Here is a 72,089-nt window from a genome sequence, read left to right as displayed (position 1 = left end):
ATATATACATATAACGTACTATGTATACATAATGTGAGTAAAATAATAACTGTTTTCAAATATATGAAGAAATTAAAACCTTCTTACGCCTTGATTGGACATATAAAATCGTGCATCCACTTTGGAAAACAGTCTGTTAGTTCCTCAGTTATTTAAAAATTGTTTCCATATGACCCAGGGATTTGCTTCTAGGTGTATACCCAAGATAAATAAAAACATGTCCACATAAAAACTTGTGCATACATGTTCTTAGCAGCTTTATTCATAGTAGCCAAAAGTAGAAACAATCTAAATGTTCATCAGCCGATAATGGATAAACAAACTGTCAAATATACATACCATAGAATATTATTCATCACTAAAAAGAAATGAAGTACTGATACATGGTACAATATGTCATAAATGAATCTGAAAAACATTATGATAAGAGAAAAATGCCAATCACAAAAGACAACCTAATAGACAAATCTATGGAGACAGAATGTAGGTTGCCTAGAGCTGAGAGCAAGGTGCTGGGGTGACAAGGAGAATACTGCTGATGATTACAGGACTTCTTTTAGAATGACGAAAATATTCTAAAATTGATTGTGAATATACTAGATGCCATTAAATCGGGAATAGTTTGACATGCAAATCATATCTTAAAGCTTTTATGAAAAAATGTAAATAAGTACTTTGACTAGTCAATGTGTTGTAGTTTTATATTTTCTCATTTTTCTATTTCACTTTGTACTTAGTTTACAATATTGCTATCATATTGTTACCATATAAAAATTTTATTTATTCAAAATTATCTGTAATTTTCATTATGGCTTTGTGTATTTTGTCATTTTAAGATGAATTTCTTACTGCAATATTGGATGCGAGTTTTCTTTCTTTATTATTCTAACGCTTTTACAGTTTTTAAAAAAACATTTAAATCTATCATCTATCTAAAATTATTAAAAACAAAAAAATAACATCTTTTCTTCCTAAGTTGCTACTCCATTTTTATCATATGCAAATTGCTGACATTTAATTAAGACTATTTCTGAAAACTCTCCATCTAATCATGACACTATAGCACATTATTTTAATGACTGTAGCTGCCAAATATGTTTTAATAGCTGGTAACCATAGTCAAAAATTATCTCATTTCTAACATTTTAAAATTTTTATGGCTTTTCTTGCATGCTTACTTTGCATTTAAAAATGTTAAATCAGTTAATCTAATTTCAAAAAATGGATGTTGAATACTCATGCTATTTTCATTGGAACTATATAAAATGTGTAGATTCATAGTTTAGATATTTTTAAAATACTGTATTTATATAGAGTAAGAAATTAAGTCTTCTTTTATGTTTCTTGGAGTTTTAAAGTTATCTTTGTATGAGAATAACACATTGCTTATTAGGTTTATGTTCTGGTGTGTTTTTTTGTTTGTTTGTTTGTTTGTTTGTCTTTTATTTGTCTTTGGTGTCTTATAAATAAGATTTCTTCCCATTTCTTTCTGTGTGATTATTTGTAAACAGAGAAGCTTGACTTACGTATATTAATTTAATAATTATATAACCTATTATTTCTAGTAATTTTAGTTGATTCTCTTAAATTATCTAGTCATAAACATAGTAAAAATTTTTTCCTTCTAGTCAGTTGTTATACTTCTTTGTCCGTTTACCTCTCTATTTGTTGACACTGTCAGCAAAACTTAAAAATACTGATGAAGATGTGCAACTTTGTGCCGTACTTTAATGAGGATACTTTGTGTTCATCCAGTAAGCATAATATTAACTTGTTTTAAAGACATATTTTATTACATTCAGAACGTATCTGCCTATATTACAATTTTGTTTACAAATTCTTTTTTTCTTTTTTATTATTTTACTTTAAGTTCTGGGGTACATGTGCAGATTATGCATGATTGATACATAGGTATACACAAGCCATGGTGGTTTGCTGCATCCATCCCCCCATCATCTATATTAGGTATTTCTACTAATGTTATCCCTCCACAATCCCCCCACCCCCTGCTATCCCTCCCCTAGCTCCCCCATTCTCCATCAGGCCCGAGTGTGTGATGTTCCCCTCCCTGTATCCATGTGTTCTCATTGTTCAACACTCACCTATGAGTGAGAACATGTGGTGTTTGGTTTTCTGCTCTTGTGTCAGTTTGCTGAGAATGATGGTTTCCAGCTTCATTCATGTCCTTGCAAAGGACATGAGCTTATTCTTTTTTATGGTTGCATAGTATTCCATGATGTATATGTGTCATATTTTCTTTATCCAGTCTATCATCGATGGGCATGTGGGTTGGTTCCAAGTCTTTGCTATTGTAAACAGTGCCACAATGAACATACGTGTGCATGTGTCTTTATAACAGAACGATTTATAATCCTTTGGGTATATACCCAGTAATGGGATTGTTAGGTCAAATGGAATTTCTATTTCTAGATCCTTTAGGAATTGCCACCCCGTCTTCCACAATGGTTGAACTAATTTACTCTCCCACCAAGAGTGTAAAAGTGTTCCTATTCTCCACATCCTCTCCAGCATCTTTCGTCTCCAGTTATTTTAAGGATTGCCATTCTAACTGGCTTGAGATGGTATCTCAATGTGGTTTTGATTTGCATTTCTCTAATGACCAGTGATGATGAGCATTTTTTTCGTATGCTTGTTGGATGCATAAATGTCTTCTTTTGAATCTGCATGCAGTATTCTCACCCATGTTGAATGACTGACTCCTGTTTACCCTTTGGAAACCCTGAGGTGACCAAGGAAAGCCATCTGAGACCCCTTCATAGCAAGGGAAGGCTTTAAGCAGTTATTAGAAAGAGATAGGGATTTGGCCCCGGCTCCTCCAGCCTGAATTAGATGTTATCCACTGTCCACGTTCCTTATGAATCAAATCCAGAGTCAAAGGATTTGAACCTGCATTTGGAAATGTGGCCACTCACAGCACCTGGCCCACCGAGGTTGGGAGGATTGTACACTACTCTCATTTAAAGGGGAAAACTAGATAATATGGAATTAATATTAATGAGCTGCATTAATAAGAAACTGTGAGCATGCTAAGAGTTACAACTGTTGGTTTTCTGGTTTGATTGATTTCCTTTTTTCCTAGAAACATCAAAGCCAAGAAAGATGGTTTTACTTTCACTGACCCAACTGTAAATATGTATCTAGGCTGTTTTTAAATGTGTTTCTTCATGACTGCTTCATGGGGCTCCAGGAAGCCTGTATCACCTGGGTAAGTCCGTATTTGGGCACTTTATATTTTTCTAAAAATGTGTTTTAGATCTTGTACTCTAATAAATCATAAGTTTCTTTTTAAAAATTTATCAAAACTTTTCTCCATTTAAAAAAATCCCTGTTATAAAAGTAGAACTTTCACAATGTTAAAATGTTAACTATTTGGATATAGCAACTTCTTTTCTCCTCAAATGAATGCCAATAATTTTTTGTACAATGATTAATAAATGGAACTTATCCAAAGAAACCAAAAAAAAAAAAGTGTGTGTTCATATCCTTTGCCTACTTTTTAATGGTTTTGTTTTTGTTTTTGTTTTCTTGTAAATTTGTTTAAGTTCTTTGTTGATTCTATATCAAAGTAATTGAATTTTATCAAAATCGTTTTGACATCAAGGGGGCTGGTCATATGTTCTATTTTATTTGACCTATTTATAAATGGTAGTCAACAAATATCTCTCCAGCTAGTTTAGGCAGAAAAAGAGCTCTTAACAGATATTTTATGGCTTTCAATCTTTATAAGAGCTGTAGTAACTGGCTCTAGGTTGAGCTTCCAAGTGCAGGCTCCAGCCCTCCGTGTCATACCCACTGCCCTCATCCAGAAAGCAGCTGCCATTGTTATTGAAGCTGCTGAAACAGGGAACTCAACTGTGTGTCCAAAGGGCTGCACCTGAATTCCTAAGGCAGATCTTCATTCCCTGCCTTTCTGCCTCTTCACCCAGTTTCAACTTGAAGCCTTAAAGTCTGATTTTCCTGCTTGATTGGCAGAACCTAAATTGCACCCAGCTTTCCAGATGCAAGAGTGACTGAGAAATGCAGATTTTAGAGTTTCAGCCTCTGCAGTACAAGTGAAGCATACCCCAAGGGGACTTAAAGGGCTATTGAGAAAGACAGTCTATGCAACCTGCCATGCTATTAATACAATGAATTACACTGAGAGAGTTTGTAATACTGAAACAGTTTTTCATTTCTAGAAAATATTCTAGTTAACTCTATAGGCCAATATTTTGCATTGATATTATTATATGTGATTGGTTGGGTATACTGTCCTCCCACTTTTTTTTCTGTTTGATATGGTTTGTGCCCAACTCTCAATCTAAATATTCATCCCCAGTGTTGGAGGAGAGGCCTTGTGAGAGGTGACTGGGTCATGGGGATGGAATTCCCCCTTGCTGTTTTTGTGATAGTGAGTTTTCACAAGATCAGGTTTTTTTAAAGTATGCAGCATCTCTTTCTCCTGTTCCTTCCAAGTAAGACGTGCCTGCATCCTCTTCAGTTTCTGCCATGATTTTGTTTCCTGAGGCCTCCCAGCCATGCTTCCTGTGCTGCCTGTAGACTAATTTTTTGTGTTGGATAATTAACACAGTGGCTTTCTTTTCTACAAAAATCATCATATAAAGTCATATATTTTTCTTTATTTATTATTGACAAAAGTATTTTCTGCTTTCTATGTGGTTGGCTATTTACATTTTCTTTCTGAAACAAAATTAAAAATAATTTTCAAATAAATATTTTGGCATTTTCTTTTTGTTATGCTTTTGTATTTTTATAAACTTGTAATCAGATAATTTTGTCTCATGTTTTTATCTTTTTATAATATATTGGTAATTTTTGGAATAATATAAAGTCAAACTTTGAAATATTATGTAAGCACTTAAGTGTGTTCATGATTTTCAGAGTATACAGGTTAATATATCTTTCTGATCAACATTTTAATGTTTTTTTATACTTCTTATTTGCCCTTTTAAAAAATTCTGCCTGATTATTTAGAGGCTGAGAAAGCTGTTAACTTTTTTTGTTATTAATAGGCTGTGTAGATTCTTGGATCCAAGATGGCCATTTAGGAACAGCTCCAAGTTGCAGCTTCCAGTGAAAGCGCAGAGGGTGAGTGGACGCCACATTTTTATAGCCCACGGACCAGGTGACTCCCAGGCAGAGGATACTGACGGGTCACCAGCGAGGCTGTTTTGGCCAGTGCAGTTCTTTTGGCCGGCGGGGCTGCTTTGCCTTGCACAGCTGCTTTGTCGGTGGCCCGGCTGGCAGTTCTCTGTACAAAATACACTGGTCTGGGTTCCCTTTTGGCTGGTGATTAGAGCCCTAGGAAGCCGCACATTCATCTGATTAAAGAGGGGACTGAACAGGGAGCCAGGCCAGGAGATTCCTGAGCAAAAAAAGCGTCGCGAATCTCAACGCTGCTGTTTAAGCCGGCGCAGTAGGTCACCACACAGGAAACAGATCCCGGTGCCCTTTCAACAGGCAACTGGAACACCTGGGGTAAAAAAGAAAAAAAAAAAGGCTCTGAGGCAGGGAGCCAGGTGATCAGGCTCGGCTAGTCCCACCCCCACAAAAGAACAGCAGTCAGAAACTCTCTGGATTGAGAGTTTCACAGCAAGCACAGCTGAACCCGGAATGGTCCAGCTCTGTGGGGGAGGGGTGTACCCTATTACCGAGGTACTGCACCAATAAGGAGGTAGTCCGCCATTGCTGAGGCTGCCTGCCTTTGCCAAGGTGACCCGCCATTGCCGAGGCAACCTGGCATTACAGAGAGAGTCCGCCAATACAGAGGTGGGCCACCATTGCCGAGGCAGTGCTAACTATGCCCACGTAAACAAGACTGCAGGGGAGTTCACAGGGCAGCTGGGCGGAGCCCACAGCAGCTCAGCAAAGCCTCTGCAGGCAGACAGTGACTAGGCTGCCTCCTTGCTGAGCAGGGCAGCCCAGAAAAAAAAAAAAAAAGGCAGCAGCACAATGGAAATTCATAAATAAAGCCCTAACCCCCTGGGACAGAGCACCTGGGAACAAAAAGCAGTTTATGAGTTCTGCTGCAGCAGACCTAAATGTACCTGCCCAGCAGCTCTGAATGAACAATGGAGCTCACAGCTCAGCACTTGAGCTCCTGTAAAAGACACACTGTCTCCTCAAGCAGCTCCCTGACCCCTGTATATCCAGAGTCACCTCATAAAGGAGAGATCAGACTGAGGTTTGGTAGGTATCCTTCTGGGACAAAGATAGCAGAAGAAGAAACTGGTAGCAACCCTTACTGTTCTGCCGTCACTGCAGGAGATCTCCAGGCAAGCAAGGCCTGGAGTGAACCTTAGCAGTCCTACAGCAGAGAGGCCAGACTGTTAGAAGGAAAACTAAGAAACAGAAATAACTTCATCATCAACAAACTAGACATCCACTCAGAGACCTAATCTGAAAATCAGCAACTACAAAGACGACAGGTAGATAAACCCATAAAGATGGGAAGGAACCAGCGCAAAAAGGACGAAAACACCCAAAACCAGAACGCCTCTCCTCCTATAAAGGATCACAACTCCTCACCAGCAAGGGAACAAGGTTGGATGGAGAACGAGTGCGATCAAATGACAGAATCAGACTACAGAAGGTGGGTAGTAAGAAACTTCTGCGAACTAAAAGAACATGTTCTAACCCAATGCAAAGAAACTAAGAACCTTAAAAAAAGATTTGATGAAATGCTAACGAGAATGGACAACTTAGAAAGGAATACGAGTGAATTGATGAAGCTGAAAAACACAACACGAGAACTTCGCGAAGCATGAACAAGTTTCAACAGCCGAATTGACCAAGCAGAAGAAAGGATATCAGAGGTCGAAGATCAACTCAATGAAATAAAACGAGAAGGCATAATTAGAGAAAAAAGGAATGAACAAAGTCTTCAAGAAATGTGGGACTGTATGAAAAGACCTAATCTACGTTTGATAGGTGTACCTGAATGCGACGAACGGAATGAATCCAAGCTGGAAAATGCTCTTCAGGATATTATCCGGGAAAACTTCCCCAACCTAGCAAGGCAGGCCAATATTCAAGTCCAGGAAATACAATACAAAGAACTATACAAAGATATTCTTCACGAAGAGCAACCCCAAGGCACATAATCATCAGATTCACCAAGGTTGAAATGAAGGAGAAAATACTAAGGGCAGCCAGAGAGAAAGGTTGGGTTACCCGCAAAGGGAAGCCCATCAGACTCACAGCAGATCTCTCAGCAGAAACCCTGCAAGCCAGAAGAGAGTGGGGGCCAATAATCATCCTTAAAGAAAAGAACTTTCAACCCAGAATCTCCTATCCAGGCAAACTAAGCTTCATAAGTGAAGGAAAAATAAAATCCTTTGTGAACAAGCAAGTACTCAGAGATTTCATCACCACCAGGCCTGCTTTACAAGAGCTCCTGAAAGAGGCTCCACACATATAAAGGAACAACCAGTACCAGCCACTCCAAAAACATGCCAAATGTGCCAAATGTGCCAAATGGCAAAGAGCATCAACACAATGAAGAATCTGTATCACTTAATGGGCAAAAGAACAAACAAGCACCAAAATGGCAGTATCAAATTCACACACAACCATATTAATCCTAAATGTAAATGGACTAAATGCCCCAATCAAAGGACACAGACTGGCAAATTGGATAAAAAGCCAAAACCCATTGGTGTGCTGTATCCAGGAAACCCATCTCACATGCAAGGATACTCAAAGGCTCAAAATAAAGGGATGGAGGAAGATTTACCAAGCAAATGGAGAGCAAAAAAAAGCAGGAGTTGCAATTCTCGTCTCTGATAAAATAGACTTTAAAGCAACAAAGATCAAAAGAGACAAAGAAGGACATTACATAATGGTAAAAGGATCAATGCAACAAGAAGAGCTAACGATCCTAAATATATATGCACCCAATACAGGAACACCCAGATACATAAGGCAAGTTCTTAATGACTTACAAAGAGACTTAGACTCCCACACAATTATAGTGGGTGACTTTAATACCCCATTGTCAATGTTAGACAGATCAACCAGACAGAAAATTAACAAGGATATCCAGGACTTGAACTCAGACCTGGACCAAGCTAACCTAATAGACATTTACAGAACTCTCCACCCCAAATCCACAGAATATACATTCTTCTCAGCACCACATCACACCTATTCCAAAATTGACCACATAATTGGGAGTAAATCACTCCTCAGCAAATGCAAAAGAACAGAAATCATAACAAACAGTCTCTCAGACCACAGTGCAATCAAGTTAAAACTCAGAATTCAAAAACTAACTGAGAACCACACAGCTTCATGGAAACTGAACAACTTGCTTTTGAATGTTGACTGGATAAACAATGAAATGAAGGCAGAAATAAAGATGTTCTTCGAAACCAATGAGAATGAAGACACAACATACCAAAATCTCTGGGATACATTTAAAGCAGTCTCTAGAGAAAAATATAAAGCAATAAGTGCCCACATGAGAAGCAAGGAGAGATCAAAAATTGACACCTACCAACAAAATTGAAAGAGCTAGAGGAGCAAGATCAAAAAACCTCAAAGTCTAGCAGAAGACAAGAAATAGCTAAGATAAGAGCAGAACTGAAAGAGATAGAGACACAAAAAACCCTTCAAAACATCAATAAATCCAGGAGCTGGTTTTTTGAAAAGATCAACAAAATAGACAGACAACTAGCCAGATTAATAAAAAAGAAAAGAGAGAATAACCAAATTGATGCAATAAAAAACGATAAAGGGGATATCACCACAGATTCCATAGAAATTCAAACCATCATCAGAGATTATTACAAACAACTCTATGCACACAAACTACTAAATCTGGAAGAAATGGGTAAATTCCTGGACACTTGCCTTCTGCCAAGCCTAAACCAGGAAGAAGCCGAAACCCTGAACAGACCTATAACAAGGTCTGAAGTTGAGGCAGCAATTAAGAGCCTACCACCCAAAAAAAGCCCAGGTCCAAACGGGTTCACAGCTGAGTTCTACCAGACATACAAAGAGGAGCTGGTGCCATTCCTTCTGAAACTATTCCAAACAATACAAAAAGAGGGAATCCTTCCCGAATCATTTTATGAGACCAATATCATCCTGATACCAAAACCCAGCAGAGACTCAACAAGAAAAGAAAACTTCAGGGCAATACCCATGATGAACATAGATGCAAAAATCTTCAATAAAATACTGACAAGCCAATTGCAACAGTGCATGAAAGAGCTAATCCACCATGATCAAGTAGTCTTCATCCCAGGGATGCAAGGCTGGTTCAACATACACAAGTCTATAAACGTAATACACCACATAAACAGAACCAAAGACAAAAAACACATGATTATCTCAATTGATGCAGAGAAGGCCTTTGACAAAATTCAACAGCCCTTTATGCTAAAAACCCTCAATAAGTTAGATATTGATGGAACGTATTTCAAAATAATAAAAGCTATTTACGACAAACCAACAGCCAATATCATACTGAATGGGCTAAAACTGGAAGCGTTCTCTTTGAAATCTGGCACTAGACAAGGATACTATCTCTCACCACTCCTATTCAATATAGTACTGGAAGTTCTAGCCAGAACAATCAGGCAAGAAAAAGAAATAAAGGGTATTCAAATAGGAAAGGAGGAAGCCAAATTGTCTCTATTTGCAGACGACATGATTGTATCTCTAGAAGACCTCATCGTCTCAGCCCAAAATCTCCTGAAACTGATAAGCAAGTTCAGCAAAGTCTCAGGATACAAAAATCAATGTGCAAAAATCACATGCATTCCTATACACCAATAACAGAATTAAAGAGAGCCATATCAAGAATGAACTGCCATTCACAATTGCCACAAAGAGAATAAAATACCTAGGAATACAACTAACAAGGAACATAAAGGACCTCTTCAAGGAGAGCTACAAGACACTGTTCAACAAAATAAGAGAGGACATAAACAGACGGAAAAACATTCCATGTTCCCAGTTAGGAATAATCAATATCGTGAAAATGACCAAACTGCCCAATTACAGATTCAATGCTATCCCCATCAAGCTACCAATGACCTTCTTCATAGAACTGGAAAAAAACACCTTAAACTTTATATGGAACCAAAATAGAGCCTGCATAGCCAAGTCAATTTTAAGCAAAAAGAACAAAGTGGGAGGCATCACACTACCGGACTTCAAACTATACTACAAGGCTACAGTAATCAAAACAGCATGGTACTGGTACTAAAACAGAGATATAGACCAATGGAACAGAACAGAGGCCTCAGAAGCAACACAACATATCTACAACCATCTGATCTTTGACAAACCTGACTAAAACAAGCAATGGGGAAATGATTCCCTGTTTAATAAATGGTTTTGGGAAAACTGGCTAGCCATGTGCAGAAAGCAGAAACTGGACCCCTTCTTGACATCTTACACTAAAATTAACTCCAGATGGATTAAAGACTTAAACATAAGACCTAACACCATAAAAACCCTAGAAGAAAATCTAGGCAAAACCATTCAGGACATAGGCGTAGGCAAGGACTTCATGACCAAAACACAAAAAGCATTGGCAACAAAAGCCAAAATAGACAAATGGGACCTAATCAAACTCAACAGCTTCTGCACGGCAAAAGAAACAGTCATTAGAGTGAAATGGCAACCAACAGAATGGGCAAAAATTTTTGCAGTCTACCCATCTGACAAAGGGCTGATATCCAGAATTTACAAAGAACTAAAACAGATTTACAAGAAAAAAACAAGCCCGTTCAAAAGTGGGCAAAGGATATGAACAGATACTTTACAAAAGAAGACATACATGAGGCCAACAAGCATATGAAAAAATGCTCATCATCACTGGTCATCAGAGAAATGCAAATCAAAACTACATTGAGATACCATCTCATGCCAGTTAGAACGGCGATCATTAAAAAATCTGGAGACAACAGATGCTGGAGAGGATGTGGAGAAAATATATTTTTACACTGTTGATGGGAGTGTAAATTAGCTCAACCATTGTGGAAGACAGTGTGGCGATTCCTCAAGGACCTAGAAATAGAAATTCCATTTGACCCAGCAATACCATTACTGGGTATATATCCAAAGGATTATAAAACATTCTACTATAAGGTGCACACGAATATTCATTGCAGCACTGTTTACAATAGCAATGATCTGGAACCAACCCAAATGCCCATCGATGATAGACTGGACAGGGAAAATGTGTCACATATACACCATGGAATATTATGCAGCCATAAAAAACGATGAGTTTGTGTCCTTTGTAGGGACATGGATGAACCTGGAAGCCATCATTCTCAGCAAACTGACACAAGAGCAGAAAATCAAACACCACATGTTCTCACTCATAGGCGGGTGTTGAACAATGAGAACACACAGACACAGGGAGGGGAGCACTACCCACTGGGGTCAGTTGGGGGGAAATAGGGGAGGGACAGTGGGGGAGGGGAGTTGGGAAGAGATAGCTTGGGGAGAAGTGCTAGATGTGGGTGATGGGGAGGAAGGCAGCAGATCACACTGCCATGTGTGTGCCTATGCAACAATCTTGCATGTTCTTCACATGTACCCCAAAACCTAAAATGCAATAAAATTAAAAATAATAATAATAATAATAATAATAGGCTTTGTATTTTATGTTACATTTCCTGAAATATGTTTTATACATTTAGAGTTTATATAATCAGACGATTAAATAGTCACAGTCTTCTTTGTGAATTTTGCAATTTATTATTAATTAGGTTGTCACTTGACAAATTTAGTGCTTTTTGCTTCAATTTCTCCCTTGGCTAATACCAATATGACAATTTTACGATTTTTAATTGCATTTACTTATTATATAATTGCCTACTATTTTACTTCCAACTTTTGTAAGTCACTTGTTTTAATTTTCTCCCCTAAACACAAGATACTTTTGGTTTTATTTTCAAATTTAATCTGTTTTAATAGACTAATTAATTCTTCTTATACTAATTAGTATGACAGATAAGTTTTCTTGTTTTTAATTCTGTAACCTTTTGATTTTTTCTTGATAAAATTAAGGGAATAGATAAAACCACTAGATTTCAGTCACATTTTTATTAAACTGTAAGAGCCAGAGGGGCTGCTTTTCTATTTTATCTTCTGCCTTCTTATCTTCCATGCTCTTATTCCTTGATTTAATGCAGGAGGAAATTATCTATGGATATTTATAAATGCTTTCTTTCTTCCATTCTTCTATGTTTTACCTATTTATTCATATTTGTTTAGGATTTAAAATGGGAACGGTGATTTTATTCCTCCCTTTCAACTCAGAAATCTAAACCTATAATTTTTAATGGATACTTGACAAATCATATTATAGATGTGCGATACCTCTTCATCCTCTTTTGCCTAGTTATTATTTTTTACTGTTAGTTGCATATAATATGGAGGAAGACAGGAGGCACATTGTTATGTCTTCAGTGATTAGAGTCTCTAAAGGACTTTGTCCTGCCCTGTATGTGCAATTAAGGTAGAAATAATCAGGGTGTTTATAATCATGTATTATTAGAAAGTGACTGTTGTAATAAACTCTTCTTCAGTGCAGCTATGAGAAGTCTGTCTCTCTCCACTTTTACTAGAAAGGCATATGAAGCTATAGGTCTAAGCAAGAATTAACCTCAGCTGAGCCAGAAGAGTCACTTTCTGCCTAATAGCCAAGAAACACATACTGTATTCCCAATGATTCCAGATCAGGTTCTCTGGAGAATTTAAAGTGATGACTAGAATTGTTTGAGGGAATTACCCTTACCCAAAGGCGTGAGTAGAAAGAGAAAGATTAGGTCATAAGAACACACTAATTTTAGATCAAGCCAAGTGATTAAAGCAGTGATTCCTATGAAGATAATGTTTAGTTTTAGAACAGAAGAAAATCTTGAATGAATTGTAAAGTTGTATGATTTCATACCACAATGGAACAATCAAAAAACTACAAAGTGAATAGAGTTTTATAAAATGGAAAACATGGTTTTATTAGTCTGTTTTCATGCTGCTGATAAAGACATACGTAAGACTCAGTAATTTACAAAGAAAAAGAGGTTTAATCGACTTGCAGTGTCACATGGCTGGGGAGGCCTCACAATCATGGCAGAAGGTGAAAGGCACATCTTACTTGGTGGCAGACAAGAGACAATAAGAACCAAGTGAAAGGATTTTCCCTTATAAAACCATCATATCTCATGATTCAATTATCTTTCACTGGTTTCCTCCCACAACATGTGGGAATTATGGGAGCTACAATTCAAGATGAAATTTGAGTAGGAACATAGCCAAATCATATCATTTCACCCCTAACCCTTCCCAGATCTCATGTCCTAACATTTCAATACCAATCATGCCTTCCTAACAGTTCCCCAAAATCTTAACTAATTTCAGTGTTAACTCAAAAGTCCAGTCTCATCTGAGACAAGGCAAGTCCCTTCTCCCTGTGAACCTGAAAAATCAAAAACAAGTTAGTTACTTCCTACATACAATGGGGACACAAGCTTTGGGTAAATACAGCCATTCCAAGCGGGAGAAATTGGCCAAAACAAAAAGGCTATGGGCTCCATGCAAAAATTCAAAATCTAGGGGGGCAGTCAAATATTAAAACTTCAAAACGATCTCTTTTGACTTCATGTGTCATATCCAGCTCACATCAATGTAACAGGTGGATCCCAATGGTCTTGGGAAGCTCTATCTCTGTGGCTTTGCAGGGTACAACCTCCCTGCCAGCTGCTTTCACAGGCTGTTGTTGAGTGTCTGCAGCTTTTTCAGGTGCATGGTGCAAGGAGGGGCTGCCATGAAAACTTCTGACGTGTCATGGAGATATTTTCCCCATTGTCTTGGCAGCTAACATTTGGCTCCTGGTTACTTATACAAATTTCTGAAGCAAACTTAAATTACTCCACTGCGAATGGGTTTTTCTTTTCTGTTGTATCATCGGGCTGCAAATTTTCTAATCTGTTATGCTCTATTTCTCTTTTAAAATTGAATGTTTTTAATAGCACCCAATTCACCTCTTGAATGCTTTGCTTGTTAGAAATTTCTTCCACCAGTTACTCTAAATCATCTTTCTCAAGTTCAAAGTTTCACAAATCTCTAGGGCAGGGGCAAAATGTCACCAGTTTCTTTACTAAAACATAGAAAGAGTCACCAGATCCCAACAAGTTCCTCATCTCCCTCTGAGACCACCTCAGCCTTGATTTCATTGTCCATAACATTATCCACGTTTTGTTCAAAGCCATTCAACAAGTCTCTAGGAAGTTCCAAACTTTTCCAAATTTTTCTGTCGTCTTCTGAGTCCTCCAAACTGTTCCAGCCTCTGCCTGTTACCCAGTTCCAAAGCAGTTTTCACATTTTCTGGTATAATTACAGCAGTGGCCCACTCTACTGGTACCAGTTTACTGTATTAGCCCATTTTCACACTGTTGATAAAGATATACCTGAGACTGAGTAATTAATAAAGAAAAAGAGGTTTAATGGACTTACAGTTCCATGTTGATGGTGAGGCCCCACAATCATGGCAGAAGGTAAAAGGCAAGTCTTACATGGCAGACAAGAGAGGATAAGAACCAAACAAAAGGGATTTCCCCTTATAAAACCATCAGATCTCATGAGACTTATTCACTACCATGAGAACACCCCATGATTCAATTATCTCCCACTGGGTCCCTCCCACAACACCTGGGAGTTAAGGGAGCTACAATTAAAGATGAGATTTGGATTGGGACACAGCCAAACCATATCAGTGGTGTTTAAATTTAAAATTTCAATGAAGAAACTCAAAACTGATATAACTAAATTATTTCTCTGGCAAGTCAGTGCAAAAATAATCGAAGACATGGATGAAAACATGAGACATGGCAATGATCCAGGGCTTCCTAAAAAGAGAGAAGGGCAGCTGAACAAGAAGAAATGATCAAGCAATATAAGAAAACTTGAATAACAGAAAGATATAAATCCTTAAGTAGGAAAGGTTCACTGACTTCAAAATAGAATTAATTTGGAAAGATGTACCTAGGGAATTTTCTGAATGACAGATATAGAAAAAACTTTTTAAGCCTACAGACGGAAGAGAATTAAATTGGCATCAAGCTTCTCTTGTAGGCTAAGAAAACAAACTTTTACAGAAAAGAAGTTTGATTTAAGAATTATATTCCAAGCAATTTTCAATTCTTATGTAAGACAAAAGGCAGAGTTTTAGGGACATGCCAGATAGCTAAAATTACATCCCTTTAATTTAAATAATTGAGAGAGTTCAACATAGTGAAAATTATATTAGAACAAACATTTCTATAAGACAGAGAAAGAAACAGTGACAAATCCCCTGAAACTGCTCTCATTGCTTTTGAGGAGCCCCTACTCCCACACCTTCTTGCTTTGCTTCTTGTTGGTGGGCTACTTGATTTGTATATTTCTTTTAGAATAAATATGACTGTTTTGTGTGTTTTGTTTGTTTGTTTGCTTATAAAGCTTTTATGCCAACTTTCTTGGAACATCCCTGATGGTTGCTGGAATAGCAGGTTCCTTCTTGTGATGGTACATGATGCTTCCAGCATAGTGGTAATCGGCTGGAATGATGTGATAGCTAAGAGGTGTCATTCTTTTCAGTACTCAGATATTTCCTTTTTGGAATATTCATCCACGTATGTCTATTGCCCATGTCTGCTTACTTATCAATCTCTGGTGCTCTGGTTTCCCTTTGGGTTGCAGAGAGCATATGTCCACTATAAATCAGTTTAATACAGCATTAGGTATAGGCCTCATCTTAGGCACTAAGGTGGGCAGACATCTTATTTAATTAAAAAGAAAATGTTATACCATAGAACAGTGTGTTCTGTTTAATATTTCCACAGAATGACGTAAAACTCAAGAGCCTGTATAATGGCTGGCAACTGGGTAAGAACTAGACACTCCCAGATAAGAAGGAATATCAAATACGAGGTATGGCCATAATCCACAGGGCACCACATAATTAGAGGACTGCTCAGCTTCTGTTAGTATTGAAGGATATTAAGAACCTAATATTCACTGAAATTTAAGACAAATTTCATGCACTTACTGTACTATGGTAATTTTGACTTTGCCATCAGTAACTGCTTTGGGGTGAGGTTGAAGGCCATGGGCTACCTCAAAGCTACAGCAGCACCCTAGGAGCCACTTGTAAAGTTATATAAGCACAACTCCCATGTGATCTCTTGCATTCCAAAACCTCATGGTGTAATGCTGCTGGTCCCTTGCTATTGCTCACCAAGTCATTTCCTCTTCTATTCTCTATCCTATCCCCATTCCATCATCATGGACCTTCAGCTAACTGTACGTGAGGTCTAGGTCAGTGACACACCCATGGTCGTGTGGCAGTTTGATATGGTTGGGGATGGACCAACGCCTCGTCCTCTCAAGAGTTGTCTAGGAGTTCAGCCGCTGGAGTCCATGTAGTTTTGGCAGCTACATTAGCTTTAGTGGCCATTCTTAAGAAGACATCAAATGAATGTTATGCGAGGAAAAGATTGATGAAATAAAAAGTGATTAGAATGAATTTTAACACAAAGAAACAAACTCCAAGATATGTGAAATGCTACAGTGGGAAGGATAGTGGATTGGCACTCATGCTAACAAGATGTGCTTTTTATTTAGGCGGTATAATGGTTGTTTTTTGTTATACTGCGGCAATAGCAATTGATGAGCATCCTGAAATATGAGTATCAAGTATTGATATTTTAGGAATGTTTATGTTGGGTTTAATGCTGGAAATAATGATAGTATTTTTATTAGGCGGTGATCCCAATAAAACGGTAGAAGTTCTGCCAAGAACTTCTCCAGTGAGGCTGCTGGGAAGGTGAAGTTTATCCAAGACCAGACCTCTCCAAACCCCAAGTACAGAGGATTCTTCCACGGGGTTAGGGAGATTGTGTGGGAACTAGGACTGAAGAGGACATACCAGGACCTCATGGCCACCGTGCTGAAGCAGGGCTCAAACCAGGCCATCCGCTTCTTCCTTATGACCTCCCTGCACAACTGGTACCGAGGGGACAACCCCAACAAGCCCATGAACCCACTGATCACTGGAGGCTTCGGAGCTATTTCGGGCGCAGCCAGTGTCTTTGGAAACACTCCTCTGGACGTGATTAAGACCCAGATTCAGGGCCTGGAGGCGCACAAATACCGCAACACGTGGGACTGTGGCTTGCAGATCCTGAGGAAGGAAGGGCTCAAGGCATTCTATAAGGGCACTGTCCCCCGCCTGGGCCGGGTCTGCCTGGATGTGGCCATAGTGTTTATCATCTATGATGAGGTGGTGAAGCTGCTCAACAAAGTGTGGAAGACGGACTAAGCCTAGAGGGGCCACAAGGGGACAACCCCAGGCACCTCCGGAGTGCCCCACCACCCTTGTCTCATATGAATCCAGTGCTGTAGTGCCAAAAGGCCCCTTCCCCTGTCCCTCGAGCTCTGTGGTCTGCTGTGTGCATTGTGGCTTTCAAATCCATGTGTCCCATAATGCCATGTCCCTGTTGTGGTCTGTGACACCACCACTGTGCCCGGGTGTCTGGCCCAGCCATGGTTGGGTGTGCATCTGGCCTGTGACCCTGTGCCCACTTGTCCATGTGCTTACTGTGAGCACTGTGCCTGTGTTTCATGTTCTGTGTCATGTGACCCTGTGCTCCGCCTCCCAGGGTGCCCATGTGGCCGGGGTCCTCGGCCCTGTAGCCCTGGCCCAGTCCCAGTCCGGTGCCTTCCACCCAGCCCTGGCCTACCACAGCTGCCCCCTGGCCTCGGCCTGGCTTCACTGCATTCCAGGGGCTGCAGCCCCCCGCTTCTCCCACCATTGGCCTTAACTGGCCCTCGGGCCCTCCCTCCACACAGGACAGGGAGGCACCTGCCACTCTCAGGACCACCCTGCCAAGGCAGAATAAACTGGATCCTGTTGTTTCACATATGATTAGGAAGGTACAAATAAAGCCACAATAAGTTGTTAGTTTAAAACTACCAGGTTAGCAGAAATTATTTTTACATTTTATTATATTTAGTATTAATAAAGGTGTGGAGAAACAAATATATCTATGTGCAGTTGGTGGAACATTAAGTTAATCCAATTTCTGGAGTAAAATTTGGTAATATCCATTAAAATTAAAATGTATATACTTTGATAAACAATTTCACCTTCAGAAATTTAACCTTAATGCAAAATTGAATTTACATGAATTTAAATTTGTGTTGTCGGCAAGTACAAAAAATTGGAACAATGTCAGTGTCTATTAGAAAAATTGATATTCTAATGCCGTCAATTCTAATCAAAGTAAAAGATGGGAATTGAGATAAGATGTTATTAGTAGAATAATTGATGGAAAGACTAATAGAACAAAATGGAGAGTTCAGAAAACCTGTTTATGTGAAAATGTAATTTATTTAGAAAAAATTCACAAAAGTGAGAAAAATGTGAGGAGTTCAATTAGTGGTAGAAAGACCATTGATTGTTAACTTGCAATAAAATAGGTAAAGTTACTACATTTCATTGATTCTAACACCACTTCTCATATTTTACCAATTCTGAAATGTCTATATCTTAGAGTTAGTCGAGAGTCATAGTTTAATTAGAAACATTTTCTTTTCTTTCTCGGAGATATGTAAATTAAACTAATACTCTTAGAGTTCTATATTTAATAACATATGGTAGATCCCTACTTAACACAATGCAGGAAAATTAATCACACACATACACATACACACACACACATACACACACACACACAGGTACATGCATAACGGATATAAGCAAAGATAAAAATACAAGTAATTTTTATTTGTAATTGAGAAATTTGGCTCTAGGCCACATCCCTATATCTTATCTTTCAAACCTGTTCATAGAAATTACAAAGGCTTTACCTGGCCATGCTAATGGGTGAAAAGCTGCCCTGCACAGTTCAAGCTTGGTGTACAACCAGTGCATTGCTGCCTCTAGGGGGAGTTGCAGAGGAGGACTCAGCCTCTCGGCACCTCCCCACCCTACTGACCAAGCTCATAGGTATTCCTGCATTCCAAGCTTAAATGCCTCCATTCAGAGGCCTTCGTATTGGAAGACGATGGAGGGTGTCTCTGCTCAGACCCTTTTCAGGTGCCTCCACTGAGACCTATTTTTTGGAAGGCAGATGAGTGTGGTGTGCTTGAATGAATGTCCTAAGCTACAAACCTCTACTGCACATTACTATACTAAATACTGCAGGCAATTTTAACACAACCCTAAGTATTTGTGCATCTAAACATAGAAAAGGAGTAGTAAAAATACAATATTATGATCTTATGAGACCACGGTAGTGTACATGGGCTGTCACTGACAGAACTGTCATTCTGTAGCACACAACTGGGTATCTCAAATACTGTCAATAATTTTCTCATTTTTCTCAGAATCCCTGCTTTCATATTGTCATAAGCACTTGTTTTGTCTGATCAAAAAGTAGTTCAGCAGGGTATATATTGTGAGCCAGTTAGGGTGGTTTATCCGAGTGTGCTAAGAGAATCCATCCAGCATTCTGTTCAGGGGCACTCTAGCAGCTGTGAAATTAAAAATGTTTGCTCAGTTGCCACTAGGAAGGTCAACCTCCCCCAGCCCTCTGAGTCATGAGTCTTCTTGTGGGCGGCAGCAAGTAGGGTCATTTGGACCCTGACATCTGCTGGTATTGATGGCCCCATTTTCTCTGGCATGGAAGCTTCAGATATGTTTGGGAGCCCTGTGATCTTCAAGGAATAAATAGGCTTCACTCAAAATAGAGAGAATAGGGAGAGAAAGTGACTGACAGATTGTGCTAGGCCAGCTATTTCTCAAGGATGTTAGAAAAAATACTTTCAATATAATTTTTGGAAGATAACATCATTCAATTTCCATAAAACAAGTTGAACAAGACTAATTTCTAATTTGACAATTTGCTGTACACAGAAATTTTCAACATCACTTGAATTCTTTCATTTATTTAAAAAAAACCCTCATCTCAAAAAGTAGGGCTGATATGCACATAAAGAGGTAGCCTGGAGTGCCTTTTACAAGAGTAAATGCTTTTCCAGTACTAGATTTAATTAATTACATTAGTCTAATAAGCTCAATTTCCTATCTACTGACTTTGATGTTCAGAATTATACTGAAGTTATCTGTACAAAGTCTGTGGTGATTAGTATAAGAAATTGACTTTATAATGGTTCAAATCTTTTGATGTGCTAAATTGTGAGTTTCCCTAGAGGTATAGGTTAACTACATAATTGGTATTCTGAAATGCCAATTACTTTTTCACAAAAAAATTATCAAAATGAACATATACATGATCTCTGCCTATCTCTTCCTAAAGAGGTTGGCTTTCTCTTTGACTTACTCAGATTCTTAATGGAGAAGAAAATGTGGCCATCAACATTGGCTCCTTCCTGGCTTGGTCTAAGGACACAATTTGTCCACATTGGGCTCTTCATAGTTTTTAAGTCCAAAGTCAGTGCTCAACACACTTTGCCCCTCAATTTTCAGTTGAACTGAATGAAATGAAAAATAACTTCTCATAAAAAGGATGGGGATTGACTGAGGACTCTCAGAGATTTTGACAAGAATTCATTCCTTATGTAGAGAGCTACAGTATTCACATTTTAATTCAGTATAATTGAGTAACCCAAACGATTGAAAAATCGTCACAGAGAAGATAATAAGAGTAATTATCTTATTATAGAGAAAACAAATACTATGTAAGAGTAAATTATCTTTAAAATATCTGGAGAATACATGTAATACAAGCTTTTTTAAAAAGACAGAAACACTTATTATTCATCCCCCACACTTGGAGAGAGGTACAAAAAAATCATATTCAATTCTTTCCTTGGGAGGATCGCTTCTGGTTCTTATGTCTTTTCCTACTATTGCCTTATTCCCATCAAAACACAGACATTCTTTTCTTTTTTATTTGGTGATTTGGAAGAAAATTACATTCTTCTAGCATAGCCTCAAATCACGGCTCTGATTTTTCTTTGATGTTCAAATTACTGATTGATATGGTTTGGCTGTGTCCCCTCCCAAATCTCATAATGAATTTTAACACCCACAATTCCTGTGTGTCATGGGAGGAATTTGGTGGGAGACAATTGAATTATGGGGACAGGCTTTTCCTGCACTGTTCTTGTGATAGTGTATGAGCCTCATGAGATCTGATGGTTTTGAAAATAGAATTTTCCCTTCACAAGCTCTTTTTTTGCTTGCCACCATCCATGTAAGATGTAACTTGCTTCTCCTTGCCTTCTGCCATGATTGTGAGGCCTCCACAACTATGTGGAGCTGTAAGCCCATTAAACTTCTTTCTTTTGTAAATTTTCCAGTCTCAGATGTACCTTTATCAGCAGCATGAAAACAGACAAATACAGAAAATTCGTACCAGGGGTGGGGTACTACTGAAAAAGCACCTGAAAATGTGGAATCAACTTTGAAACTGGGTAACAGGCAGAGGTTGAAACAGTTTGGAGCACTCAGAAGAAGACAGAAAAATATGAGAAAGCTTGGAACTTCTTAGAGACTTATTGAATGACTTGTTGAATGCTGATAATGTTATGGACAATGAAATGCAGGCTGAAGTGGTCTCAGATGGAGATGAGGGACTTGTAGGGGACTGGAATAAAGATGACTCTTTCTATGTTTTAGCAAAGAAATGGGTGGCATTTTGTCCCTGCCCTAGAGATTTGTGGAACTTTGAACTTAAGAAAGATGATTTAGGGTATCTGGTGGGAGAAATTTCTAAGCATCAAAGCATTCAAGAGGTGACTTGGGGGTTGCTGTTAAATATAAGCAGTTTTAAAAGGGAAACAGAGCATGAAAGTTCAGATGCTTTGCAGCCTTACAATATGATAGGAAGGAAAATCCCATTTTCTGAGGAGAAATTCAAGCCTGCTGCAGAAATTTACATAATAACAAGGAGCCAAATGTAATTTACCAAGACAATGGAGAAAATGTCTCCAGGGCATGTCAGAGGTCTTCTCGGCAGCTCCTCTCATCACAGACCCAGAGGTCTAGGAAGAAAAAATAATTCTGTGGCCAGGGCCCCAGCCCCGCTACCCCCGGCTGCTATGTGTAGCCTAGGAACTTGGTGTCCTGAATTCCAGACACTCTAGCCATGGCTAAAAGGGGCCAAGGTACAGCTTGGGCTGTTGCTTCAGAGGGTGCAAACCCCAAGCCTTGGAAGCTTCTATGTGATGTTGAACCTGTGGGTACTTGAAAGTTAAGAACTGAGGTTTGGGAACCTCCACCTAGATTTCAGAGGATGAAAGGAAACACCTGGATGTCCAGGCAGAAGTTTGCTGCAAGGATGGGTCCCTTATGGAGAACTTCTCCAAGGGCAGCCTGAAGGGAAACATAGGGCCAGGAGACTGCCTAGTGGAGCTGTGAGAAGAGGGCCACCATCCTGCAGACCCCAGAATGGTAGAACCACTGACAGCTTGCACCATGAACCTGGAAAACCACAGACATTCAATACCAGTCTGTAAAAGCAGCTAGGATGGGTGGTATACATTGCTAAACCACAAGGGCAGAACTGCCCAAGACCATGGGAACCTACCCATTGTATCAGCATGACCTGGATGTGAGTTATGGAGTCAAAGGAGATCATTTTGGAGCTTTAAGACTTGACTGTCCCACTGGATTTTCAACTTGCATAGAGCCTGTAGCTCTTTTGTTTTGTCCAATTTCTCCCATTTGGAACAGCTGTATTTACCCAATTACCCCTGTTATATCTAGGAAGTAACTAACTTGCTTTTGATTTTACAGGCTCATAGGTGGAAAGGACTTGCCTTATCTCGAATAATGCTTTGGACTATGGACTTTTGAGTTAGTCCTGAAATGAATTCAGAGTTTGGGGGAACTATTGAGAAAGCATGACTGGTTTGAAACGTGAGGACATGAATTTGGGAGAGGCCAGCAGTGGAACGATATGGCTTGGCTGTGTCCCCACCCAAATCTCACCTTGAATTGTAGCTCCCACAATTCCCATGTGTCATGGGAGGAACTGAGTGGGGGGTGATTGAATTATGGGTGTGGGTTTTTCCTGTACTGTTACCATGATAGTGAACGAGTCTCATGAGATCTAATGGTTTTAAAAATGGAAGTTTCCCTGCATAAGCTTTTTTTTTTTTTTTTGCTTTCTGCCACCCATGGAAGATGTGACTTATTTCTTGTTGCCTTCTGCCATGATTATGAGGCCCCCCCCAGCCATGGGGAACTGTAAGTCCATTAAACCTCTTCCTTTTGTAAATTTTCCAGTCTTGGGTATGTCTGTATCAGCAGCATGAAAATGGACTAATAAACTAATAAAACATACACACTCTCTGCTCATTTTTTTAATGAGGTGTACCCAGCATGAAACAAGATGGAGGAGCTAGATTGGAGGGAGAGTTGTGATACACATTTGTGCCCTATTATTGCAGGGTGTGGTTCTCCAGCAGTAGGTAAAGCAATTCAATTCAGGAAGATAGAAGTAGAAAGCCTGATATATTGTCATTTTAAGGCCTTGGCGTTTATACTTTCCTCTGCCTGGAATGCTGTTTCCCAAATATTGAGGTCTCTGCCCAAATGTCTCCTTCTTTGTGAGGACTTTCCAAACTACCCTGTTCAAAATGATAGTCCCCTTCCTAGCACACTTTATATCATTCCTTGATATCCTACATAGTTTATTGTTTCTTCATTCTCTCTTTTCCCAACTAGAATATAAGCTCCATAAGAATTTAACTGCTCTATCTTACTGCTCAGAATACTTGCTGGTATAATTATACAAGCATTTTTTGAATAAATGAATTAAGGCCCATGGTTTCTGGGTCAAGCTGTCTCTTCAAAATCAGTTTTACCTAGAAACCTATACTTTGGAAAATAAAGATAGTACTGCATATTAGTTCCTGTACAGCTCCTATGTATATTTCTTAAATTTGTTATCCCCTTAGATAAGGAGGATTGTGATTAATGACTATCTTAAGACTAAGAGAATAATATTTTTAAATCACAGACTGTACCAGCCAAAGTTATCAAGTTTTGTGGGGTGGAGTTATGTGGGAAGAATGCACATTAAGATTTGGTGAATCCACTGTCTTTATTGGCTTGGGTAATTTATTTATATATAAGCATATATAACCCCTTAATTCTAGATAACCACTATATAAAAACCGTTAATATATAACTGTATTTACATAGCTAGGTAGATATAAAATCACTCATGCTATAGATTGTGATATTTCAGAGTGAAGGATGAGTTTCCATTTTCATCATATTTTTGAGGTGTTCATTTCAAATTTTAAATTGAACATATATGATTGAATCATTACACAACGAATAATACACTCTGTTGAAGAATAATTCTAGGGCAAGAGAAACTAGATAGCTTCCTTTCATAATAATACATTATATACCTTTCTGTCCTCAATTTGCTTGATAGCAATTCTGTCTAAATGCTCAGACACACATTTAATAAAAAACAGAGCACGCGCTCTGATAGATTTGAAACCAATCCAAATAGTTCTCATGTTCACGCTGTGTGTTTTCTCAGAATAATACTTTAATCATAACATTCATTAACTATTTTCAAGCATAGGATAGCCATCTGTTAGTAGTAGTTTGGCTTCTAATTAAGGTGACTGGCAGGTTGCACACATGTTCTATTTACAGAAGGATTTGATTTAAATTAGACTCTAACCACAATCTGTAAAAGATTTTATTAGCTCAACATTACACAGTACACATCCTTTTGCATTGATTCCCAAGAAAATAAATGTATTAATCAATCCAAATGAGATACATGGGTAACAAAGTTACAGCATAAAACCATAAAAATGTCCACTTGGTGACTGATTCCTAAATTGCAATTTTAGGCCTTGGAAAGAAATAAACAGGCTTGTTCATATATGCTCACCTTAAACACTCAAACCAAGATAGAGTATTTAAACACCATGCTTAAAACCCTGTAAATATTAGAATTGGAAGGCAAAACACCTGTCAAAGTGTCTTGTTAGTGGCAGATCCAGAATGTCAGGTTGGGCTGTTAAAAGTTCACAGATAACCTAATCAACCTTGAAGGTAGGGAATCCTGCAGATTAAATTATGTATAATCTAATAATAGTGATACTTTTGTTACTACTTTGAGCTAATTTTTACTTTTATGTTCCAAGCACCTTAATAAGCAGCTTACAAGCATTGCCATGCGTAATTCTGCAAAGACCCAAGGGGGCAGATTTAAGAGAAATGACTCATGAACAGATGAGGAAATGGACACTGGCATCAGATAATCTGCAGTTCAGGGTTTCACAGCTAGTATGTGTGAGAGCCGGGTGCTCAGGTCTGCTTGGCTCCAGAAGCTGTTCTCCACTAAACCCCTGTGTACCTATCCCAAACTCTTGTGTATCTATCGTGATCCCTTGTGTGTACTCCAATCTGGTTACACCTAAAACTTACTGAATAATTACTTTTGCATAAGACATGCTCACAGAGAATCAAGGTGTCATTGCAGACAGTGTATTGAATAGCGTTTTTGCATACATAACTGAATTTCCACTATGCTACATATTGGTTGGTTATGAGTAAAAGCACTCTTTTAGTGACTTTATTTATTTATGAGACTGCAGGGTAGGATAAGGTTAAAGGTTATTATTTTGAGATTCAGAGAACACTGAGAATATACACAAATCTTATTTTTGCATGCATGAATATATTTTTCTACTAACAGTGTCCATAACGTATCTATTCCTTAAAGGGTTTCATAAAAAATGAGAATCTCAACTGGATAACTGTTAAGTTCTGTTGTAGCTCTAAAAATACCATAATTCCATCCAACTCAAGAAGGCAGAGATAGCAAAAAGGATTAGGAAATGGTAAAATAAAAATAAAAATAAAAGATAGGGTTCTCAAGTTTTTATTTAAATAATATTTGGCTAAATCAAAACCTGGTAACCAAAATAAAAAAAATCTATAGAGATTTTTCTTTCAATGTCCAAATCTACATCTTTTTATATAAGTGAGAAAAATAAACCTGATCTTACTGAGGTACAAACAAGAGGATCTTCATGATAATGTTGTGAATTAGAATCCATTTCAGGAGGAAAAAATTGAATCTCCTATTTTCTGCTTGAATTAATCAATAAAGATCTTCAGTGTGGAAAAAAAAATGGAGCATTTCCTATTGCATTACTTTAGCTGACTTTCAAATTAGTGTCCATTAGCTCAGATATACAATTATTAAAAAGTTTTTTTCCTTTCTCTTTTAAATCTGAAGCTTCTGATCATGCGAAGCTGTAGAATTTCAAAGGAAATAAAAGCTTATTATCATTCAATTCCTCATATTTAAAAGTAGTGATATCCTTGAGGGCAGTAACAGAGCACATGTATCCTGATCAGATAATGAGATGATTACCAGTGTGGGTATAATGGCAAAGGCATTATGTAACCTAATCTTCTTGATTGCCTTTCAAAGGTACAGAAGTTTTCGTGAAAGAGCAACTGCTTCTTATTTGAAGTTTTTCCACAGTTAAAATTTTATGGAGAAAATCTTAGGGGTCATAGATAATGTATAATGTCATTGTCACAATTATTTAATTGTGCATGGCATCTGACTGTGAAGTATACTGCTTGGCATTATTCTGTAGTCTTCTCTGAAAGTAAATAGTTTGTTTAAATAATTAGGATTATTGTTTAAAAAAATTAAACCAAATTTTCAAAAAGTAATGGGTGTTATGTCTGAAAGTCCCATTCACTTTAAGGCTCGTTGCAATTTGGCTTCTCCACCTCCAGCATCTCATCTTCATCCTTCCTTCCCTCTCCAAACCTGTTTTTCCTCAATGATTCTCAGATAATCTTGTCACCACTTTTAATGTTTATTTCTAAGTGACTGACCTTGATATCTGTTCAGAAGACTGCTGATTTCTATGTCTTTCTTATAACTATATTTTTTATTAATTTCTTTCAAATTTAGGATTAGCTTTTATTTTTAAAAATTATCTGGTTCGTCTCCACCTTTCTTAACCTCTGTTTCTTCTAATTTCTAAATGTAGGTTTTCATTTAGATAAATGTTTAGTCCTTTTTTCATTTTCTCTAAATTTCCTTCTTGACTGATCTTCTTTAGGGCTAATTCCATGTGTCAGACAATCACTTAGCTCCCATAGGTGTTCTAAAATTACAAAATATTATTATTTAAAGGCTATACACTGGTTATTGAATAAAAAGGACTAGAATAGTGATGCAACATGCTCAAGACACAACTAATGACAAAGAAAAATGGAACACATATCTTGGTGTTCTGATTCTAAATATAACCCTTGTCCCATTATGCCAGGAGCGAGGGGGCAACACCTCAGAGAAGTAGAGATGAAGAAAGGAGCCAAACAGAGCCACAGGTAAAACAGCTAAATACAATTTAATTGAAAAAAAAAAAAAATCAGCAGCTTTCATGCAGCTGATAAAGACACATCTGAGACTAGGCAATCTGCAAAAGAAAGAGGTTTAATGGACTCACAGTTGCATGTAACTGGGGAGACTTTACAATCAAGGTAGAAGGTGACAGGCACATCTCACATGGTGGCAGACAGGAGATGAGAGCTTGTGCAGGGAAACCCCCATTTTTAAAACCATCAGATCTCATGAGACTCATTCACTATCACAAGAAAAGCACAGGAAAGACCAACTCCCATGATTCAATTACCTCCCAATGGGTCCCTTCCACAATACGTGGGAATTCTAGGAGTTATAATTCAAGATGAGATTTGGTGGGGGGACACAGCCAAACCATGTCACCATGTGACCATTCAGTATGTTTGTTTCCCCTTCCAGGTTGACATTTGCCATGGCCCAGTTTCTCCTTAAAATAAATAAATAAATAAATAAAATAAAAAACAAACAAATACTGTAATGGCCTTACAATAAATTTTCTCTTTTTCCTCTTTTTAAATCTTTAATCTGTTATTAAAATTTAAGTCTTTAATCTGATTTTTAAATTTTAGGACAGGTTAAGTTTAGAAGAGGCAAGTTTTCTTTGTTGCAGGATGCTGAAAAGGAAACCAACCTCTTCTAAACTTCACCTGTTCTAAAATTTCAGCCTCCAGCCCTTCCTATTCCCTTCCTTTTTTTTCTTTCTTTCCATATATTTACCACTATCCAACATTCTATATAATTTGCTTACTGATTTTGCTTATCACCTGTTTCCCATTTAGACTGTAAGCTCCCATAAGGGCAGACTTCCCGACTGCTTTGTTCTGTCTTTTATCCCCAGAATAAGGAGAATTCCTGGATTGTGGAGTTTCTCATTACAGATATCACTGTGTTCCACACTAAAACCCTTTTTACCTAGGTGGAATTAAATTTAAAAACATGCTTCTAGAACAGCAGAAAAAAACCTAAATTTATTAATAAAAATAAGATGTCATCTTTGGAAGAAGGAACATCTACATGCATATTAAACAAAGTCAAATCCTGTCTTCTACATCAAAAATCACTCCTTTTACTGACAGCTTTTGTACTTGGAATCCTGATTAACAATTCTGTTCTTAAGTGCAGTTGTCATTTCAAAGCTCTGAACACTGGAGAAGGTAAATGTCTGTTATTGTTAGGAAACAAATGTTTCTGTGGGTGCTGCCAAATTTCAGAAAAGTATCAAGGAAACAATGTTTTCCTATACGTTTCTATGCCCCTTTTGGAAACAAAATACAAGTAACAAAGAGAGGGGGTTGTATTTAAAGTTCATTATCCAAGCATAAAGAAATTTAGACATCAGGAAGCCTTCACAAATCCTCTCCATTCTTGCTCAGGACAGAGTTGGAGGGCAAGGTTAAGTAGCAACTTTTCTTTCCTTTTTTTCTCATATATTTCCTGAAGCATCTTCAAAGAAAATCTAAAAAACAACTCTGTACATTACAATATAAAAAGTAAATATTTTCAGAAGATAAGAAAGACCACCATCGGAATTGACTTATTCACATAAATCTAAACAAGAATTTGTAGAGACAGATTTTGATCTCAGAAAAGGCAGAGTTTTGTGGCATTCATTTATTTTTAACTACATACTTCTTTTCCTTGCACAGTGTAGTGAAAAAGAGCATAATCTTTGAAGCCAGTCAGACTGAGATTTCGACCTCAACTGCAAAGTTAAATAGCTAGGTCCCCCTTGGGCAATTAATTTTATATTTTTGATTTTTTCCTATCCTATCCTGTAAATTGTGCTTAATATATCTCAAAAGGCTGTTTGAAATCATATAATTTATATGAAATATATAACACAAAATAGGCAAATAGATTTTCTAAATTGCTATTTTCCCCCCTACACAAACATATGTATTCTTTGTCTACATTTATATCCATATATGCATATAAATATATTACTTTATTCATTTAATTACTAATCTAAAGAAAAGAGTGTCAAAAAATTTAAATTTTAACTATTTTCTAGTCCTGTCCTATTTACTTAAAATTGACATTTCGGTAATTTGCTTACAATAGCAAAAAACAACTTTGACATATTTTTTTAAAAGGATTTTTTTGTAGAGACTGTGATTAGGAAACATTGTCAGAGTTTCTATATTGTATTCTGTGGCTGAGTGTCAGGGTTGTACTATGAATTTCTCTAACATTGGTACTTTTCCAAGACATTATTCTCTAGGCCAGCCAAGCCTAATATGATTGAAAATAATATTCTTAAGATTACTGCTGTACTTATTAGGGTAAATTAGTTACCGTTTTTCATTTTGAGTGAAAATATAGTGCTTCATTTGCCATAGTTTTTCATAGAAAAAAAATTTAAGTGCCTGAAAAGCTGTTCTTGCTGTCTGCTCTCTTAATTATCTGCAACTAAAAAAATGTATTTGCTATAAGCTTCAATCATTTGAACATAAGTCTTACATAGCCCATTATAGGATTTCTGATTAAAAAGGATAACAGAGACTAAATTGTACATAGATGCTTCATTCTCACTGTTGCCCAGGCTGGAGTGCAGTGGCAGCGATCTAGGCTCACTGCAACCTATGCCTCCTGGGTTCAAGTGGTTCTCCTGCCTCAGCTTCCCAAGTAGCTGGGATTACAGTCATGCACCACCATGCCCAACTAATTTTTGTATTTTTAGTAGAGACAAGGTTTCACTATGTTGTTTAGGCTGGTCTCGTACTCCCAAACTCAGGTGATCCGCCTGTCTCAGCCTCCCAAAGTGCTGGGATTACTGACGTGGGCCACCATGCCCAGCCTATATTTACTTATTCTTACATAATCATTTAGATAAATATTTGGCAAATATAAAAATATATATCTTCTACATATCTAGCCATTTATGTAAATCTTTGGTCATGTTACATGACTCCAAATTGGCTTACAAATATATAGCATCCTGACCTGACTTGTAAGACTGACTAATTACCATGGTGAAGAATGTTTCCCTTCCTTTATTAAAACTTTAAGTTGTTTCCTTAAACTTCCTTGAAAGAATCAAGTTTTTGTTGTTGTTGTTGTTGTTAATTAGTATCCTGTTAAACTGTCATGCAGTTATCAAAATAGGAATCAAAAAATGACTGAGGCAAAGAGAGAACAGAATATTGAAAGCGTGCAATATGTTTATCACTGGAATCCTTGCCTTAGTTTCAGCTTCCAAAAGAACTCACCCTGTGTCATTGCCTACAGCATTTTATAAAGAAAAATATTTGACCTAAGCAGGTTAAGTAACTCATGAAATTTGCAAAGTGACAGAGAGCAGAGGTTGGATGGCATATATTCCAATATTTAATGGACAGCAAAATTCTTAGAGCAATGATTCTAACCTTGGCTGCCCATTAAAGTTGTATGGGGAGTTAAAAAAATTTTTCTTTGCTGATGGAAAAGTCACATTATATATATACTAAATAAGAACCTCTGGGATTGGAGGCATGGCAGTAGTATTTTTGAAGTGTCCCAGGTGTATCTAGTATGCAGCTAGGGTTGAGAACCACTGCCATAGAGTTAATCGTGTGGTTATATTTTTAACATAAGTGGTGAAATAGAAGTAGGGTTGGATTAAAAAATATCAAACAAATAAAGCTTGAGTTTGGCAGTGCTAGGATGTTCTCTGTTTATTTTTTCTGACTTGATAGGGAAAATGGAACAGATAAGTGTTTTAAAACAAGTTTGCAATTTCAATGGTTACAGAGGCTGGGTATGAATACATGAGGAAAGCAAACAATACTCTTTTTACAAAAACTTTCTTTTATTGCTTAATATTAAATATGGAGAAACAATTTATGCTTCCACCACATGTTCTTTCCTTTCTTCACCCACCTCCCTTTATATTGAAATGTAAGGTCCTCCAAGCTGATCTTTCATTTTTCTATTTTTGACAGAATATGGATTCCTGAAATGTTTCCTTTTTAAAAAGTTATTATCTATGAAATCATGACAGTTATGCTCAGGACTGGCCATTGACCTTTGTCTTCAGTGCAGCAGAAGCAATAGGAACAATGAAATGCCCTAAAGCCATGTAGAAAACTGCAACATAATCATCGTCCTTTGGGAATGCATGCCTAGTGTTACCGGAAATTTGATTTTTTGAGAGTTCAGAGATCAAGATTTTATGGAACTTCTATTCATTTAAATGTTAAACAAATAATTTAAAAATATTTAAGAAATAACGGTGACTAGCATTGCACAGGAAAACTGAAACAGATTCATAGAATGAATTTTTCCTCCAGGTCAGTAGTTTTTGAGTTTTGGTTTACAATGTAAGTTGTAGATCTACAGCTTTTTTTGGAAAAATACTAATTTAATTCTAAATTTTATTTTACATTGCTTGATCCCCTAAATTTCAACGGCCTAAAAGTTGTGCTAGCTTTATATGATACATTCTTGTTCTCCTTCACCTTATGTATATTTTCTTCGTTTTTAATTTTTGTGGATACATAGTAGATATTCATGGGATGCATGTGATGCTTTGATGCAGACATGCAATGCATAATAATCACATCATTGACAATGGGGTATCCATCCCGTAAAGCATTTACTCTTTGTGTTACAATCTAATTATAATCTTTTAGTTATTTTTAAATGTACAATTAAGTTATTGACTATAGTCACCGTGTTGTGCAATGAAATAGTAGGTCATATTTATCCTCTCTATTTTTCTTTGCCCATTAACCATCCTGTTCTCCCCTCTACACTCAACTATCCTTCCCAGCCTCTGCTAACCACCCTTCTACTCTCTACAACCATGAGTTCAATTGTTTTGATTTTTAGACCTCACAAATAAGTGAGAACATACAAAGTTTGCCTTTCTGTGCCTGGCTTATTTCATTTAATATAATATCCTCCAGTTCCATCCATATTGCTACAATTGACAAGTTTTCATTCCTTTTTATTGCTGAATAGCACTCCATTGTGTATGAGTACCACATTTTCTTTATTCATTCATCTGTTGATAAACATATAGGTTGTTTCCAAAATCTTGGTTATTGTGAACAAGGCTACAACAAACATGGGAGTGCAGACACTACTTCAATACACTGATTTCATTTCTTCTGAGTATATATCCAGCAGTGAGATTGCTAAATTATAGGATAGCTCTATCATTGGGTTTTTGAGGAAGTTTCAATGAGTTCTCCATTGTGGTTGTGCTAATTTACACTCCCACCAGCAGTATATGAGTGTTCCCTTTCCTCCACATCCTCACCAGCATTTGTTTTACCTGTCTTTTTAATATAAGCCACTTCAACTTGTTTGAGCTGATTTGCATATCTCTTATGATCAGCGATATTGAGCAATTTTTCAATTGCCTGTTTGTCATTTGTATGTATTCTTTTGTGAAGTGTCTACTCAAATCTTTTGCCCATTTTTAATTGCCTTATTAGATTTTTTTTCCCTATAGAGTTGTTTGTGCTCCCTATATATTCTGGTTATCAACCCCTCACCAGATGGGTAGTTTGCAAATAGTTTCTCCCATTTCGTGGGTTGTCTCTTCACTTTGTTAATTGTTTTATTTGCTGTGCAGAAGGGTTTTAACTTGATTATCTTCTCCAATATTTCCTTGCAGGAGTTTCATAGTTTGAGGGCTTAGGAAGAGTCTTTAATCCATTTTAGTTTGACTTTTGTATAAAGTGAGAGAGAGAAATCTAGTTTCATCTTTCTCAATATGGATATCTAGTTTTCCCCACACCACTTATTGAAAAGACTGTGTTTTCCTCAGTGTATGTTCTTTGCACCTTTGTTGAAAATGAATTCATTTTATGTTTATGAATTTGTTTCTGGGTTCTCTACTCTCTCTTATTGGTCTATGCATCTGTTTTTACGCCAGTACTATGCTGTTTTGATTACTAGAGTTCTGTAGTATAATTTGAAGTCAGGTAATGTAATTCTTCTAATTTTGTTCTTTTTGTTTGGAATAGTTTGGCTATTCTGGTCTTTTGTGATTCCATATACATTTTAGAATTGTTTTTTCTATTTTTGTGAAAAATTATATTGGTATTTTGATTGCATTGAATCTGTAGATTGCTTTGGGTAGCATGAACATTTTAACAATTTTGATTCTTCCAATCTATAAGCATGATATAGTTTTCAATTTTTTTTGGTGTTCTGTTCAATTTCTTTCATTAGTGTTTTATAGTTTTAATTATAGAGATTTTTCACTTCTTTGGTTAATCCCTAGGTATTTTATTTGTGGCTATTGTAAACAGGATTGCTTTTTAAATTTCTTTTTCAGGTTGTTCACTCTCAGCAAATAGAAATGCTTTCAATTTTTGTATGTTGATTTTGTATCCTGAAACTTTACTGAATTTGTTTATCAGGTAATCATTTTCTTTGTGTGGAGTCTTCAGGTTTTACCAAATATAATATTATATCATCTGTGAAAGAGAATAATTTGACTTCTTTCTTTCCAATTTGGATGCCCTTTATATCTTTCTCTTGTCTAATTGCTCTAGCTAAGACTTCCCATACTACTGTATGTTGAATAAAAGTGGTGACAGTTGGCATCCTTGTTGTGTTCCAGATCTTCAGAAAAACCTTACAATTTTTCAATATTCAGTGTGATGCTAGCTGTAGTCTGTCATATATGACTTTTATTATGATAAGGTATGCTTCTTCTACACCCAGTTTTTTCAGGGTTTTTATCAAAAAGGAATGTTCAATTTTATCAAATGTGTTTTTGGCATCAATTTAAATAATCATGTGGTTTTTGTTCATCATTCTGTTGATTGATGTATCACATTGATTAATTTGTGTATGTTTAACCATCCTTGTATCCTAGGGATAAATCCAACTTGGCTATGATGAATCTTCTTTTAAATGTATTATTGAACTTGGTTTGTTAATTTTTTTAAGGATTTTTGAATCAATATTCATCAGCGATATTGGCTAGCAGTTTTCTTTTTCTGATGCATCTGTGTCTGCTTTTGTTATCAGGGCAATACCAGGCTCGTAGCATGAATTTGGAAGCATTCCCTCCTCCCATAGTTTTCAGAATAGTTTATGTAGAATTGGTGTCAGTTTCTCTTGAAATGTTTGGTAGAATTTAGTGGTGAAGCTCTTGGATCCCAGGCTTTTTTTACTGGGAGTCTTTTTATTATGGCTTTAATCTTACTACTTGTTAGTAGTCTGTTCATGTTTTGGATTTCTTCATGGTTCAATCTTGGTAGAAAATTATCCATTTCTTCTGGATTTTCTAATATATTTAAATCTTTCTTTTCTTTTTAGTTAGTTTGGCCAAAAGTTTATCAACTTTATTTAACTTTTTTAAAAAACAACCTTTTGTTTTCTTAATCTTTGGTATTGTTTTCTTTATATTAATTTTATTTATTTCTGCTATAATTTTTCTTATTTCTTTGTCTACCAATTTTGAGTTTGGTTTGCTCTTGCCTTTCTAGTTCTTTAAGGTGAATTATTAGGTTTTTTATTTGAAGTTTTTATTATTTTTTGATGTAGACCCTGTAAGATTTATTGCCAAGGTAAAATGAGGAAACTGAGGCAAGTATAAGAAAATGAGAAGCTAATTTATTCAGCTTCTGGGTGAGGTTCTGTGGTCCAGGGAGGGGCCAAAGAAGTCGCACCTGGCTGTTTAGGTCATGGGGTTTTATGGGGAGGGAAGGCGATTGATTGGCTATTGGGGAAACAAAGGCAATTTTATTGGCTGTCAGGAAGCAGGAAATGCCTGGAACTAGTTGCCATTGGTAGGTGGGCGGGACTTTGAGTAAGTGGGCCTTGATTGGCTGTTGAGGAAAGAAAGTGAAAGCATTATTGGCTATTAAGAAGCAGGAAATACCTGGAGCTAGTGGTCATGGGTAGGCGGGTGGGACCTTGGATAAGCGGGCCTTCTGGAGACATACAGAGCAGACTGCTACCAGGCAGGGTCTGATGGGGCTTCTTTAAAAAATTTTCCTGCAGGGTTTATTAACAGTGGGCTTGGGGTTAAATGCATAATTTAGTGCTGAATGTGGGCTTGGGTCTTGTACGCGAAGGCGGGTGTAGGGAAGCCGTGCAGCAACGCCGAATAACGGGCTTGGGTAATGACGTAGTTATCAGGTGCGGAGAGATATGGATGTGTCCGTTTAACCCTCTGCGAGGCAGCTGGCCTTACAGACACTTACAGCTATAAACTTTTCTCTTATACTACTTTTGTTCTAGCTCCTAGATTTTGACATGTTTTGTTTTCATTGTTTCAAGAAAAATTTTAATTATTCTCTTAATTTCTTCATTGACCCACTGGTCATTCAGGGGCATATTGATTAGCTTCCATGCACTTGTATAGTTCTTAAATTCCTCCTGTTATCAATTTCTAATTTCATTCCATTGTAATCAGATAAGATGCTTAATATTATTTTAATTTCTTTAGTGTTTTCATTTGTGTTTTGTGACCTAACATATGGTCCATCCTTGAGAATGATCCATGTGCTGAATAAAAGAATGTGTTTTCTGCAGCTATTCAATGAAATGTCTACTAGATCCATTTAGTCTTTAATGCTGATTAAGTCTGATGTTTCTTTGTTGATTCTCTCTGGAATATGTGTCCAGTGCTGAAAGTGGGGTGCTGAAGTCTCCAGCTATTATTGTATTGAGACACATTTCTCTGTTTAATTGTAATGATATTTGTTTTATATATCTGGGTTCTCCAGTGTTGGGGCCTATATATTTACAACTGTGATATCCTTTTGCTAAGTTGATCCCTTTTTCATTATATAGTGACCTGCTTTGCCTCTTATAATTTTTGTCTTGAAATCTGTTTTATCTGATGTAACTATAGATATTACTGCTATTATTTTGTTTCCATTGGCATGAAATATATCTTTCCATCCCTTTATTTTCAGTATATATGTGTCTTCAAAAGGTTTTTTGTAGGCAACAGATAAATAGGTCTTGACGTTTTATCCATTTAGCTACTCTGTAACTTTTGATTAGATAGTTTAGTGTATTTACATTCAATGTTATTATTGATAAGTAGAGGCTCACTCCTGCCATTTTATTACTTGTTTTCTGGTTGTTTTGTGGTCTTCTCTTCCTTTTATCTTTCCTTCCTGTATTCCTTTTAGTGAGGGTAATTTTTTCTGGTGATATTATTTAGTTTCTTGCTTTTTAGTTTTTGTTTATCTGTTGTATGTTTTTTGGCTTGAGGTGAGTATGAGGCTTGCAAATACTATATTCAACTCATTATTTTAAGCTGATAATAACACTGTTTGCATGAACAAAGAAATAAGTGAAAATAAAATCATTAAAAACTCTAAGTCTTATCTAAGTACCCTGCTTTTTAACTTGTTTCTCTTTATATCTTATTGTACTCTCAATGTCTTGAAAAATTTTGTAGTTATTATTTTTGATTGGTCCATCCTTTAGGATAAGAGTAGTTCATGTACCACAGTTACAGTGTTATAATATTCTGTGTTATTCTCTGTATTTACTATTACCAGTGAGTTTTGTACCTTCAGGTGATTACTTATTGCTCACTAATATTCTTTTCTTTCTTATTGAAGTATTAACATTTCTTACACCACAGGTCTGGTGTTAATGAAATCCCTCAGCTTTTGTTTGTCTTAGAATGCCTTTATCTTCCCTTCATGGTGAAGAATATTTTTGCTGGTTATTTTCCTTCAGCACTTTGAATGTGTCATGCCTCCCTCTCCTGGACTGTAAGGTTTCCACTGAAAAGTCGGCTATCAGATGTATTAAAGCTCCTTGTATTTATTTATTTTCTCTTGTTTCTTGTAGGATCCTTTCTTTATCTTTGATCCTTAACAGCTTGCCTATTAAATATAGTTTTCTTTGTATTAAATCCACTTGATGTTCTCTGTCTTTTACTTGGATATTGGTATCTTTCTCTAGGTTTGGGACATTCTCTGTTACTGTCCCTTTGAATAAACTTTCTACTCCTCATTCTTTATCTCCTCTTTAAGGGTAATAATTCTTAGATTTATCTTTTTGGGCTATTTTCTAGATCCTGCAGGCATGCTTTGCTGTTTTTTATTCTTTCTTCTTGTGTCTCCTCTGAGTGTGTATTTTCAATAACCTGTATTTAAGCTCATTAATGCTTTCTTCTGCTGGATCCATTCTGCTGTTTAAGACTCTGATGCATTATTCAGTATACCACTTGGATTTTTCAGCTCCAGAATTTATTCTTAACTCTTTTAAATTATTTCAGTATCTTTGTTAAATTTATCTGATAGAATTCTGAATCTCTTCTCTGTGTTATCTTGAATTTCATTGGATTTCCTCAAAACAGCTATTTTGAACTCTGTCTGAAAAGTCACATATCTCTGTTTCTTGAGGACTTGTTCCTGGTGTCTCATTTAGTTCATTTGGTGAAGTTGTGTTTTCCTGGATTGTCCTGATACTTGCAGATGCTTATCTGTGTCTGGGCATTTCTTCACATTCTGGGCTTCTTTGTACCTATCCTTTTTGAAGGCCTTTGAGATATTTGAAAGCTCTTGGATGTTCTGATCTAAGCTATATCTACTTTAGGGGACACCTCAAACCGATTAATGCTGTGCTCTTGCAGACTCGAAGAGGTACAACATTGATGGTCTTGGACAAGATCCAGGAGAATGCTCTAGATTACCAGGCAGAGACTCTTGTTCTCCTCTTTTATTTTCTCTCAAATAAATGGAGTCTCTCTTTTGGTTCTGAGACACCTGAATCTGGGATTTAAGTGAAATAAACACCTCTGTGGTCACCACTACTATGACTGTGCTGGGTCAGACGCTAAAGCCAGCACAACACTGGCTCGCACTCAAGGCTGGCTGTAATCCTTGGCCCCTTCCTGTTTGCTTAAGGCCCTGGGCCTCTATAATCAGCAGGTGGCAATGCCAGGCAAGCCTGTGTCCTTGCCTTCAGGGCAACAGACTACCTAGGTCCCAGGCAGGTCCAGAGGTCCTGTCCAGGAGCCGGGGCCTAGAGTAAACTAAAAGTCTACCTTGTGGTCTACTGTACTGTCGATGAATTGGCATTTCAACCACAAGATTCAGTCCTTCCCACTCTCCCCTCTGCTTTCCAAAGGCAGAAGAGCCTCACCCCATGGCCACCACCACCGTAATCCAACAGAGAAGACTGCCAGACCAATTTTGATGAGTTCCCTCAAGTCCCAAGCCCTCTTCAGTCAGCTTTTGGTGAATAGTGCCTGGCTTGGGACTCAACCTTCAAAACAGTGGTCTCTCCTTTGGCCCAGAGCAGGTCTAGAAATGACATCCAAGAGCCAAGTCCTGGAATCATGGATCCAAAGAGCCCATTTGGTGTTCTACCTCCCTGTGACTGAGCTGGTAACTAACATGCAAGACAAAGTCCCCTTTACTTTTTCCTCTGCTTTGCTGAAGCAGAAGGAGTCTTGCTCCATAGTCACCACAGCTGGGAATGTGCTGAGTCAAACCAGCCAGTCTTGAGTCTCATCCAAGGCCCTTGATTTAGTAATTGGGTATTGCTACTGGTTATTCAAGGCCCAGGGGCTCTCCAGTTAGCAGATAATAAATGCTGCCAGGATTGGGTCCTTCTCGCCAAGGCAGTATATTTCCTTCTGATGTAGGGTAGAAATGCCATCTGGGAACTAGAGCCTAGAAAGAGTCCTCACAACTCTGACTGGTGCGCTATCCTGCTGCGTCTGAGCTAGTACCAAAAATGCAAGACAAGTCCTTCCTATTTTTTCCTTTCTTCTCCTTAAGCGTAAGGAAGGAGTCTCTTTTGGGGCTGCAAACTGTGCTGCCTGGGGTAGGGGAAGATTGATGCCAGCACTTCTTTATCTACCCCGGTTGGTGTCTTAATAGGTCATGTGCCCCCTGAGTTCACTGTCTCTGGGCCCAACTCAGCACCAGGACTCTCCTAGGGGTTACAGTGTTTGTGGCCTAGGTTGCCTTCCAAGTTTATTTAGAGCCCCACAGCACTATAACACACAACAGCAAGGCTTGTGGAAGTCAAATTTTGACTGCTGAGATTGGCAATTTCTCTCTGGCAAGGACTAGTTTAAATGCTTCCTCTGTGGGTGAGCATCAGCTTAGTTTGGTACAGTTTTCTTTTCTGCTATAACCGGACAGCCAGTGAATTTAATGCCTCAAAGTTCCTGCACTATCTGCCCCTGCTGGCACACATAAATGCCCTCCTCACTATGCTGTCATTGCCAGGGCATAGAGAAGGGGTGGTGTTGGGAATTCAAGACTGTTTTTTTCTATCTGTTCAGTGCCCCTTTCAGTGATGCAAAGTTACCACCAGGTACTATGAGTGGTCACTTCATTTCTGGTTCTTACAAAGGTTCTTTTGTGTGTAGATAGTTGTTAAACTGGTGTCGTCGCAGAGGGGACAATTGGCAAAGCCTTCTATTTCTCCATCTCTCTTTGACTCCTTTGTCACCCTGTATACTTTTTATATGCACTTATGTACACTTCATATAATATAGTGATGGAAGTAAACGTGCACATGTATTAGTTTTCATAATCAAAGATTAAAATTTTCACCACAGTCTTCTGGATGGGAATAATCTAACAACTTTTGAGTAGGCTCTACATAGGCCCAAACAAAAACATCTTTTGATGAGGTGATTTTTTTTTCTACCACATTTCTTAAACTCTTTTCCTTTCTTATTTCACAGAACTTCTTGCTAACGAGAAGTCTTGTTAGCTGTTTAATGTGTATTTGCTGTGTTTTGATTTTAAGAATAATATATCAAGAAAAAGAAAAATACAACTCTAAAAAATTAAACATTTTCAGTACCTATAAATCAAAATGTAGAAGACAATTTACATCCCTGAAATAACAAAGGAGAAAGTATTTTAAAATGCTTTCTAGACATTTAAAATGTATTTAGATCCCAGAGAAAAGCCATGTAATGAGGATCTTTGCAGTTGTAGAAGAAAAATTAGGCAATAACTTTCCATGTGCTCATATGTATCCATGCAATTAATATTACAATATGGAAAATTTGAGGCTCAATATAAAAACCGGAGAGCAATGGCAGATTTTTATAAGCCAGTCAGATTAATAATTGATTTGCCCTGCAAAATAATAATAAAATTAAGGTTGAGCATAAAAAGAATAGGAAAGAAATCGAGAGGGTGGTATTAAAAGCTAGCTCTTGATTAATTAGCAATCAAAGTGGAACAACAAATATGAAGGCCTGATCAACCTGGCATGTTCATTAATAAATGTCTGAGCAAAATTCAGGTGCAGAGGTTGTTACAGCAGGAGGTGTACATCATTATATTAAGCATGTTTCAGATACCATGAGGAGTCCTGCTGGAGAGAAGTTTACAAAGTACGTGTGATAATATTTTGTGTATATATCAAATATTAAATAAGGTGATTTATGAGATATTACAAAGCAGTATATGATTTTACAAAAAGAGATATGTAAGTGCTATGAATTCAATGGACAAAGAAAGTTGATGATGAAGAAGAAAAATGAATTGTATTCCTACTTATTTGAAAGATTTGATAATTTTTAGGTCAATCCTTTTGTACTTTCCTAATTATCTTTTTGAAAATAACCTTGATTAGTTTGGTGCTTCAAATCTTTTTATAGTTATCTTAGTGCCCTTCCAAGTAATTTGTAGCCTATTGAGAGTTCTATTGTTCTTTATTTCTATTTACAATAACAGGACAGAAAGCTTGATCCAATGCTAGTAAACGCCTATTTATTTCCTAATCCTTCACCTTTTTTGTTTCTTTAGTTTCTCCTCTAAGAATCTTTCAGAATTTTCTTACAAAATGATGCCACTTAGGAGTGAAGACTTGGCATTCCTTACTGGTCTAGAAAACGTAACTGATTTAATCTTATTATATAATTTTGAAAAACAAAGAAATAAGCTATCAGAGTCATATACTTAATCAAGTTCTTTAACATCAGAAAGATTTTTAGAATACTAAACATAAAATTTTGGTCATGGTCATGTAGTATTTGAATAAATATTTAGTTCAGACTTCGTATCATTTCTAAAATACATATTGACTTTTACCTATACTGCATGTAAAATATATTAACAATGGATTTGCTTTTCTATGTTTAGACCATTACATATATTTGTATGAAATAATACATTTTTATTTTTAAAGTGGAAGGGGAAGATTAATACCTTATCACTACTTTTTATTGGTTTGGGTTCGTATTCAAGTACATTAACGGCAAATAACCTGTAATTGCTATCACCTTTTTCTCCGTTCTTCTCTTTGTTGTTGTTGTTCTACTCCTTTTCTTTCTTTCCTCCTCTTCCTTCTTATCTTGTTTTGTTTCATAATCTCAATTTCATAAAAATGAGATAACATGGGGTCTATTTCAAAAATAAAAAGGGTGTGCAGGCCAGGCACGGTGGCTCATGCCTGTAATCCCAACACTTTGGGAGGTTGAGACAGGCAGATCACCTGAGGTCAGGAGTTCATGATCAGCCTGGCCACATGATGAAACCCCATCGCTACTAAAATTACAATAATAATAATAATAATAATAATAACTATGAGTAGTGGCAGGCAACTGTAATCCCAGCTACTTGGGAGGCTGAGGCAGGAGAATCGCTTGAACCTAGGAGGCAGAGGGTTGCAGTGAGCAGAGATCTTGCCGCTGCACTCCAGCCTGGGTGACAGAGTGAGACTCCGTCTCAAAAGAAAAAAAAGGATGTGCATTTGTCTATATATATTAAAAAAAACAACCCTTTTACTAAAATACTTACTGGTATATGACATTTGCCATACCAATATTAATAAAATTAAATTACAGAAAAATATCTTTTAATAATACTCATAGTGTACAGGAGAAAAGAAGAGTAGAAAGTAGCCAGCCTAATTCAAACAGAAATAGGAAGAGTCACAGCAATAGGCATCACACTGTGAACAAAAGGCAAATTCCACGAATAAGATTAAAAACCTTATGTCTAAAATATTAAGTGGAAAATTGAACAAATATAGCAGCAGAACCCGAATAAGTTTCATTAAAACAAAATGGTTTTAGAAGATAAAATGTTTATATCAACTGATGTGAGTCATAATTGGGCTTATTTGACTGATAAAATTAATTATACTCAGTGATAGTGATAGGACATATATACATCTAACCTATCACTCAGATAAATATGCATGGCTCAACAACTCTATGCATTAATGAAAGAAAAACATATGACTAAATATAAAATTTATATTTTTTACATAATCGATACTATAGCTGCTGCCTTTAAACATTATGAAGAGTAAGTCTCCCTGAGAAAGATAGAATATTTTCTTTTCTGAAGTAGTGGAGAATCACAGTAATATCAGGATGCTGTCAAATTTTAATTTTCAAGTAGGGTGTTGTTCAATATGGAAAAGGCAAGAAAGAAAACTGCTCAGTAATCTCTCACATGTACCCCATATTTACATTTTCTTTTGTTCTTTTATTAATTAATATATTCCTTTATTACTTATATTCTATTTAGTTTGAAATAGATTAGAGATATGCTAAAATTAGAAACAAATTAAGAATTAAAAATGATGGAATGGAACCATTAAAGTGTGAACTTAAAAAATCAATAGACATATGATAAAGAGATATTAACATCAAAATGAACTAGGCTAAAAAAGTTAAAACACAATAAATTAGCTCAAAGTTTAGCTTTTGGTTTATAGCAAGAAAGTTAAACAAAAAAAAAAAAAAAAAAGAAAGAAAAGAAAAGAAAGAAAGCTTTTTGAAATTTCCACTACCTGCAATCCAAAGTAGCTTGATCAGCTTGCAAACATTGTGCTCTGCTCTTTCCTGACATGTCTGGTTTCCCTCAGTTTTGCCAGAATTGCAGACCTCATGTTTTTACTTTCTTCTCCAAATTTATCTGCTATAATTATATAATATGTTATTTAAAAACATAAATGTTGAAAATGTAGTATAAAGATACGCGTTCTCCCTTTACCCAGTAGGGGAACTTGACCCTGCTTCTACATGTAAAAGAATCGAATACATGCTACTTGGAAAATTTTAAAAAACGATTATTAGCTGTGGACCCACAGGATTCTGTTATCTAAATTATGAGAACCCATACAAAATACAACTTACAGGATTTTTATTTCAAGAGGTTGTTGCAAAAATCGTTTTCTCTATCTTTGTTTTTGAAATTCACTGGCAACACTAAAAAGAAATTTAGAAATACAATGATACTAGAAAATAGCCACATCCACAATGTACAAATCTGGAGAATGTCTTCTCAGTACAAAGATGTACTTGGATTAATTAAAGTAAAATACGGAACTGATAAATACCTCAAGATATATATGTAGAGAGAGAGAGAGAGAATTCCTTGTCTGAAATGCTTGGGATCCAGAAGTATTTCAGATACTAGATTTTTTTGGATTTTAGAATGTTTTAAATACATAATGATACGTGTTGGGGATGGGACACATGTCTAAACATAAAATTCATTTACATTTCACACACATTTTATAAACATAGCCAGGAGGTATTTTATACAATATTTTAAATAATTTTGGTGCAGGAAACACTTGTGTGCATTGAACCATCAGAAGGCATTATTGTTACTTTATCAGCCACCCACTTAATCAATCTGTGCTTGTTTGGCATCATGATCATTTCTGATGCTGAATTTATCTGCTACTGATAAGCAATCATTTTCTTACACTTATTTACACATAAATATTTAAGAGTAAAAAATATGGCGTACAATTTATACAGTGAACAAAAAATAATGTGTTCACAGTAACTAAGCAGCACAGCAGCATCATCAGAAAACCTGTATCAGCTGTTAAAATAACCAGTAGCCGAGTATGGTGGTTCATGGCTGTAATCCCAGCACTTTGGGAGGCTGAGGCAGTAGAATCACTTGAACTTGGGAAACAGAGGTTGCACTGAGCCAAGATGGTGCCACTGCACTCCAGCCTGGGTGACAGAGCAAAACTCTGTCTCCAAAACAAACAAACAAACAAACCAAGCAACCACTAACAAATGTCAGGCTTTCAATCTTACCTATGGTGTTAGATTTCAGTTAAAATGTTACTGTACACTGCATTTTATTCTTTTAGGTGAAAAGAAACATCAGAAACAGTTGAGGACCAGGATGTGGGTCCTCTAAGGATGAGGAGATCTTCTGCTATATAGCTTTTAAAAATATTTCCTTCGTCGGCCGGGCGCGGTGGCTCAAGCCTGTAATCCCAGCACTTTGGGAGGCCGAGGCGGGTGGATCACGAGGTCAAGAGATCGAAACCATCCTGGTCAACATGGTGAAACCCCGTCTCTACTAAAAATACAGAAAAAAATTAGCTGGGCATGGTGGCGCGTGCCTGTAATCCCAGCGACTCAGGAGGCTGAGGCAGGAGAATTGCCTGAACCCAGGAGACGGAGGTTGCGGTGAGCCGAGGTCGCGCCATTGCACTCCAGCCTGGGTAATAAGAGCGAAACTCCGTCTCAAAAAAAAAAAAAAAAAAATTCCTTCACAGTTATGAGCCTCATTAACAATGGTTTTTGTCTTCAAAGTCTCTAATTTTGTGAACTGACATGATTTCTTGTTCCACGATATATACACACTGCTCTAGTTCTTCAATTATCCCATCACACATTTTATCATGTGGTCTATAGGCACTTTTTCTGCACTGTTTACAACATTTTCATTGTCACTATTATCATGATCACTTTGGCTCAGAACCATTTTGGCTATTTCACTTTAGTCAAGAAATAAACTGGAGCCTCATTAGGGGTGTTAAAAAACACCTTTGATATTTAATTTTTATACTTACTGAAAGTCTCTAAAGGTATATGTTTTGCCTCTATAAGAAGGTCAGACATCAATTTTTTCTCACTTGGCATATGGAATTCTTCAAAGTCCTCATGTTGTTCATTGTCATCATTGAACTTAGTCACAGGCCAGAGGTTGTACCAGGCATGTACAATTGTGTTTTTAGTCACTGAGATCCAAGCACTGGCAACATCATGTATAACATTTTTCATGCTAAATGCCTTTTGGAAACTCATTCTCTGCTGCTACAATGCCATCCAAGAAGTGTTTTTATATTTACTCTTTATTGATTTAAGAATACTCTGATCCAGTGGCTGATTTAATGAAGTCATATTTGGGGGAAAGCACAGGGCATAAAAAATAATTTTTGATGAGTATTTCAGCTGGGGAACTTGTAAACACACTCAGTTATCAAGAAATAACAGACTTGCAATCATCATTCAGTCCTGTTCCTCTATAGTGAGCATGAGCTGCTGGTACAAAATATTTGTGAAATTAATCAGAAAAGATGTCTCTGGTGATCAATGCCTTTTTGTTAGCATCATAATGACTGGTAAGAAATTAACTCCTTGAAAAGAGTGGGGACTCTTTTGTCTATCTCAGCAACTTTACACATATGCATTAGCACATCCCAGCACAGTCATTCTCTCTTCAGCATTTTTAATTCATGTAGGGGCTGTCTCATCAATGGTAGTCAGTGTCTTTCTGGGATAGTAACACCAAAGCAGTGATGTTTCATCAATATCACAGACTTGGTCTGGCGTCAGATTTTCATCAGCAGTGATCTTGGCAAACTTGTTAATGGATTCTTCCACCATGTTACAATGAGCAAATGCTTACCACCACAAATCTTTTAACATGTAATACCAAGACTTTTTAAAAAATGTCTCCAGACAGCCTGTTGAATATTCACAGTTGTCCTCAGTTAATAGTAATGGTTCTTTGCTTGTTTCATGATCAGCATACCATGAAGTGGCATGTGTGCACTGAAACAGTCATGGAGCCATTCATTTAATCCACAACCACAATCTTAATTTTTAGCTTTATATAGTGTTTTCTATTTGTAATTAACTTCTTTTTATCACTTTCAGCACAGAGCTTCAGCAGTTGATCCTCTGATGCTTCAAATCATATATGATGGTCATTTTAACACCATATTCATCTTAAAGTTGTTTTATAATTACACCACTGTTGTTTCTCCAGAAGTTTGTCTTTCCATGCTATAAACATAAATGCTTCCTCTATCTCTTATCACTGTTACTGACAGGGGTGTCTGCAGGCTTTTTTGCTCCCACATTTTCAACAATAGCTGTATACTACCAATTAAAGAATAAACAAAGAAATACTGTGAGTAATGCACACAGGTCTTGACCTCATGTGAAGAATTACGGGGAACTTGCCATTGGTGTGTCCACCCTGCACCCACACTTTTTGTGAGGGTTATTACATGGGGGAATCTAGGCATGTGCAGAAAAGAAATATTACAATTGAAGAGGGATGGAACTGTCTTTCGTCCCTTTGGGATGTTGAATAAACTGTTTTATGCCTGCATTTGACTGACCTATCACATGTAATCAGGTGTGAAATTTGTCACTGTGGCATGTTGACACTCAAAAAGTTGTGAATTTTGGAACATTTCTGATTTTGGATTTTCAGATTTAGAAATATCAAGCTGTATATTAGTATGAAAGTTAGATAAAAGATTCAATTTATGCTTTCTTATTTTCCCTAAAAAATAAAACAGAAAAAATCCAACAGAATTGTCAACTATCTTATAAAAGAAACATTTACTGAATAAAACATATTGTGTCTCAGACAAAACTGATAAAGAGAAACTAACCCCTGGAAATAACTTGGTGAATTTACTGTTATTTCAAGGAAATTGAAAATTCTGGATTTCTACAGGGAAAAAAACAAAAACAAAAAAACCTCATGATAACTTAGCAACTCATGATAAAGGTAAGATCAGATCAGATGCCTCAACCTTACTTCTTCAGTGCTAGAAGACAGTGATACATAAAGCAAAGAACTGGTAATCAAATAATTGTGTAACTAGAATAGCTGTTTAAATATAAGAATGACAAACATGAAACACAAAAGAAGTTGAGAAATTTGTTTACTCAAATCATTATTGAAAATTAAAAGTACTTGATGCCATAATCTATTTTATCAAGAATTGTATCAAAATAAATAACTGGAATGGAGAAGTCATGATATAACGGAGAGGTGAAGAAACCTTGATGATTTTTAACTACAGAATAAAGGTTAAACTTGTAGGAAATCTGATTATGAAAAAGACTATTGTATTAGCAACATTAAAATATAAAAATAATAATTTGAAAATGTGTGTGAGAAGACTAGAAAAAGGCAAGCATAATGTAATCAATTTACCTGATTTCAATTCAGGAGCTAAAAGGAACTATAACTTACATCTAAATATATATATAATAGCTAAGCATGGTAGCCAGAATTATAAAAGGAAACACTGAAAGGACTGAAACCAACTTGTAAGTGCTGACAAAGAACCAACATACTTTGAATGCCTGGGGCCACTGAGAACAACAGAGATCTGGATATTGCGCCTGAAGAGAAAAGCATGTTTTCTACAAGTGCCCCTTATGGACATCTTCCAGCATTTTCTTATTCTGTTTAGTAGTTTTGATTTCTGTAGTATTGTTGTCAATAGTAGCAATTGGAATTTTCTAAGTGTAAATGTCAATATATTCTTAGCTGCAAGTAATAGAAACAAAATCCCAGTTCAATAGGTTTCGACCATGAGGAAAATTCGTTTCTCACTCAAAAAGAGTCTCATAGACAGAGATCTATGGTTGTTCAGTTCAGCAGCATGAGGACCTGGGTCCTGTTACTTTTCAACTCTGCCTGTCAGTGTGTAGCTTCCTTTCAGCTAGCTCCACCCACTGTCATGTGATGACTGCAGTTTCATGTGTCACCCATAATATTACTATCACATCAATATACACAGGCCACACATGGAGAGATACTTCTCTCTAGGGAATTTCTTTGGAAATTGGGAAAAATATTTTCCTCAAATATTCTCAGCAAATTTCTCCTTCTGTCTAATTGACTATAATTATGTTGCATACCTACACCAAAACCAGCAACCTAGAAGGCAAATAGGATTCCTGTGATTGACTTATACCAACCGAGCATCACCATGAGTAACAGGAAATAGGAGGATGTGAAATGAGCGTGTGGATTTTTCAGCAAAAAGAATGGTGAGAATATCCATTGGTAGGTTATTAACAGTGACTTCACATGTTGTCATTAAAGAGAATTAGTTTTATTTATTCTTGTACATAATTTATTAAAGTAATATTTTTACCTGATTTTAAAAATTTGCTAGGACATCCAAAAGATATTGAATAAAAGTGGTGACAGCAAGCATCCTTAGTTTGTTCTATTTGTAATGACTTGAGTATTTAACCACTTTGAGATTTGCTATATTTTTCTTTAATAATATTTAAGAAGTTTTTTCAATGCATACTTTATCAAAAGTACAAGCTTTTAATTAAGTAGAAAACAGGAGCAACAAAAATGACATAAAAAATAAATTAATTAAAAATAAGAATTCTTGAAAGACTATTATAATAATTTGCTCTTGCTCCTAGTAAGAAGAAGGGGAAAAACATCTGAATAAATTGGAACTCACACCTAATATTTGGATAATTTTTAATGTTTTAAAGATGTGAATTATTTCTAAATTAATTTGTAAAATATGACATCCCAATAAAAATAAGACACTTTTAACTTTATCTGATTATGTATTAATAAAATAGCCAAATGGAATGACATACATAGAATAGTCAGGGGACCTGCAAAGCTGAGTACGGAGCAGAATAGAGTTAGCTGTACCAGAGAACAACACTTGAAGTAGAGTCTTAGCCACTAAAGTAGGATGACACTAGCTTTTGATAGATAGACAGAAAAATGGAATAGAAACATGCCTAAAGACACGTAGACATTAAGAATATTGAAAAATTGTCATTTCACGCTAGAAATGTACAGGTTAATTATTTAACAATTGTAAAATAAATGCAAAGATTGATAGATACTAGATAATCTATGGGCAGATTACTCACTTTTATATCTGTGAATAATTCCTGAAAGAAGAAAGATGTAAATATTCAAAATGAGAGGCCATAACATACTAGAAAGTGCTAGTGTTCTATTTTTAAAGATAGGTTTACAGAAAAAGATGTAATTTCTAAGTATGTCCCCAAATCTCAAATTCACAAAGATAATAATGAACAATTTATACAAATATTTTCAGTTATATAAGACAATGAAACCTTATAAAGTTTTACATAAGTCAAAGGACAACTGAAAAAATTAAAAAAAAAAAATGTGACCATTAACTTGACAGAAAAGAAGTGTCAACATACAGCTTTGAAAATTTAAGAGGATGACTCATATACAAATAAGTAAACATGTCTCAAATACATAATCAGCTCATTAATTGAACTAACCAAGTGTTAAAAATTCTATTTGACATTTGGTATTTTTCTTAGTATAAAATAAGCTCTTAAAAAAAAAAAACAATGAAAACACATACAAGAAAGTTGACAAAATAAGATAAGAATATTTAAAAACTGTATTGAAAATTTTTATTCTCACTTATAATTGTAATTATAATTAAAAGAATAAATAGGGACAAAGAATAAAGGCAACAAAGTCACTAAAATATGAATTTCACAGAAACTTAGAGACATTTTGTTATCTACAACATTTTTAAACTAACTGGTCAACTCCCTGGATAGCTGACTTTAAGAAAACTTCTAAAAGCGATTATTCTAAGTAAACTTTCTTTAACATTTCTATTTCTAGACCTCTCCATTATGTTTCTTTATATTGCAAATGTCTTCAGAAACACCCTACTCATGTAACACTGTTATTTCAGACTTTTTAAGCTTTAAAGGCTTCTTGGAACTGTTGCTGTGGTACCCTAAATAATTATCACCATCTTTTTTTTTTTTTTTTTTTTTTTTTTTGAGACGGAGTTTCACTCTTGTTACCCAGGCTGGAGTGCAATGGCGCGATCTCGGCTCACCGCAACCTCCGTCTCCTGGGTTCAGGCAATTCTCCTGCCTCAGCCTCCTGAGTAGCTGGGATTACAGGCACGTGCCACCATGCCCAGCTAATTTTTTGTATTTTTAGTAGAGACGGGGTTTCACCATGTTGACCAGGATAGTCTCGATCTCTTGACCTCGTGATCCACCCGCCTTGGCCTCCCAAAGTGCTGGGATTACAGGCTTGAGCCACCGCGCCCGGCCTAATTATCACCATCTTTACCCTCATTTCTTGTGTAAAATAAAATAATTCCCTGTAATATCTTATTTTAACTTGCTAAAGATAAAGATGGATATGTACGAACATTAGTTTGTGAAAATATTTGTTAGGTAATCTATTTTAGTTTATGAGGAGTTAGAAAACAATAATAAAATTATGACACATAAAAAAAAATAACCATACATACTTACATTCTGATCACAGGATCTGTAAATCTTCCGCTGAACCTCAAATTAATTATAAATTGTAAAAGTTTTTTTTCTGTTACTTTTCTAGTAAAACCAAAGCACATTCATAAAGCAAGACAATGTAGATGTACTTAAGGTTATGGCTGTCATTATAAGCATTGCAGGCATGGGCATTCAGCAATTTCTTTATTAGACATCTGTTTAATAACAATGTCAAAACTTGGTCATAGTTTTCCTAATGGTTGAAGACTTTCTACAGGAAAGAACTACATTGACCTAAAAGACAATCTTTATGCAAAAATTGAAGCTACAGCAATTAAGAAACTAGAGCTGTACAGAGTGTGTTTATTTATTTATTTTTTTTTTGTTTTCTCATTCCTTCTCCTTCATTTTTGGAGAAGTTCTAAAAAGTGGAATTAAAAGAGTAAAAGTTATACACCCTTCCATTTTTATATATTACTGTTTCTTAGCCTTCATTCTCTTGTCAAGCATGAGACAAAGGCTTGGGTGCATTGCACATGATTAATTTGGAAATTTAATCTTAGGAGCAGGAATGCAAGACAGGGTAGTTAAACAAAGAACGAAGGTGTGTTAGTTCATTCTTGAGTTGCTATAAAGAAATACCTGAGACTGAGTAATTTATAAGGAAGTTTCATTGACTCACAGTCCTGCAATCTGTGTAGGGAGTATGGCGCCGGCCTCTGCTTGGCTTCTCTGGAGGCCTCAGATTGCTTCCAGTCATGGTGGAAGGCAAAGGAAGAGAGGATGTCTCATGTGGTGAGATCCAGGAACAAGAGAGAGAGAGTGGAGAAGTGCCACACACTTTAAACAACCAGATCGCAAAAGAACTCACTACCACGGAGGACAGCATGAAGCCATGAGTGACCCAAACCAAAAGTCACATGACCAAAACCCCTCCCACCAGGTCCCACCTCCAACTCTGTGGATTACATCTCAGTACAAGATTTGGAAGGGAGATCCAAAATATACCAAAGAGAAATGTGAAATAAGAATATATTACTTAGAGGCGCCACTTCAATCACTGGTGCTAGATCTGCTAGCAACCTTATGACAATATGTAGGAAATGATTCTCAGTGCTTTCTCCCCATGGCATAAATTTACTTCTTTCCCCTTAGTCGGGGAAGGCCCTTCAGATATTAACTCCCTGTCACTTGCAGACTTCTCAGAGAAGGATGCCTTTGAAAACTCCCACCATGTCATCACAGAAGCCTTGTATCCTAAAGCAATAAAGAGGCAGTAAAGCCAGATATGAAAGGTTATTAACTGAATCTGAACAAAGCCAGCAGTGGTGTCAAAAGTCACAGGTGGGTTTGAGAGGAATTTCAGGTGAAATTCCTGAAAAGTTCAATAAAATTGCCAATTTTGCCTTCAATAAAGTTATTCTAATTCAGATTTCCACCAGCAGAGTATGTTAACATCTGTACATATATGCATGTGCATACACACACACACAGAGAATAGTATTACCGTGTGAGTTTTTTATTCTGTCATTACAGAATACCTGAGATTGGGTAATTTCTAAGGAACAGAAATCTATTTATTTCCTCTCAGTTCTGGAGGCTGGGCATTTCAAAACCAAGGCATGGCATCTGGTCAGGCCTTCTTGTTATGTTATACATGGCAGAAGGCATGACAGGAGTGAAAGAGAGTAAGAGGGGGCCCAATCATCTTTTCGTAAGAAACCAACTCCCATGATAACAAACATACTCCTATGATAATGGTATTAATTTATTCATGAGGGAGGTGCTCTCCTGACTCAAAACACCTTTTATTAGATCACCTTCTAATACACCACATTCAAGATCAAGTTTCCAGTACACGAACTTTAGGGGACACATTCAAACCATAGAAATTATTCTTCTTAATCTTGGGATGATTGAGAAATATGGATCTTATTATTCTAATTAATATGAGTTTTTTAAGTGTTAGTAGTCCCTTACCATTTAAATAATCTTTATTCAAAACAGCAGCTATGGCTACTGAGAATACTGTTGGTAAACATTCATTCACTGCTAACCAGGCAGGAGACAAACTGAACTATAAACAATAGTCTATTTTTGCTGTCAGCCCTTTATGAGGAATTATCACTAAGGTCAATTTTTAAATGAATTAGGTTTTTTCCTAAGACAGTTTCATCAGAAAAAGAAATAGAATGAGTTTAGGATAATAGATTATCAGCTTATATTGAAATTCTGGCTCCTGCTCCGGGATGGCCAACTAGACGGAGCCAGGAAGAACATCTCCTATTGAGGGATGGTAAAATTGTGAAGACTGGCCACTCCTAGCAGATATTCAGAGGAAAAGCATTGAGATCAAGGAGGGAAGATAGATGCTAAGCTGAAGTGGGAGGAAGCTGGGTACACTTCATGGGGTTACTGTGCACCACCACTCATTCCTGGCTCCCAAGGACTCCTGCAGAGGACATGAGTTGAACAAGCAAGGAGCAACTGCTGTTCTCACTGGCCTCTGGAATCTCAGCATGAAGAGACCCCTTGACCACCACGGAAACTTGACTTGGCAGGGAGTGATGTTTAGATAAGTGGTAGGGCACAACTCCAGCCAGTGTGGAACCCAGCATGGTCAGGGATGCCCATACCCCTAAGGCTTGACTTGCTATCATGCGAGACTTTAGCCCTAGAGGAACTGTGGGACCTGCACTCTGCAAGTCAACCTTGCCCTTGAGAGGAGGCCAGTCCAATTTGAGTACCCCCAGTGGGCTGGCCTCTCTCAAGGCCCAAGCCTGGCTGCACTTACTTGCAGCACAGAGCCCAGGAACTTCTTTGGGGCCCCAAGCTCCTGTGCTGGTAGACCTTGCCTGAGCACACCAGCAGAGCTGCCCGCAGGCATGCACCAGTTGGACCTCCCCACAAGGCAGCCGCTGTCGTACTGTGTCGCTTCATCTTCATGCATTTGCCTATGGCCGCGCCCTACATTGCTTTGCTCACATGTGTGTGCATGGGCGGACCGTGTCTTCCCTTTCACACCATTGTACATGTGCCACCTAAACCCTGCGGTGCCACCGCTGCTGGCCTGAGTGTACCCCAGCCCCTACTCTCTGCTGCACCGCCATTGTCCTTGGCAGCAGGGAGCCTGCCAGTCCTTTCCTCGCCAGGACACATGCTCTGCGCCAACATTGACTGCCACCTGCAAGTCACGAAACTATGCATGGAGAACAGGGAATCTGTCCTTGCACTAAGCGGCTATCGTGGCCAGCGTGAACATGCAGAGGAAGCACGCAGTCCTGCACACACCAGCGCCCTGCCCCGTGCTAACACCACCATCTGGATGAACGCACACACAGTCCCTGGTGGGGCCTCACAATGCCCGTAGCTTTTCTGCCACTGCTACTGTGGCTAATGCCCACATGGAGACCAGCATTTGCACCTGCGAGCCATGGCCGAAAAGCACGCACCCTGCCACACTGCCTATGCTGCTGCTGCTAAGTGGGAAAGAGGAGGGATCCCACTGCGACGGCCCTAGGAAGTGTTTTGAGCTGAACTGAAGGAGGCTGAGACACACACACACACAAACATTCAAAAGATCCACAAACCCAGGAGCTAGTGTTTTGAAGAACTAGATGGACCACTAGCTAGCCTAATGAAAAGAGGATCCAAATAAACAGAATTAGAAACAAAAAAGGGATAATACCACTGTCACCACAGAAATACAAATAACCAGCAGAGGCAAATATAAACACCTCTTTGCATACAAACTAGAAAATCTAGAAGAAATGGGTAAATTCCTGGACACATACACCCTCCTGAGGCTGAAGCAGAAATAAACTGATTCCCTGAACAGACTCATAACAACTCGAATATTGAATCAGTAATAAATAGCTTACCCTACAACAACAAAAAGCCCAGGACCAGACGGACTCACAGCTGAGTTACACCAGATACAAATACCAGAAATGAAAGAAGGTGTGTTACCATTTTTACTGAAACTATTCCAAAAAATTGAGGAGAGACTTCTCCCTAACCCATTCTATGAGGTTAGCATCATCCATTCCAAAACCAGGCAGAGACGCAACAACAACAAAAGAAAACTTTAGGCCAATATCCTTGATAAACACTGATGCAGAAATCTTCAACAGAATACCAGCAGACCAAATCCAGCAGCACATCAGAAGGCTAATCTACCACAACCCAGTAAGTTTTATTTGTGGGATGCTAGGTTGGTTCAGTATACGCAAATCAATAAATATGATTCAACACATAAACAGAACTAGACAAAAGTCACATGATTATCTCAAGAGCTGCAAAATAGCTTTCAATAAAATTCAATATTTCTTCTTGTTAAAATCTCTCATAAGCTAGGTATTGACAGAACATATCTCAAAATATTAACAGTAAGAGCACTTTATGACAAACCCACAGCCACCATCATACTGAATGGGCAAAAGCTGTTATGTTTCTTTAAAAAGGGGGCAGAACATGACCATACCAAAAATGGAAAGAGAATCTGATATTGACAGCTTACTTTGTATCCATTCCTCTCTAATGTGAATAGTATGACTGGAGGTGAGAATCCCTTGTTGTAAACATAGTCCCTGGAGTCCTCATTCAGCTTCAAGTGTGTGTGTGTGTGTGTGTGTGTGTGTGTGTGTGTGTGCACACGTAACACAGATACTTTTCAAAAGAAGACATACATGCAGCCAACAAGTATATGAAAAAAATCTCAATATCATTGATCAGAGAAATGTAAGTCAAAACCACAATGAGATATCATCTAACACCAGTCAGAATGGCTATTACTAGAAAGTCAAAAAATAACATGCTGCTGAAGTTATAGAGAAAAAGGAATGCCTATACACGATTGCTAAGATTATAAATTAGTTCAACCATTGTGGAAAGTAGTGTGGTAATTCCACAAAGAGCTAAAAACAGAACTACTACTTGACCCAGCAATCTCATTACTGGATATATAACCAAAGGAATATAAATTGTTGTATCATAAATACAGATGCAGCACTATTCAAGATAGCAAAATAGGTTGGAGTCAACCAAGCTGCCCATCTGTGGTAGATTGGATAAAGAAAATATGATACATATACACCATGGAATACTATGTAGCCATAAAAAAGAATGAGATCAGATCCTTTGCAGGAACGCAGATGGAGCAGGAGGCCATTATCTGTAGCAAGATCATGCAGGAACAGAAAACCAAATATTACATGTTCTCACTTATAAGTGGGATCTAAATAATGAGAACACATGAACACAAAGAGGGGAACAATGGACACTGAGACCTGCTGGAGAATGGAGGGTGGGAGGAGGACCAGGAACAAAACAAAAAGCAACTATTGGGTTCTAGGCTTAGTACCAGTGTCATGAAATAATCTTCACAAAAAATTCCCATGACATAAGCTTACCTATATAAAAAACCTTCACATGTATCCCTGAAGCTAAAAGTTAAAAAAAAAAATTCTAATTTTAACATAAAACTCAAAAAATATTTATTGAGGTATGTGTTATGTGTGAGAAGTACCATATGTTTTATGAATATTCGGATTACAGCGTTATTTATAAAGGCAAATAATGAAAACAGCTTAAATGACTACTAAAAGAAGATTTTAGCACTACTAAATACTACTAGATTTGTGTATTACTATGCAGCCAATAAAAATAATGATGCATATTTACCTTTATTGAAATGACATGATATCCATAATGTATGGTTAAGTAAAAATAATCATCTATATGCAACATCATATTTATCACTTTCTATTTTTGTAGAAAGATAAAAGTATGTGTGTATATGTAAACATAGTTGAAATTATGGTGAGATATGTTTCAAACTAGAAGGCAAGGTTATCTACAGGATATAGGATTATAAATAATTCTCACTTTCTGCCTTATAGTTTTCTACATCTCCTAAATATTTTATCAAACAGTTTTATTTTATTTGATAATTTGAAGAAGTTTATTTATTTAAAAAGTATATTATTCTTTCTCTGTAATTCCCATTTTAACATTGGTTCACACAATGAACAGTTTTGGTTTTGGTAAGAGAAGACATTTTGAGGGCCAATTTAAAGTATACAATTAAAAAAATGTTAATCACAAGGGCATCTGTGGATCAACTTAAGTACATGACAGAAGATCTGAAAAGTTATGCAAATATATGTTAGATCCATTACTTCATTAGTTCAGTCAACAAATATCTATTGGGTTTACCACATACCCATTGTTATAATATAGAAATTCTCATAGATAGACAATGAACAGAACAGCCATTATTATCCCTTCTTTACCTGGCTAGCTCCTACTTATCCTTCCTATAAGATTTATCTTAAGTATCACCTTCTCTAATATATTACAACATATTCTCATTTTTATAGGGAGAAAAGATGAATTAACAGACAGTTAAAATGGCAAGTGGTAAGTATGCAGGGGACATATCGGAGGAATATCAGACTCTGATGATCACTTTATTAAAGGATGGTTGAGTAGAAGTTACACAGTTAAATAAAATGGGAATAATAGATATTTGAAGCAAAAGAAACAGAATATGTAAAGGCCCTGAGGTTTGAGGAAACATGGAAATGTAGAAAAACAAACAGTTGTTGTATACATGATAGAAAGGAGAAACAAAGGTCAGCATTAAAGAGTTGTGAATATTTTAGAGGAAAAAGTATAAGAGGAAACAAACGAGTCAGAAATCAAAGTTCACCTTTGGCCTTCCCTCTATTTCCGTGTCATCAAGTGGTACTGATTTTCCTCTTATGTATCTTATGCATCTCAGTACATGTTTCCTCACCTCTACTGCTAATATTCTACTCCAAGTGTCTTAGTTTGCTTGATATGCCATAACAAAATTTCATGCACTGGATGGCTTAAATAACCCACTTTTATTTTCTTGCATTTCTGGAGCTGGAAAGTCCCAGCTTAAGATTCTGGCAGAATTCTGATTCTGGTGAAATCTCCTTTTCCTGGCTTTCCATAGCCACTTTCTTGGTGTGTCTTCAATGGCAGAGAGAGACAGATCTCTGGTATTCTTTTTCCTCTTTTATAAAGATGCCAGCATCCCTATATCAGGGATCCACCTTTATGACCTTATTTAACCTTGATCACTTCCTTACATATCCTACCTTCAATATAGTCACAAGGAGTTTAGGGATGTAAGGTTTCAACATAAGCATTTGGGGCGGTGGTGAGGGACACATTTCAGTCCATAACACTAAGCTCTTATTATTTCTTGCTGAAATTACTAAATTACTCTTTCTAACTGATCAGCCCATATCCCCTCTTGACTCTGTCAAAATTTTTCTCATTGCAGCTGGGATCTTCTTTTTAAAATGCACATCACTTTGCTGCTGATGATAACTAAACGATGTCCCATTAGTTTTAGAATAAAAATGTATTTTTAAAAACTTTACCTGCAATGCTCTGTAGGACTCTGTCTTCATGTACCTCTCTAGTCTTATCTTCACCATTTCCTCAAGCACTCTCTGTCTCCAGCCCTCGTCTTGAATATCCATGCCCTTCCCTCTGCCATGCTGCCTTTGAACATGTTCTTTTCTCTATGGGGAATGTTCTGTCTCCCAAAGTTTTGTCTACTGAGTCTACTATTTCTTCAGATCTTAGAAATAATGATTGCATCCTCATTAAGCTACACCTTATGAGGGAAGGGACTATGCCCATTTTGCTTGTATTGTATTCACAGTTCCTTTTAGGAAGGCTGATACTTGGCTGATGTTCAATGAAGTGCTTTAATAAGTTAATTAATGATGAAAAAGAGATCCAAGGTTTGTTTGAGAAGACGTCAGAGCCAAAAGAAGCCATACTACTCACTTCAAGTTCCTTTTAGGTGGAATTTCCCAAACTGAGATTTATTAAATACTAATGTTCTATTCGATAGTAAAAGATGAATTATAAAATAGAGTTCTTTAGTCTCTAGAAATGCTGGGCTAAATGAGACTGCCTTTTTCTTCCGCAAGTGTTCTTAGATTCTTTAAGGTTATAGTATTTAACATACCCTCTTGATCACAAAACTCTTTTCATAAAACACCCTCAACATCATTACTGACATCAGTGTCCCAAATGCATACTTTTGGCACATAATGGCTTGAGGAATTTAGCTACATGAAGATAATTTTTAAAATTTCAGTTAATTGGTATTAGAATCGTTGATCTTTATCAATTTATGTTAAACTTTCCTTCTCTGAGATCTATTACACAAAGCAGTTTTTGCTCTCCTTTTATTGATCTCTGAATTTGATAATAGATTATATAGTCTATAGAATATTTTTACATTATTTTTATTTTGAAACAAAGACCAAGACGATGGAGGTCAGAGTTTCGTCACTTATTCCTAACTATATTCATTTAACAAATATTAATTGAGAATTTTTTGTATAAAAGGCTTGACTCTGTGAAAGATAGTCATTCGTATAAGATTGGGCCTTGGTACACAATAAGTCTGTAATATAAAAGGGGACATAACTATATTAACAAATAATTACAACATAATAAACATATAAGCGTATCAGTGAAGGAAAGTGCCACAGGAATTCATTGGTGATACAGATTACCTCCTCCCTGTCCCACAGGCAAAGAATACCTAATAAATGAATGAAAAAAAAACTAAGTGAGGTAGGAGTTTCAGCTTAATAGTCTCAATATTGATGTCTTCTTTAAACAAGAAAGCAGAACTACCTGAGGATCTAGAGTGTTTAGGAAAGTTAGGCAAGAGGATTGGAGCAGATAAGAGATGATTTGGAACTTAAGTTATAGGAAACAGGCTAATCTATCATGTAGAAATTAATAATAAGATACTCAAGTAGCTTTGAGAACCCACTTAAAGTAAGCGGGATGAATTTCTGATAGGTCAGTCGGCATGATTCTATGATTAGCAAAGTCAAATGAGAAAAATGTTCTTCTTAACTATCCTTGCCAGACGCTGTGGAAAATTTAACCATTTGAGCAAAAAGTCTGTTTTGAACCATTATAGGTCATTTATCTTCACTGTTAATGCTGGGGTCATTAAACTTTTACAGAGAGCCTGACAGCAATATTTTAAAAACTGTATGTTTCAATCTGTTTCTGCTTTTAGGGTATTGAAATGTAAAATAATAAAGGACTCAGACTTTGTCTCATGCTTGAGATGCTATTGATTTTTTATATATATCAACATAATGAGAGAGGGTAATGTCCTGCATGATTGTATTTTACTCAGAATACAATATATGTTCTAAGTGTTACACATGATTTATAATTGTTGGTAAGATGGTTCTGTCAGGCAAACAGTGTTGTGGCTTATTTCCACAAATCACATCTAATAAATCACTGTAAAAACAGGTCACGGCATACATGAGGTACTGTCAAACAGCACTTAAAAATGCATTTGCCTTAATATCATCCTGTGGAGGGCTTCAGTTTAATGAAAAAAGTAAATGAATTTTTTCCTCTAAGATCAGATATACATACTCAACATTTTTTGGCCTGCTTCCACTAAAGTGATAATAGAGCTGAAATCATAGCACATTATTTTATGCTTTTATGTTCTCTGTCCTTGTTAGATATTTCCAACTCTGTCACCACATAGCCCTTTGTGCGGAGTATAATTCCAAGACATTCTGAAAAATGAGTCTTTCGTAGACATTTCACATTTTCTTATTATTGCAGTTTGTCATTTCTCTTCTGTTCACTTTCTTTGTAGATGTAGAGGGAAACAGAAGAAAGATGTCAAGAGGGAAAGGAATAATGCTTTCCTTCTTGCATCTTGACCCGAACAAGTGAGCCAGTCCCTGTATAAAGGTGATAATGATCTAATGGTGATTAAGACCCTTTCTTCATATTGGGTATTACTAGCTTAAGAGTCAAGAAATAGTGATTACTTTGTTCTAGCAGCTTTCAAGTGCATGGGCTAGTGAATGCATCAGTGGCCCTGGTCAGGATATGGGTGGCCTCTGCATAGTGATGCATATAGCAGGGAGGGAGGTTCTGTGAACATGCTAAGTCCTGGCTAAAGCTCCTAAGAATGTCGTAGCTGGTGTTGCCTTATTTAATTCTGATTCCACCCTGAAACCCAATTCTGCTTCTCTATGTCTCCATGGCCAAAAACTTGGTGACTTACACAGCCAAGCCATTGTCCATAAAGTACTATTAACACTGCTTCAATTATCAGTCCATTTATCCTTAGAAGGAGATGGTCCAAACCATGAGATCATCAAGTTAGCAGACAGGAATGCCCTCAACAAAACTAACGGCATTCAAACTCTTCTTTTTCTTTATTCCTAGTTAAACCTTTGTGACAATTCCCTTCACATATACTCTGGATCCCATCTCCAGGCATCCTTTCAATTTTGAATTTCCAGTATTCTCTTTGAATCATTCCCTTAAGGACACCAATGTGGTCTAGTATCACCCATATTTTCTAAAAAAGATTATTCTTGGTCACATATTTTTTTGAGCTACACATGATTTTTACTCCCCTCTGATATAGTCAAACTTTTGTTTAGACATGCAGCTTTCAAGGTCAAAGAATAGAGACTTTTGTCTTTTGGGTGACCTCCGTGCATAGTCCTGGTTGCCCTGTCTCTTCCCTTTTTACCTGGGTCAGCAGAGAGCTGGCTCATCAGCACTGGGTAAGCTCACCAAAAGAACAAATGGTCTTTCCCCATCTCCTACAAAAGGCATTAGTATGTGACCCCGCTTGACTAAGTTATTGTCTTACAAGGCCACATCCCTGGCCAAGGAGCTTCCATTATTACAAGGTTGACTAGAGTTCCCTGACATTTCCTAACTGTCCTAGAAATATATATATCACTCTCAGTATCACTTTCCGTGTTTTCTCCAGATCACTGAGTATAAATCTCACAGTGTGTGCATCCCACGGACTCTATTGTCTTTATATTTTCCTAATAAATATATTGCATTGTAAAAACTAGTATGCATGCATTTCTTTCTCTTGTATTGCAGCCTCCAGTGACTTCCATGCTAAACTCTAACAGATACTCTTGTCTTCTCATTTTGCTTGCCTTCACTAGCATGCAACATGTGAACAATTTCCTTTTTTCCTCTCTCAGTTTCCATGACTCTATACCAGTGAATCTTAAACTTTAGAGTGCATCAGAATCAACAGAGCTTCTGTTTCAGTAGGTCTGAGGTGGGGCCTAAGACCTGTTTCCAAGTGATAATGGTGTCTTTGTTCTGGAGACTACATGTTGAAAACCATCACTGTATACTATCATGGGTCACTTTGTTATCTTTGCAAGTTCCCCGTTATTGATGCTACTACTATGGATACTTCTCATCATCTTATTTTCCAGATTAGCCTCCTTCCTATATCTCTAATTTCTCCCCAGTTATCAGCCTTCCATTCTAGTATCAGATCTATATGGTTGTAACTGTATGTTGGTAAGTCCAACATTTTTTTGAAAGCCCTAGCATACACATTTTGTATAAAACTGCCTAGCCTTTAAGCCTCAGTTATCTCATGGTGTTGTGAGGACTAAATTGTGAATCTTAATTACTTTGACCAAGACAAACATTATACTATGATAATTTATGAAGTAAGAACACTGCCACCAGGTAACCAAGTACAGACCATATACTATTTTAAAGTAGGCCTTTAAAATATAAATGCAGAATTTAAATATTGTCAGAAACATTAAATTTTATATGTGTAGTTTCTGTAAGTAACAACTATTATTATTATTTTGGCATTCTTCATTTTAAAATTATAGCATCATTTTTAGTTTATGTTTTTAAGTATAATTAATCTGATCAGATAAGATGTATGAAGTTCTATTTTTAGTGATTGCCTGAACAGATTTACATAAGGCAGGCATTCTGTCAAGGTTTATAATTATTTATTATATAATTTTATCCAGTGCTTGGAAGCTGTATTGGTAAGATGCCCAAAGAGAAGCAATCACTTAACAAAATGAAGTTGTAGTTATTCATACAAATGACTATTTGACAGCATACTTATTTCATGTCAAACAGCAACTGTCATCATCTTTTTGTGTAAGAAAAGCAGTATTTGTTCTAGAAGCTCATTCCAATTGCATTATTTTTTGAAGTTATGGCATCATATTTTTTATGTTGAAAGAAATCTGGTATAGCTAACTACCACACTCCACTGCATACAAGCAGGAATAAAATCTTAATCTTCTTAAGAATTCCTTATTTCTTTACCATGTCTATTCTTTTAAAAGATCTTCAGGAAATTTAATTGAATGACTAATTTTGATTACCAAAATGCTAATTTTATGATGTATTTGATTCATTTTATTCAAAAGGTAAGTTCCTCAAAATCATTTGTAAATTGACTCAGTTGAAAAATGTAATAATGAAGTTTAATATTTATGAGATTTATTTATATTTTTAGGATGTGCAACATAATGGGGTTATTTCGGCTCTTATTTTAAATTCAGAGGGTACATGTGCAAATTTGTTACATGAAAAAATTGCACGCCACTGATGTTTGATGCGCAAATGATCCTGTCACCCAGGTAGTGAGCATAGTACCTGACAGGGAGCTTTTCAACCACGTCACCTTTCCATCCTCCCTACTCTAGTATTTCCAGTGTCTATTGTTGCCATGAGATTTATTTTAATAAAATTGTTCAAAAATAATTTATCTTATTTAAAATTATTTTTTCTATTCATATTTTCAAAAACTGGAAGCTGTATTCTAAATTTTGTGGCTGCCAAACAGATTTAACTCCAATTAAATCCCTGATTGACCTATGATATATATTTGGTGTAAGTGAAAAATAAACACCTTTATTTTAAGCCACTGATAGGTGCTATTTACCACAGCAAAACTTAGTCTCTCCCAACTTTTTCAATAGGCATATTCGGAAGATTTGATTGTGGGTACCTTCATTTAGGTTAGGTTTTTAATTTCTCTGAATTAAAAATTCTATGACTTGCTTCTACCCAATAGCATACGGCAAAGGTGAAAAGATGTATATAATTATGTTACATAAAATTGTAATGCTCATTTTGCTAAGAGACATTTGTTTTCTGACTTTGAAGAAACAACTATGCAGTAAGATGTCATGTGAACAGGGCCACATGGCAAGGAGCTATGGACAGGTTTTTGTCAACAGCCAGCAAAAACTGAGGCTCTCAGTTTCTGGCAGCCTGCAAGAAACCACATGCTTCCAAAAACTTCAAGAGCTTGGAAGGAGATCTTTCTCCAGCCTACTCCTGATGAGAACCCAGCTCATTCTCTCCACCTTGATTACAGCCTTGCAGAGGCTCCAGCTAAACCTAAATCATGCCTGGACTCCTGACCCAAACAATGTACAGAAATAAATAAATAATACAACTGAAGATCAGCTTCTGTGATATTTTTATAATTCAATAGCAATGGGAGATTTTACTGGCTTTTATGTGGCAACTTTGAAGAATAATAAATTTAATGGAGACAGATTATGAAATAAAGTGTTTAATACCTTTGCCAGCCTTATATAACATTTACTCAGATGACATAGAAAATTAGGTGTTTTGATATTTTAAATAATTAAAAAATATTCAATGAAGAATATTTTGGACCATTTGATAATTTCTGCTCAGGTTCACTGTATTGCTATGAGCTCTTTACATAATATGAACCTCTCTGTATGTATATTATTTTTCAATAAAACATGGGAACGAGCTATGGTCTGAAATACAATCACATTATCTGTACATTTATTTTTACTACTATCTACAGTAAATATGAAATAGAGCAAATAAAGCAGTATTAACATCACAATTAACAATTTTCTTCTGGAGTTTATAAGTTTTGGCATCTTAGTTTAAAAAATAAATAAACATCAGGAAGCAGTAAGTTAAAATTATAAACAATAGACAGATAATTCTAAAATAGCATAGCATATCTTTCCCTTACTTTCTCTCCTAAAAGTAGGGTTAAGGATGTTTGGTTTTACAGACTTTCTAATTTATACTGGATCTTCAAATTTATGTATATCATTCCAGCCTAGTCTCCTAATTTATTATTGTATTAGTATATTCTCACACTACTAAAGAAATACCTGAGACTGGGTAATTTACAAAGATAGAGATTTAATTGGCTCAAGCTCTGCAGGCTGTGCATAAAGCCCAGTGGCTTCTGCTTTTGAGGAGCCCTCAGGAAGTTTCCAATCACGGCAGAAAGCAAATGACAAAGAGGGAGCTGACACTTCAAATGGTGGGGGCAGGAGAAAGAGGATGAGAGGATGATGAGGAGGAGGAGAGAAAGAGAGAGGGAGAGAGAGAGGCAGAGAAGGAGAAGGAGAGGGTGAGAGAAAAGGTGCTACACACTTTTAAACAACTAGGTCTTGTGAGGACTCACTCATGAGAACAGCACCAAGAAGACAGTGGTGAATCATTCATGAGAAACTGCCCATATGATCTAATTGCCTCTTACCATGCCCCACCTCCAATACTGGGGATCACAATTGCACCTGAGATTTGGGTGCGGACATAGATCCAAATCATATCACTGTGTTGTTGTTTTAATTTAACTAAGACGTAACTTGAAAAGACATTCTTGGAGGAAGGAGGAAAATGGTGAAAAGCAGGCAGGAATAACTGACAACTTGCACTCAGATAGACAGAGCACCATGCAGAGACTCACATCATGAAATTCTGCTCCAAGAACTACTGCAGTAACATACCAAGAAAACCAAGAGAATCCACAGATTCTTTGTAAGCAGTGGATTGCCACTGCAGGATCCAGGGAATAGCTGAGGAACTGAGCCTGCTTGCTTTCTCAGCTGGGAGGCTTGTAACCTGGGATAAGAGCAAATATCAGCCCTGTGCACCAACCGCCTGGAAATAATTTCAATGCTGGTGGCAGGGAACACTGGGAGTGAGATGGGCCTTTCGGGCTGGAAGGCTGCATGGGAGCTGGGTGAGGTTTGTGGCTGCTGCCTTTCACCACTTCCACGGTAATCTGTGTGATGCAGCAGAAGCAACCATATGTGCCTGGGAACAGAATTCCTTTGGCCTGGGAACCACACTTACCCCCCATAGTAGCTGCAGCAAGCCCTCCCCAAGGAGAGTTTGAGCTCAGACATGCCTAATCCTGCCTCCACTGGTAGTCTTTCTGTACCTGCCATGGTAGCAGGAGACAAAAGACATAATCTTTTGGGAGCTCTACGGCCCTGCCCACTGCTTGACCTTAGGGAAAGCTTGCATCCTCCCTATAATAATGCAGTTGATGTGCTCTTGAAAACACCACCTCTTGCCTGGAGGCAAACCAACACAAAACCAATGCGCTAAACAAAAATACAACCAAGGACCCTCACAGAGTCTACTTCAATCTCCTGCTGCAGCCACCAGAGCAGGTGCTGCTATCCATGGCTGAGAGACCTGAAGATGGATCACATCACAGGACTCTTTACAGACAGTCTCCTATACCAGCCTGCAGCCTGGTAGCTCTGCTGAGTGGCTAGATCCAGAAGAGAAACACAATCACTACAGTTTGGCTCCCAGGAAGCCACATCCCTAGGGGAAAAGGAAGAACACCACATCAAGGGAGCACCTCATGGGAAAAAAGACTCACATAAACTTAAGGCAAAGGGGTAGAAAAAAATACTCCATGCAATAAGCCACCAAAAGCAGACAAAACAAACATTAAGCAAGAGCAGTTAAAAAAAGACAGAGGGACATTATATAATGATAAAAGGACTTGTCCATCAGGAAAATATCACAATCCTAAATATATATATACCTAACACTGAAGCTCCCAAATATATAAAACAAGTATAAAATATATAAAACAATATATAAAACAAGTACAACTAGACTTAAGAAATGAGATAGATGGCAACACAACAAAAGTGGGGAATTTTAATGCTCTGCTAATAACACTAGACAGGTCATCAAGACAGAAAATTATGAGGGAAACAATGGACTTAAACTATACGGTACAACAAATAGACGTAACAGATATTTATAGCTCATTCTACCCAACAACTGCAGAGTATACATTCTATTCATCAGCCCATGGAACATTTTGTAAGACAGACCTTGTAATAGGCCACACGACAAGTCTCAACAAATTTAAGAAAATCTAAATTGTAGCAAGTACTCTTTCAGACCACAGTGGAATAAAATTGGAAATCAACTCCAAAAGGAAACCTCAAAACCATGCAAATGCATGAAAATTAAATAACCTGCTCCTGAATGATCATTGGGTCAACAATAAAATCAAGATGGAAATTTAAAAATTCTTTGAACTGAATGATAATAGTGACACAGCTATCAAAACCTCTGGAATACAGCAAAGGCATTGCTAAGAACAAAGTTCATAGCATTAAATGCTACATCAAAAAGTCTGAAAGAGCACAATGGACAATCTAAGGTTACATCTCAAGGAGCTATAGAAACAAGAACAAACAAAACCCAAATCCAGCAGAAGAAAAGAAATAACCAAGATCAGAGCAGAACTAAATACAATTGAAACAGACAAAAATACAAAAGATAAATGAAATGAAAAACTTGTTTTTGAAAAGATAAATAAAACTGATAGAACATTAGTGAGATTAACCAAGAAAAGAAGAAAGAAGATTCAATATAATCTCAATTATAAACAAAATGGGAGATATTATAACCAATACCATAGAAAAACAAACAAAAAAAAGCATTCAAGGCTACTATGAACACGTTTACACAGATAAACTAGAAAACATAGAGGGGATGGATAAATTCCTGGAAACATGTAATCCACCTAGATCCTTGCCTTTAGGATTTGGAGAGTTCAAGGTGACTGGGGGCTGAAGTGGACTCTTTGTAGGGAATCCATGAGCCCTGCACACTGGGTGCCAGAACGTAGGGATCCATGAGCCTCAAATTGGGCATCAAAATGTAGGGATCCAGCCCTACATCACCCATGGGTACCCCAAGTTCAGTGGCGACAAAGGAATGAGAAAAAGATTAAGAGAAAAAGTGGGACCAGGGGACCATCACTTCATCACTCTGGAGGTGACAGTGAAGGCCCCGAGCTCTGAACATTCACACTATTTGTTGATTACAATCACTTTAATCTACAGGGCAGGGATGGAGTAATGATGGGGAGAGGGTCATGGTGGAGTGAATCAGTGAGGTGGAACTGAATCAGTGAACCGGAACTGGTGTGTCATTCTAAGGGTTGATAACAGTGGTGGTTTGGGAGTTTCACAAAACAAGAACATGTGATTATCTTTAGCTTATTATCTATGTGCAGCTGATGTAACGTGGGCCTTACAAGATGCCTACAAATCTGGCTATGTCTTAGTGCCATGAAGGGGATTTGCATCCTCGAGCACATTGTTTATGGTAACAGAGCCTACGTCACCCTGCACCAGAACATGAGGCATGAAGAGGCCTTCCTCCTCAGAGGCCTCCTGCCACCTTCTGCAATTTGTTGTTCCTTGTTTATATGCTACTCATAACCAATTTATGTAGGCACTCTGTAAGTCCTTTGTCCTTTACAGCTTTTCCCAACAACTCTTAGCACAGAACAGCTGCTATACAAAAAAAAAAGTGGCCAGATTCCTTGTCTACAAGGGTCTCTGAACTCATTCCTCCACACTTGGTTGAATCTCTTCAGTGGATTCTCATTTTATGAAGCCAGTATCACCTTAATACCAAAACCAGGAAAGGGCATAACAATGAAAGAAAACTACACACCAATATTTCTGATGAACATGGATGCAATACCCCATGGATACAGGGACTGTTTAACATACACAAGTCAATAAATGTGATACTCTACACAAACAGAATAAAAAATGGAAGTTACATGATCATCTTAATTGACACAGGAAAAACTTTTGACAAAATCAAGCATCACTTTTTTACTAAAATCCTCAGCAAAATCAACATAGAAGGGACATATCTTCAGGTAACAAAAAGCCATCTATGACTTATCCACACCAAATATTGTACTGAATTGGAAAGTTGAAAATATTCACCTTCAGAACTGGAACAAGACAAGGATGGTTGCTTTCACCACTTCTATTCAACATAGTATTGGAAGTCCTAGTGACACCAATCAGACAAGAGAAAGAAATAATGGACACTCAATTAGTAAAGGGGATGTCAAATTGTCACTGTTTGCCGATAACATAATTATATACCTAGAAAACCCTAAAGACTTATCCAAAAAGTATCTAGAAATGATAAATGAGATCAGCAAAGTTTCAAGGTACAAAATTAATATACAAAACTCAGTATCTCTGCTATACATCAATAGTAACCAAGCTGAGAATGATTCAAGAACTCACCCCCATTTTATAAAGGCTGCAGGAAAAATAAAATACTTGGGAAAATACGTAACTATAAAGTAAAAGACTTTTACAAGGAAAACTAAAGAAACTACTGAAATAAATTGTAGATGACACAAACAAATGGAAGCACATCCCATGCTTGTGAATGGGTAGAATAAATACCATGAAAATGATCATACCACCAAAAGCAATCTACAGGCTGGGTGAGGTGGCTCATATCTGTAATTCTAGCATTTTGGGAGACTGAGGTAGGCAGATCACCTGAGGTCACGGTTCCAGACTAGCCTGGCCAACATGGTGAAACCCCATCTCTACTAAAAATACAGAAATTAGCCGGCATGGTGGTGCATGCCTGTAATCCCAGATATTTGGGAGGCTGAGGCAGGAAAATGTCTTGAACCTGGGAGGTGGAGGTTGCAGTGAGCTGAGATCACACCATCGCATCATGTCAGCCAAAGTCACAAAGCAAGACTCCATCTCAAAAATAAATTAAAAAAAAAAGTGATCTACAAATGTAATGCAGTTTTCATCAAAATACCATCATCCTTCACAGATCTAGAAAAAAATCATAAAATTCATATAGGACAAAAAAAGAAAAAAGAAAAAAAAGCCCCCATAAACAAAGCAAGACCAAGAAAAAAGAACAAATCTGGAGGTTTCTCACTACCCAACTTCAAACTATACTATAAAGCCATAGTCACCAAAACAACATGGTACTTATATAAAAAAGGCACATTGACCAGTGGAACAGGATAGAGAACCCTAAGATAAAGTGAAATATTTACAGCCAACTGATCTTCAGCAAAGCAAGCAAAAATATAAAGTTGAGAAAACACACACTATTCAACAAATGGTGTTGGGATAATTGACAAGCCACATGTAGAAGAATGAAACTGGATCTCCATCTCTCACCTTATACAAAAATCAGCTTAAGATGGATCAAGGACTTTAATCTAAGTCCTGAAAGCATAACAATTCTAGAAGACAACATTGGAAGGGACTTCTAGATATTGGCTTAGGCAAAGACTTCATGACCAAGAACCCAAAGATAAATGCAACAAAAATAAAGATAAATAGATGTAACTGAATTAAAATAAAAAGCTTTTGCACAGCCAAAGAAATAATCAGCACAATAAACAGACAACCCACAGAGTGGGTAAAAAGCTTTGAATGTAAAGGACCTCTTCAAGGAGAACTGCAAACCACTGCTCAACGAAATAAGAGAGGACACAAATAGATGGAGAAACATTCCATATTCATGGTTAGGAATAATCAATATCGTGAAAATGGCCATACTGCCCAAAGTAATTTACAGATTCAATGCTATCCCCATCAAACCACCAATGACCTTCACAGAACTGGAAAAAAAACACCTTAAACTTCATATGGAACCAAAAGAGAGCCCGCATAGCCAAGTCAATTCTAAGCAAAAAAAACAAAGTGGGAGGCATCACACTACCAAACTTCAAACTATGCTATAAGGCTATAGTAATCAAAACAGCATGGTACTGGTACCAAAACAGAGAAATAGACCAGCGGAACAGAACAGAGGCCTCGGAGGCAACACCACACATCTACAACCCTCTGATCTTTGACAAACCCAACAAAAACAAGCAATGGGGAAAGGAGTCCGTTGTTTAATAAACGGTGTTGGGAAAACTGGCTAGCAATGTGCAGAAAGCAGAAACTGGACCCCTTCCTGACACCTTACACTAAAATTAACTCCAGATGGATTAAAGACTTAAACATAAGACCTAACACCATAAAAACGCTAGAAGAAAACCTAGGCAAAACCATTCTGGACATAGGTGTAGGAAAGGACTTCATGACCAAAACACCAAAAGCATTGGCAATAAAAGCCAAAATAGACAAATGGAACCTAATCAAACTCAACAGCTTCTGCACAGCAAAAGAAACAGTCATTAGAGTGAATTGGCAACCAACAGAATGGGAAAAAATTTTTGCAATCTACCATCTGACAATGGGCTAATATCCAGAATGTACAAAGAGCTAAAACAGATTTACAAGAAAAAAACAAACAAGCCCATTCAAAAGTGGGCGAAGGATATGAACAGACACTTTACAAAAGAAGACATACATGCGGCCAACAAACATATGAAAAAATGCTCATCATCAGAGGTCATCAGAGAAATGCAAATCAAAACTACATTGAGATACCGTCTCATGCCAGTTAGAATGGCGATCATTAAAAAATCAGAAGACAACAGATGCTGGAGAAGATGTAGAGAAATAGGAACACTTTTACACTGTTGGTGGGAGTGTAAATTAGTTCAACCATTGTGGAAGGCAGTGTGGAGATTCCTCAATGACCTAGAAATAGAAATTCCATTTGACCCAGCAATCCCATTACTGGGTATATATCCAAAGGATTATAAATTGTTCTACTATAAGGGCACATGCACACAAATGTTCACTGCGGCACTGTTTACAATAGCAAAGACCTGGAACCAACCCAAATGCCCATTGAAGATAGACTGGACAGGTAAAATGTGGCACATATACATCATGGAATACTATGCAGCCATAAAATTGATGAGTTTGTGTCCTTTGTATGGACATGGATCAACCTGGAAACCATCATTCTCAGCAAACTGACACAAGAACAGAAAATCAAACACCATATGTTCTCACCCATAGATGGGTGTTGAACAATGAGAACACCTGGATACAGGTGGAGGGGAGCATCACACAATGGGGTCTGTCAGGGGGAAATAGGGGAAGGACAATGGGGGATGGGGAGTTGGGGAGAGAGAGCATGGGGAGAAATGCCAGATATAGGTGATGAGGAGGAAGACAGCAAATCATACTGCCATGTGTGTACCTATGCAACAATCTTGCATGTTCTTCACATGTGCCCCTAAAACTAAAATGCAATAAAAAAAATAAATTTTAAAAAATTAAAAAAATTTTTTAAAAAGCTTTGCAATCTATGCTTCTGACAAAAGACAAATATTCAGAATTTACGAGGAACTCCAAAAAGTCAGCAAGGAAAAAAAAAATCCCATCAAAATCTGGGCTAAGGACATAAATAGACAATTCTCAAAAGAAGATATACAAATCGCCAGCAAATATATGAAAAAAAATCTCAACACCACTAGTGATCATGAGAATGCAAATCAAAGCCACAATGCGTACCACTTTATACCTGCAAGAATGACCATAGTCAAAAAATTTAAA

At 37.0% G+C, this 72,089-nt stretch overlaps 1 long non-coding RNA gene and 1 pseudogene across 2 annotated transcripts; one reads left to right on the top strand and one right to left on the bottom strand.

Moving 5' to 3' along the window:
- The first annotated feature begins 16,855 nt into the window (after positions 1-16,855).
- Positions 16,856-17,711, top strand: LOC116560913 (annotated as a pseudogene). Its single transcript, XR_004273203.1, has one exon. The product of XR_004273203.1 is annotated as a tricarboxylate transport protein, mitochondrial pseudogene (transcript).
- Positions 17,712-45,594: 27,883 nt separating this feature from the next.
- On the bottom strand, positions 45,595-65,116 carry LOC116560912. The gene is made up of 3 exons (XR_004273202.1): positions 65,055-65,116; positions 51,569-51,587; positions 45,595-45,606 (listed from the first exon to the last, which is right to left on the bottom strand). It is a non-coding gene; the product is annotated as an uncharacterized LOC116560912 (long non-coding RNA).
- Positions 65,117-72,089: the final 6,973 nt, after the last annotated feature.

The sequence above is a fragment of the Sapajus apella genome, unplaced genomic scaffold (assembly GCF_009761245.1).
Source record: "Sapajus apella isolate SASKATOON/1434 unplaced genomic scaffold, GSC_monkey_1.0 scaffold27, whole genome shotgun sequence".
In the NCBI taxonomy this organism is placed as follows: Eukaryota; Metazoa; Chordata; class Mammalia; order Primates; family Cebidae; genus Sapajus; species Sapajus apella.
The sequence above is the reverse complement of the archived record's forward strand: the minus strand, read 5'-3'. Positions and strand labels throughout refer to the sequence as shown.